The sequence below is a fragment of the Pinus tabuliformis genome, chromosome J, assembly GCF_031772625.1.
Source record: "Pinus tabuliformis cultivar Carrire ecotype Pingquan chromosome J, CPIR1, whole genome shotgun sequence".
Classification (NCBI taxonomy): Eukaryota; Viridiplantae; Streptophyta; class Pinopsida; order Pinales; family Pinaceae; genus Pinus; species Pinus tabuliformis.
In genome coordinates, this window is record NC_142295.1 from 1,512,336,345 (window position 1) to 1,512,408,433 (window position 72,089).

Here is a 72,089-nt window from a genome sequence, read left to right on the forward strand (position 1 = left end):
ACACTGCTTTTGGAGGGCAAGAAGTATTTTTCGTGAGCATGCAATCTAGCCTGGGGCCGCCACGTAGCAGAACAACACCCAGGAAAAACTGTGAATCTCACTTGCTCTAGGGCTACTATCGGTCGAACGGTGAACCTGGATGCACACCATTGAATCTGGAGGTAGGAGATCGGATGGCTATCACATGGTCAAGCTGCACGGAGGGAATCGGTGAAGGGATTTGCTGGGCCCGGGGTTTTAATTACAAATAATTGTAATTAACTAGTAAATAAAGTAGGGATTAAATATAAGCAGTGGGTTTAATGAAGTGGGACGAGGGGTTATGTGGCGGGGTTTTTTAACTTCACCGATGGTTGGTGGGTTAAAAGGGTTTGTCAAGAAATATGAAGCAAGGAGTTAATTAAATAATGCGGGTGGGGGGGGTGAAAACTTAGGATAAGGGGGTTTTATGGGTTTTTGAAGGGAAATACGGAAATTGATAAAGGGGTAAATTAATATTTTCAAATGGGGAATGATTTTCACACTAGGGAAAGGGGGTTGTGGGTAGGGAAATGATTTTTGAAGGGTAATTACTAGGGAAATGTGTGAGACCAAGGGGTAACGGTCAAAATGAGGGGAAATGGGGATTTATAAATGATAAAGAGATAATGGGGAAATTAGCAAATAAGCATGTGGGGGCATAGTGAAATGAGGGGAAATTAGTTAAACCAGCTTGTGAACATATTTTCTTTCTCATAAATGCTCCTACACATGAAACATAGGATTAAGCATGATAAATGTGCTTTTGACTCAACAATGTTGTACATTTGCAACCTTTCTTCTACCTACCCTTTATTTATCCTAACGTTTTTTCTTCACTTTATTGGTTGCATTTGAGCTTGCTGACCCTTTATCTCCTTTTATTTTGACAAACAAACTATCTAATTCTAACCTTATAATTTCCAATGGCTCAGATTAAGTTGATGAGCTCATTTTTATTCTCCACCTAACTACTGATCTACCATGGTCAAACAGTTTGGCTAGATCTTTATTCTCTATCTATCAACATGAAATTCAAAACATGAATGAGTAAAGATTAAGTTTTTTAACCATCATGGATTATGGCATTTGTGACAAGCTGCACACAACCTTATTTTGCATAAAAAATTAAAATGTAGCGGCATTTGAATTTGCACACTTTCATGATCTGTTTTATTTCTTTTTGGGGTTCATATTTTTCACCTTTTTTTATCTTTTTCTTTCTTTTTGTCCTTTGATTATTATTTTAGGACATATGCTCTTTACATTTTTTAAATTTTAATATGGAAAGCATTTTGCAAAAAGCAAAAGTATGTACAATATTAAAATACTAACCATAGCCAATTCAAAATTATGAATCCTATTATTATAGGACTCTAACACAAACCAAAACGTAAACCAATATTTGACCTGACCTCTCCCAACCAAGACTGACATTTCGTCAAACACATGATGAACAGTAAGCCTACAGGTCATGAATGCATATCTGAACATAGGGATCTAAAAACATATCTAAGGTTTAAGAAGAAGGATTTATTCCTTGTCACAATAGATTTCATAACACTAATTAGGTCATGCTTTGATTAACTAGACATTCATTGAATGAAATGTCATAAGAGCCATACGTAGATATGTCATATAACCATGCTTATAACCAGCATATGACTAGATAGATAACAATGATAGAGCAATCATTAAATCCACATAATAACAAGTACAATTAATTATCAAAGGAAAAATAAACTTAGCTCTAATTAACCATATGCAAAATCCAACCAAGTTAGGGACTTCAACGTACCACCCGACCATAGATTAGGCTAAACCAAATCTTTCTTTCAACCAATCACCCCTATGCCATATTCCAAGCATGAATGTGAGATCTCATGAGATAAACCAATCCATAAAAAACAAAGGGAATCGAGAGGTTAAACCACCTCCAACCTCACCATACTGTGATCTCACCTAAACAGGCTCCGAGATCACGAAACCAAACCAAGCTTGGATTCCTCAAAATTCCTTCACCATCCCTTTAGGAATTTTCTTGTTTCCATGATCTAGGTGGATGTTGGTGGCCACCCACCTATCCCATTTGGACCCCCACGATTGTCTCTTCAGTTTTGTTAGTTTCCTAAATTGTAGCACAATTTACTATTTTTAGCAGTTTTTCGGGTCCTAAACTTCCAGAGCCATTTTGAAGCCTTGAACGACATCTTTTGGAAAATATGGGGGCAACATGGGTCCATGGACTGATGTTTCCCTTCCCAAAGTTGTATTGCTCAGATAGATCTTTCTAACGAGCTATTGTACGCATCAAACATAGATCATATGCCAAAGTTACGACCCTGGGAAATTGATGTACCAATTTACCCAAAGGAGGCCCACAATTTGGCGTTTCATCTTCTAGGGTTAGGTTTTGGAATGTGAAGGGTTTTGTGTTTTCCATTGTTTCTCAACAATAAATAGGCCTTCGAGCCTCATTGTAACACAGTTCAGAGGCATGTAGCCGCCATATCTCTTCTTAGAGATAAGCTACCATCGCCCAAGCTGGTTTATTTCCATTACTTTTTGTAAACATATTTCAGTATTTTACATTAATGAAATGAAGTATTATTTCCGCTGCATATCTGTGTTTATGGTTATCTCTGTAATTTGTTGTGTTCCTATTTAAATCCGGATCAATGGTATCAGAGAGGTCTATTTTTTTCTCAGTTTTTCTTTGCATGTCCCCAACGAGGCCAGGGTATAAGGAGTTAGGGCTTGAACTGGTCGAACCTTTGCAAGACCATCCTCACAAATCCCAATGGCCTCCCATGGCAGATGAGAAGAAATACAAGGGGGTAGGAGATCCTATCAAAATCTTGCTCGAAGAAGCCCTCGAGCGGCAAAGGAATGTGATGATGGACAACTTTGCACAGATCCTTCAGCGGCTACCCAGAGTCGATGCATCGACTTCCAACAGCTACTCTGGAAATGCCACACCATTTAAGGTACAAGTTAATTTTGAAATCCCCATCTTCGAGGGCCAAATAGACGCAGCAGCAGCAACAGAGGGATACGATCATGAAAGAACACAGGAGCAACTTCTCCTCACCTACAGGGGTACAACACAAGCTTTAGGTGGGCAATAAAGTCAGGTTACATCTGTAGAAAGAACGCCTTACAAGAGCCCATCAGAAGCTCCGACCACACCGACATGGTCCTTACAACAGTACCAAGGTTGTGGGGAACAATGCTTGGGAGCACAACATTACTCCATTCCTTCACCTGCACCGAGTGTTCAATGTGGACCGTCATCGACCATGCTTCCCACCATTTCTAGACACATCAGAGATTGCATAACAGCTCACCAGAGACCCAGCTCAACAGAAGCTTCCTCATCTCAGGGAGGAACTGAACGCAATGGGGACCAATTTTTTCCTAAGGGGAGAGGAATGATCCAGGTGGATGTTGGTGGCCACCCACCTATCCCATTTGGAACCCCACAATTGCCTCTTCAGTTTTTTCAGTTTCCTAAGTTGTAGCACATTTTACTATTTATAGCAGTTTTTTGGGTTCTAAACTTCCGGAGCCATTTTGAAGCCTTAAACGACGTTTTTTGGGAAATCTGGGGGCAACATGGGTCCATTGACCAATTTTTCCCTCCCAAAGTTGTAGTGCTCAGATAGATCTTTCTAATGAGCTATTTTACGTGTCAAACAGAGATCGTATGCCAAAGTTATGACCCTGGGAAATCGATGTACCAATTTACCCAAACGGAGCCCACAATTTGGTGTTTCATCTTCTAGGGTTAGGTTTTGGGATGTGAAGGGCTTTCCACTATTTCTCAATAATAAATAGGCCTTTGAGCCTCATTATAACATAGTTCAGAGGCATGTAGCCACCACATCTCTTCTCAGAGATAAGCTACCATCGCCCAAGCTGGTTTATTTCCATTACTGTTTGTAAACATATTTCAGTATTTTACATTAATGAAATGAAGTATTATTTCTGCTACATATCTGTGTTTATAGTTATCTCTCTAATTTGTTGTGTTCCTGTTTAAATCTGGATCACTCCACCCACATATTGAGGGCTTCCTAGAGAAAACCATCTCCACCAAAAACCCTTGGGATTTTCCTGAGACTGCTTGACCAGGATCCAAAATCTTCTAGCAATCCAAAGCTCAACTGAGAAAGAATCCCATCACACCATGACTATCATAAATGGCAAGGAAATACTAAAACCACTCTCAAAACCTAGCAAAATCCATGCCATCGATAGAAATGAAACCAAATACACACATTGACATACCATGCATGCCAAAACCAACTAGGAAATCATTCATGCAACTTTTTACCTACAAGTATTATTGTTGAATTTGCTTGATCCATTCTTTCCTTTACTTTCCTTGTCCTTCCTTTTCTTGATTTCTTTCCTTCTCCTCTTAGTGCTCTTCTCTTCTCTGAAACCAATTCTGAAAATGAACTGATAAAAGGCTGAAAGTTAATGCTTTGATATCTTTTTATTATTGATGCCTCTAATTTTTTCAGTTTTCCTTAATTTTCTTTCAATTTCCTCCTGACATGCAACAGGTGACCTTTCACCTCCCTTTTCTCCTATTTTCATTTATTTTCATAAATAAAATGCCAATAATATCTTTTTTTTCCTTTCAAAGCCTTTGCCAATTTCCCCTTAGCCATAATACACAACAAGTGATGCCCACTAGGATATTTTTCCCAACATTCAACTTGGAATAAGTGTCCCTTGACCTTGGTCATATTTTTCCTTTATTAACTTTTATTAGATGAAATTTTAAGCTTAGGTTGTTAAAGACCCCTCCCCCTTTGGGGAACACCATCCTAGGTGTTCTACAACATCTACAACCAGCAATACCGGTGAAAATGAAAACATACTACCAATGGAGCTTTCTAACACATCTCGTTGTAGTATTTACAATGGAAAACCTGCTCAAAAGAAAAAACACCATGACAAACATGACAACCTGACAACCATACCACTTATTGGAGCTTTATAACACAACTCATGGTGGTATTTACATCCATGTACATATATACATACACCAAAACTATTTTGCATCAACTAGCAAACAATGAAGGATAAATAACCCATATCTGATTAACCATCTCCCATGTAGCTTCATCAAGACGAAAGTGTTTCCACTACACTTTAAATTTCTCAATTTCTTTGTTCTAGAGAATGAGTTATTTCCTCTGAAATATGTACTGAGGTTCCAACTAGAATTCTCCTTCTACTTCCACCTACAATATAGACCAATAAATAACATGATCAACATCCTTTACATATCCCTTAAGCAATGAAACATGGAAAACATCATGAAATTTCACTATCGGAGGCAGTGCAAGTCTGTAGGCCACTGGTCCAATCCTCTCATGGATCTCAAAAGGCCGACAATACCATGGTACCAACTTGGCACATGATCCAATCTTAAAGGAACTCTTCTTGGGCTTGATGTGCAAATACACATACCCTCCAACTTGAAACTCCTTAAATGCCCTGTGCTAGTCTGCATAATGTTTCCTCCTTTCTTGTTCTTACTTTATATTCTTCTTTTATAACATGCATCTCTTGTTCCATTTATTCCAACATATCACGTCTAATAAGTACCCTATTCACTAGATAATTCCAGCTGAAGGAATTATTACAGCTCCACCAATATAGTGCCTCAAACTACCTCATCCTCGGAGACTCCGAAGAACCATTGTTGTAAGAAAATTCAACCAATGGAAGGTACTCCTCTCATCTCCTCTATTGGTGCATGGTATACATCCTTAGAATATCCTCTAGGATCCTGTTGACCATATTTGTCTTTCCATTTGTCTGTGGATGATAAGTTGTACTAATGGTCATTCTGTCCCAAAATTTGCAAACGTCTCCTTCCAAAACTTGGAAGTGAACTTAGCATCCATGTATGATCAAATTCAAGCTTCTGTGATCCATATTTTGATTTGAAAATAATTTAAGAAGAAATCACATTGGTAGATTTAGGTCGACGCGTTTCGAACTAGCTAGTGTGGTTCAACATGAGGACAAGATGAAAAATTAGATCATAGTAGAAAGTTAAATAGGGAGTCCAAACCTTCTAACAACTAAGGGAAAAAATGGCTAGGTAATGACTATTTTTGACCGGATGGGAAAAAGGGCCAAAATACTAATTTATTTAACATTATTTATATATTTATTTATTTTCATTTATTCTAAAGAAGAATCAATAATAAATACATTATATAATAATATTTAACTCACCTAACCCTTAAAGTAAAATAATTGTTATTTATTTACTCATAACTAAATAGATAATAATAATATCTAACTAACCTAACCCTAAAAATAAAATTACTTACTATTTATTTATTTATTATTATTAATTTATTATAATTTCTATCTAACTAACATGACTCTTATGAAAAACTAATAAATAAAGTAATTTTTTTAATAAAATTAAAATTAAAATGGTTATGTATTTAATTAAACTAATTTTTTTAATGAAATAAAAATTAAAATGGTAAATATTAAGCTTAACTGAAATGTGAAAGAAATAACTAGTTATAAAGGAAGAAAAATATTTTATTGTTATTTTTATTTTTATTTGGTTATAGTTACTATGAATAATCAAATTTAATTTTAATTAGGTTATTTGTTAGAAAAATAAAAAAATAAATAATAAAAAATAAAAAAAATTGGCTGAATATTAACCTTAAATGAAATGAGAAGGAAATATTTAGCTATAAAAAGGAATAAATAATAGAAATACTTTCATGTATTCATTTACTAGGAATAATCGAATTTAATTTTAATTAGGGTATTTTTTTAGTTTAAAAAAAAGGGAGGGATCAAGGAACCAACCTCAAGGGGGGGAAATAAAAAAACAAAAATTGAAGGGAGGAGAAGGAGAAACGAAAGGGAGGAAGCTAAGAGGAAAGGGCCGTAATCCACCAACTAATGATTTTCCACCCATCGTCCCTATTAAGATTATTAGGTCGCCTTTCAATCTCTATGACTTCCCTAAATTTACGATGATGAAAGTGAGAAATCTTCGCAATGACCTTTGCCTCCTCAATGCATATATGATGATTGGTCTTCCCAGCATGCTCTGCTAAGGCCGAAGAGCGGGTGCTTCCATGCTTGATATCGGCAGCGTGTTCGTTAATCCTTTGATTAACGGATCGGCCCATTTCACCAATGTACGTTGTTCCACAGGAGCATGGGATGAAATAAATGACTTTCAAATATTTATGGTCCACAAGATCTTTGGCTGATTTTAATGAACTTCGTAAGGTATTAAGGGGTCTAAAGCTTGAGGAAATGTTGTTCTTCCTGAGGATTCAAGCAATCCTATCAGTCATCCCCTAGATGAAGGGGAGGTGAACTCCAAAACTATGATGAAACGGGTATTTCTTAGCCTTATGACTTTTGTAAGCTTTGAGGAAGGCTTTAAGGCCTTGTCTCTTACTATAACCATTATTGACGAAAACCTCCAAGAGATGGGATTTCTCTTTAGAAAAATGGTCGTCATCAGAAACCCTCATAGCACAAGTAGCTAGAGTGCAAAGAACCCATAACTTTTGAGCAGGAAAATGATGGGACTTGGCACGAAGATACTGCTCAGTGTGGGTAATCTTCCAAAAACCCTGATGGTAAAATGAGTCATCCTCTTTTTTAGAAATGAGGACATATAGGAAAGGAAGGCAACCATTAACTTCTTTATCCATGGTAAACTTAATGGAGTTAGATTGATTAAAAGAAGAGATCTAACTCATCCAGACCGTGTTTCCAAATCAAGCAAGTATCGTCTACAAATATTTTCCAAAGCTTAGGTTTAAGAATCATTGAGGCTAAAGATTTGGATTCAAAATCTTCCATAAAAATATTAGCAACAATAGGGGACAGGGGTGAGCCCATAGCCACACCAGAATTTTGTTCATAAAACTCACCTTCGAAATAGAAGAAAGTGGAAGTAAGGCAGATCTCGACTAATCTAGTGGTGTCAGGATCAGTAAGGTGAAAGATGACATCCAAGGCTTCTTTGATGGGGATGTTAGTGTACAAGGAAACAACGTCGAAGCTTACCAGAATGTCTCTAGGATCAAAATTTACATCCCTTAACTCATTGACAAACGACGAGAATTCTTTAACAAATGACTCCATGAGGCCAACGAGGGGCTTAAGCTAACATCTTGATGAGAGCTTAGCCGCTTGAATGTAGAAAATCTATCACTTTACAAAGTTAGCAAGTGAACTTGTGGGTTATGGGCCCATGTATATATCAGAAGCCTTTACATTAGCGGAATCATAACATAACCTGACTAATCAACACCAGACCTTCTTTGACCTTTCCTTTTGTCAGGCTTCAATCCATGCCATCGATTCCACTCCATCAAATCAACGGATATTGCGCAATCTCCAACCTTAACCCATTTCCCACTGGAACTCAAAGAAGTTAAACTCCTTTGAACAATTCATCAGGTCCACCCGATGTGTTAACCCATGGGCATATTCGAGCGTGATTATCGTCTGATCGGTCAACCCACGAACAGTTATGATGATCGGAACTCAACGAGGTTTTAAGCCCATTGAATAAAACCTTATCGCGTCCATTTTTGGAATTAATGGTTGCGCTTGTTTGCACGCGTTATGCATCCGATCAACCATCTATCGGACGGTCCAATCACTCAGAACTGTAAATTCTTTTTAATGAGTTCATCGAGTCTGTTTTTAGGATTAAACCTTAGCTCTTGTTACCACGTGATGACCGTTAGATCTGTTGGTCTGTCGACTGGACAATCCAGATCCACTCCCAGGTTTCTTCATGAATTTGTCAGGTTTCTCACGTTCTGCCAATATTATACATCGATCTAGATGATCCGACGGTTTCTACTGTGCTAGTAAATTGAACCCAAACTTGATTGAAGCTCTCCTCTGTTCACTTATTGGTGGAATTTCTTTAAACACACAAATTAACTTTTCCATACTCTGCCTACATCACTCCATGCAACAGCTCACTCTGATATCGTATTATCATTGGATTGACATTGATCCTTATGGTGATTGATGGTCGATAAATAAACCTATAACACGTGATTTAGCTCTTCCATTTCATATATCCAAATATTAAGTAAAACAACACACAGGCACACGAAATCCACATAACACGTATATTTAAATTATATGAAGAATCGATTACAAGCTAAGGCATCTCAGCCTTAGTCACAAATTCCCCTGCGGCTACATTTTATCCTATCTCTCCCTCACAACATGCAGCTACACAATTTATAGAAATAACTACAGAATCATGGATCATTGTAGATCCATGATCTTCTCATAAGATCGCTCAAACCACCCCTAAATCTCTCTATATGCATACATGGCAGATGATTACATTTAATTAAGCCTTCTAGAGACTTATCATTTCCATCAATTTAACCCCGTTTTAAAAGAATTTGGTCTGGTTTACAATGGTTGTACACATTTTACTATTTCACAGCTTTGGATTCCAATTTTTATTAAGGGTGCTCGGATGCTCCTGCATCAAACTCCCGAGGTACAAAAAATTATGACCTCCTGGTCATATGCTTCTCCTTCATCCCTTAGCAATTCTACCCCCATACTCAGTGGAATTGCCTTTATGATCTTCCTGTGAGTTGCAACAAAACCTCTATAGTAACAAGTCCTCCATGCTACATGATACCTCACCAAGCTTCTCTCCTCTGAGCTTAGTCTTTCAACATCTCTCTAGTTCTCTCTTCTTTGGAACCATATGAGCACTCCATGCTCTAGGTTGCTGCAAGTTTTCTCACCTTCTTCTGCCATTACCTGCATGACAATATAAAGACCATAAACTCTCCAACATTCAATATAACTATACCTCCTCCTTTTGTTCACAAACTCCTCGTAGGAAATATTTTCCATGCTCTGATACCAAAAATTGATGACAACTAAGCTACTTTACGTAGTAGAGCTGCCTCTTTACAAAATTCATTTGTGGACCTGTGGGGTATGCGCCCACATATACATTGGAAGCCTTTAAACTAGTGGGCTTCACAAAAAAACCCATCCAATCATCGGTCGGTCAACAAACAACACAATACAAAAAAACCTGACCAAAAAACACAAAAGGAAATAAACTTGTGTTGATAACACATCGGGTCCGCTTGACGCATTAATCTCCTCACACATTCGAGTGCGATTACCATCCAATCAGTCAACCAACGAATGGTTCTGATGATCAGAACTCAACGAGGTTTTAAGCCTGTTGAATAAAACCTTATCGCATCCGTTTTTGGAATTAATGGCTGTGCTTGTTTGCATGTGATATGCATCCGATCAACTATCTAATGGATGATCCGATCACTTGGAACTGTAAACTCTTTTTAATGAGGTCATCCGGTCCATTTTTAGGATTAAACCTCATCACTTGTTACCACGTGATGACTGTTAGATCTGTTTGTCTGTCGATTAGACAATCCAGATCTACTCCCGAGTTTCTTCATGAATTTGTCAAGTTTCTCACATTCCACCAATATTTTCCGTCGATCTAGATGATCCGACGGTTTCCACTGTGCTAGTCAATCGACCCCAATCTCGATTGAAAATCTCCTCCATTCCCTTATTGGTGGAATTGCGTTAAACACACAAATTAACTTTGCCATACTCTATCTACATCACTCCATACAATGGATCACTATGATATTGTATTATCATTGGATCGCCATCTCTTCTTATGGTGATCCATGGTCGATCAATAAAACTATAACACATGATTTATCTCTTCCATTGGGAACACGAAATCCACATAACATGTATATTTAAATTATATATAGAATCAATTACAGGCAAAGGTATCTCAGCCTTAGTCACAAATTCCCCTGCGGCTACATTGTATTCTATATCTCCCTCACAACACGCAGTTAAACAATTTATAGAAATAACTACAGAATCATGGATCATTATAGATCCATGATCTTCTCCTAAGATCACTCAAATGAACCCTTAAATCTCTCTATACGCATACATGGAAAATAATTACATTTAATTAAGCCTTCTAGAGACTTATCAATTCCATCAATTTAGCCATGTTTTAATAGCATTCGCTCCAGTTTACAATGGTTGTCCACATTTTCCCCTTTCACACCTTTGGATTCCAATTTTGATTAATGGTGCTCGAATTCTCCTGCATCATATCTCCCTTCCAAAGCATTTTTCTCCCATGGTCAGGATGAGTTAGATCTCTTGTTTCAACATCTCAATAATCAATCTAACTCCATTAAGTTTACCATGGAGAAAGAATTTAATGGTTTCCTTCCTTTCCTAGATGTCCTCATTTCTAAAAAAGAGGATGACTCATTTTCCCATCAGGTTTTTCGAAAGAAAACCCACACTGAATAGTATCTTCGTGCCAGGTCACATCATTTCCCTGCTCAAAAGTTGTGGGTTCTTTGCACTCTAACTACTCATGCTATGATGGTTTCTGATGACGACCATTTTTCTAAAGGGAAATCCCATATCTTGGAGGTTTTTGTCAATAATGGTTACAGTAAGAGACAAGGAATTAAAGCCTTCCTCAAAGTTTACAAAATTCATAAGGCTAAGAAAGTCCTTTTGATCATAGTTCTAGAGTTCACCTCCCCTTCATCCAGGGGACGACTGATAAGATTGATACAATCCTTAGGAAGCACAACATTCCCTCCACCATTAGACCCCTTAATACCTTACGAAGTTCCTTAAAATCAGCCAAAGATCCTGTGGACCTGAAAGATTTCAAAGGAGTTTATGTTATCCCATGCTCCTGTGGAACATCGTACATTGGTGAAACAGGCTGATCCATTAATCAAAGGATTAAGGAACACGTTGCCAATATCAAGCATGGAAGCACCCGATCTTCGGCCTTAGCACAGCATGCTGGAAAGACCAATCATCATATATGCATTTGAGGAGGCAAAGGTCATTGCGAAGATTTCTCACTTTCATCACCGTAAATTTAGGAAGCCATAGAGATTGAAAGGAGACCTAATAATCTTAATAGGGACGGCGGGTGTAAAATCAGTAGTTGTTGGATTCCGGCCCTTTCCTCTTAGCTTCCTCGCTTTTGTTTCTCCTTCTCCTCCCTTTGAAATTTATTTTTTAATTTGCCCCCCTTGAGGTTGGTTCCTTGATCCCTCCCTTTTTCTTTTTCTTTTTTAACTAAAAAAAATACTTTAATTAAAATTAAATTTGATTATTCCTAGTAAATGAATACGTGAAAGAATTTCTATTATTTATTCCTTTTTATAACTAAATATTTCCTTGCCATTTCATTTAAGATTAATATTCAACCAAATCTTTTTTTCCTTTTTTCTTTCTAAAAAATAACCTAATTAAAATTAAATTTGATTATTCATAGTAACTATAACCAAATAAAAATAAAAATATAAAGTTTTTCTTCCTTTATAACTTGTTATTTCTTTCACATTTCAGTTAATTTACCATTTTAATTTTTATTTTATTAAAAAAATTTAGTTTAATTTTTCATTTTTTCTAAGGGTCATGTTAGCTAGATAGAAATTATAATAAATTAATAATAATACATAAATAGATAGTAAATAATTTTATTTTTAGGGTTAGGCTAGTTAGATATCATTATATCAAGTTAGTTAGATATTATTATTATCTATTTAGTTATGAGTAAATAAATAACAATATTTTTATTTCTAAGGGTTAAGTGAGTTAGATATTATTATATAATGTATTTATTATTGATTCATATTTAGAATAAATTTAAATAAATAAACAAATATTAATAAGCTTTTCAGATATAATAGTCCATTCTATGGTTATTGTTTCTCATGCAATGATTTTGGCCATAGGGCTATTGACTACAGAGAACATGCAAGGAATAAAAATTGGTTCATGCATTGGAAACAATTACCACTGACTGCAAGGCACGACAATGAGGGTCGGAAGCGGTCGATGGAATGGTCGGAGCTAAAGATTAGGGTTTGAAACACAGAGATTGCAGAAGCCGACGGAGCAGGAGATCGAGGCGACGACAAAGAGCAGGGAACCCCTGAGTATAGTGTGAACAATAAATCTTGCATCTCACGGCAAGGAACAAATAAAAGCAGGCAGAGCTGAAGGAAGCTATGGAAAGTAGGCAGGGGAGGGGAGAGATCCCCTCCTACAAAAATGTAACAGTCGGGGAAGCAAGCGGAAGCAGACCGCAGAGAAACCCAAGGGAGAGCAGCAGAGAGGCACCAGTAATGGGAAATCAATGGCAATCGAAGATAGGAGGCCGATGCTTACCAAGGGCACAGAAAAAACCAAGGTATGTAATACCCAACAACAAACTAGAGGAATACAACTGTTATATGAGAGACCATGCTTTGATATGCAAGTTTGTAGGGTTTTGGCCAACAGAAAAGGATTTATCTAAATGGATACAACAAAGGTGGAGGCCAAAAGGGCATATAGATCTAAAATTAGGAGCGAAAGGGTTTTTCACAGTCATATTTGCAAATCTGGAAGATAAGGAAAGAACATTTGAGGAAGGACCATACTTCATGAACAACGCAGGTTTGTTCATGAGACACTGGGAGGAAAGATATAACCCAGAAAACGAAAAAATGTTGGCAGCACCCATCTGGGTCAGATTATTCGGCCTGCCTGTAGAATTTTGGGATCCTGACATTCTCGAAGGGATTGGTAATACTATTGGGAACTTCGTCAAGGTAGCTGAATCAACGAAAAGAGGGAAATACACGTCCTATGCAAGGTTGTGTGTCTACATGAACATAGCTGAACCATTGCCCGAGTATATAGAGCTAGAGTATCATGATGAGATATGGCAACAACCAATAGACTATGAACACATACCTTTTAGGTGCAGAAGGTGTCATGAATATGGGCACCTTTACAAACAGTGCCCGGTAAATAAAGAGGAGGAAACTACCAGACAACAAGAAGAAGAGCAAAGGAGAGCAGAGAGAACAGAGGATGGAGAAGAGGGTTTCCAAGAGGTAACTAGGAGGAAGAAACCCGGAAAAGAAGGAACAAAGATACAAATACAAACAAAACCTGTTGTAATTGAGAGTCATAATAAATTCCAAGCCCTACAGAAGGACGAGGAAGAGAAGGAGGAAAAATCGATAGAAGAAGATGGGACAGAGAACGAGCCAATGGAAATCATCAAAGAGACAAAAGATAAAAACATAGCAACCATTAGAGAGACCGAAGAAGGGGTAGGGGAAAGTGTGGAAATAATAACAGAACAAACACAGATGGAGACAGAACAACAAAAGGAAAGTGGGATTGAGGAGGAAAGAATCATGAGAAAATTGTTACAAGAATGGAAAAATCTTGATGAAAGATTTATACCAGAATCCCAGAAACAATTATACAAGGAAGCATTCCAAAAGTACAAAGAAAAAAAGGCAGAATTCTGGAAGACCAAACAGGCCAAGCAGGGATACAAGAAAATGGCATTTTGGGAATGGACAGTACTGGCAAAGGAAGCAGAAAGAGAGGCAGAAGAACGTTGAATGAGACTATACAAGCTGTCGGAGAAATTTTGGTCAACTCAGGTAAAGTTATACCTCTGTCAGAGGTATTCCAACAACCCCCCAAGAAGTTATAAATGATAATTACAAGTTGGAATATTAGGGGACTCAACAGTAAGGGAAAGCAGAGATATTTAAAAGAGAGGCTGAAGAAAGACAAACCAGGGATCATAATCATCCAGGAGACGAAGATTAGTATGCAGCAAATGGAAGGAATAATTAAAAAATTCAAAATACAATATGAAGTAATGAGCCAAGATGCGAATGGCTCAGCAGGAGGCTTAGCAATCATGTGGAATCCCGAGGAGGTAATATTCGAAAATTGGATAAGTCTGCCTAGAGTTCTCACTGGTCTGTGTAGATTAACAGGGTCAGCAGAGAGAATTCTCATTTCAGGAGTCTATGGGCCACACATACCAGGAGAAAGAGAAAGGTTTCTTAAGAATTTGCAAGTCGCTAGAAGGATCTACCCCGAAACACCCTAGATAGTAGGAGGAGACTTTAATATGATTAGAACCATAGATGAGAAAAAAGGAGGAATAAGAAGACCAGATCAGAATATGGAAATATTTAATGAGATGATAACAGAACAGAGGCTGGTGGATATACCAACCATTAATGGCATTTATACATGGAATAATCGCAGAGGGGGGAAAAATCAGATAGCTTCCAGATTAGATAGATTCTTATTATCAGAATCAATCATGAACCGAGATGTCTTTGTAGAAGCAAAAATAATGCCAACTATAGGTTCAGATCATTGGCCAGTTAGGTTGGAAATAGATATCAAGAAAAATTCAGGCAAAAAACCATTCAGATTTGAGGCCTTTTGGCTAAGGAACCCACACTTTTTGCAAAAAGCAGAGGAATGGTGGAATCAAAGTACATTACAGGGGAAAGGGAAGATGCACACTTTCCAACTTAAACTCAAAGAACTGAAGGTGAAGATAAAGAAATGGAATAAAGAAGAATTTGGGAATATAATGGAGGAGAAACAGAAACTGGAAAAAGAAATGGAAGAAATACAACAACGAGTAATTACAGAAGGGAGAACGGAGGAAAGCTGCAAAAAAGAAGGGATTATAATAAGTAAACTGGAGGAGAGAAGGAAGCAGGAAGAGATCCTATGGAGACAAAAATCCAGGATCAACTAGCTAAGGGAAGGAGAAAGAAATACTAAGTTCTTTCACCAAGCTATGATACAACACAGACAGAGAAATAGGATTCTATCCATTAAAAATGAAGAAGGTGAAAGGATAGTAGAGCAAGAAGGAATTGAGAAAGAGCTGGTGGAATATCATAAAGAAATTCTGACAGAACCCCAAAAAGACCGGTCAACAGCAATAGAGAGTATATGCAAGGAGATCCCTAAACTAGTAACAGAGGAGCAAAATAAAGCACTGATGAGAGCAGCTACTATTGAGGAGGTCGAGGAAATTGTGATGAGTATGAAGAAAGGCACAGCACCAGGTCCTGATGGCTATACAGTGGAGTTCTATCAAGTAGGATGGCACTTTCTGGGTAAAGAGATCCTGGAGATTGTAGAAGAATCGCGCATGAAACAAAAGGTATGGCCCGCCATTAACTCGACCTTCTTTACTCTGATACCTAAAAATGCTAATTCAGAAAATGCTCAGGGTTTTCGACCCATAGCTTTGTGTAATGTCATATATAAAATAATAGCCACCTTGATAGCTAAAAGACTAAAACCCCTTCTTGCTAGCCTAATCTCCCCTGAGCAAACAGGGTTTGTAGAGGGTAGACAAATTCTTGACGGTTTAGTAGTGACCCAAGAAGTAATCCATTCCCTAAAAAAAAAGAAACAGAAAGGAATGTTGATAAAGCTTGACCTGTCAAAAGCCTATGATCGATTGAACTGGTATTATCTGAAAAGAGTCCTGGAGAGCTTCGGTTTCAACAACAGGTGGATAGAATGGGTGTACAACATGATATCAACGCCAAATTTCTCAATACTGATAAATGGAACACCTTCAACAACATTCAATGCTACTAGAGGTATAAGGCAAGGGGATCCCCTATCCCCCTTCCTCTTTATAATGGCAGCTGAGGGCCTGGGAAGATACTTTAAGAAGGAACTACAAGAAAGGAAAATCAAAGGTTTAAGGTTATGGGGAGACAATTTGCCCATAACCCATCAACAGTTTGTAGACGACATTATGCTATTCTGTGAGGCATCATTAAAAGAAGTAAGAAACATTAAAAGAATCCTGGACTTGTTTATGGAGGCATCAGGGATGGAGATCAACAAGGAGAAATCTTGCACCTTTGTCTTTAACACCATAGATTCAATCAAAACTCACCTAACCAGGACTTTAGGATTCAGGCAGGGAGAACTCCCAACAAAGTACTTGGGGAATCAGCTAGATACAAATCCTAAAAGAATGGTAAACTGGCAGAAGGTCATAGAAAAAATCAAGAATAAAATAGCAAGCTGGTCATTCAGATCTTTAAACATTGCAGGTAGGATAGTCCTCCTGAAATCTGTCCTCCAAGCAATACCTATTTATCCCTTATCAATCATGGCTGCTCCCCAAGGAGCATGTACGAAAATTAAAGAGATTTATGGAAAATTCATTTGGGGCGGTCCGAATCAACAGAGGAAATGGGCACTAGTCTCCTGGAAAAATCTAACGAAAAGAAAAGAGGAAGGAGGTCTAGGATTGAGAGATCCGGAGATGCTAAATAAGGTGCTTGGAGCAAAATTGTGGTGGCGGTGGATGCGGGGAGGAAACGACCTGTGGAAGAAAATATGGAACCATAAGTACAATATGCCAAAAACAACGGAGGAAATCCTAAGACTGGAAGAAATTCCGAAAGGTTCAACAATTTGGGAACTAGCAAGCCAAAACAGGGACTTAATCAATAGCCATGCATTCTGGGAAATAAGAGGAGGAAGAAACGCCAGATTTTGGGATGAGAAATGGCAGCAGAGAGACAAATTGATTAATATACAAACCCTCCAGAATATACAACAAAATGCGCTTAGGGAGGGCAGGACATACGTAAAGGATTACTGGATGGAAGGGGAGACAGATGGAATATGGAGAAAATGGAAAAAGCCAGAGGAATGGGACGAAAACATAAATCAAGAACAGCAAAGAACATACCTAAAAGAGCTTGAATCAAGGAAAATAAAGGTCAGAACCGGGGAGGATATCCTCCGATGGGGAAAATCAACGAGAGGAACCTTTACAGTTAAGGAGGCTTATTACCTGATGGGGCAACAGGAGAGAGCAGAGGAAGACACGGAGTGGAAAATCATTTGGGACAGTAAATGGTGGCCGAAGATAGCCTTATTTGCATGGCTTGTGGGAAAAGAAAGAATCTTAACTTGGGATAAAATACAAAAGAGAGGCATTCTCGGGCCATCGAGGTGTAGTCTGTGCAATATAGAAACCGAGACCCAGGAACACATTCTGAATAACTGTCTATTCGCTCAGCAATTATGGGAAGAGACGAAAAATCTATATGGTAAATCAAAAAGAAACCCCAGGGACATAAGACAAACCATTTTCCAATGGAATAAAGAAAATTTTCAATGTAAAGTGGTAAAGAGAGCCTGGTTATTGACAATGGGCTTTGTGATATGGCTGTTGTGGAAGGAAAGAAACCGAAGGATCTTCCTGGATAAAAATAAAAACCCTGAAGAAATATGGAAAAGAGTTCTAAGCTCTGTCAGAGAAACGATTCTAGCCGAAGACTGGGAGGAGGAAGAATGGAAAGCAAATCAAAACGAAGGACAAATCCTAACAAAATTAAAATTGAAATATGATATGATATATCCTAAGAAAGAAAAGCGGCAGAGCAAACAGGTTCATAGCCCAGAACAGTTTAGATACCCTAGAGAGAAATTCATCAAGTTGAATTTCGACGGGGCCTCCAAAGGGAACCCAGGAAACGCAGGCCTTGGGGGAATTTTTAGAGACAGCGAGGAAAACACCAGATGGGTATATGCAGAGTGGGGAGGAGAAATGACTAATAACGAAGCTGAATTGTGGGCGGTGCACCAAGGGTTAAGAATCGCGGTGAGGAACAGCTACAGGAACCTGGAGATAGAAGGGGATTCTCAGGTGGTAGTAGAAATGCTACGGAAACTCAATAATGGGAAGAATTGGGAACAAATAGTTGGAAGCTGGAGAACAGCTGGAATTGTTCAGGATCTGGCAGAATTGTTAAGGAGAATAGATTATAAAATTATAAACCACGTCAGAAGGAAAGGAAATAAGGCGGCGGACTTTCTTGCCAACTGGGGGAGTAATGATCAGGAAAGAAAGATTGACAACAAATGGCCATTATTAATGCATAACTCGAGATGGGAGGAACTGACATCCATAATCAATCAAGATCATGCGGAATCCAAACAGCAATAAAGATAAATTCAGGAGAACCCCGATCGGGGTGATCAAGGAGATATACAAAGCAATAAATGTTGGTCAGGAGCGGCAAAAGTACAGCACTGCGGGGGGTCAGATAATAATAAACAATGCAAGTATGTGCAGGAGGAACGATCACACCTTAAGGCGGATCAAAAGCAGAATGATGACGGAGGGAGGTGGAGAAGACAGATTGTCAGAAAACAAATGCAAACATGATGGTATGAAGGAGGTGGGAGAGGACGAAGACGGCAAACAAACCAACAGATGGCACGGTAAGCAGATAAAGACAGACAGGAGAAATTGTAAGAGGAGGAATAATAAGGAGAGGAAGCGATGCGAAGGAAGACAAGGACGAAGGGAAACGGGTGAGAATTGGAGAAAAGAAAGGGTGGCGAGGAAGCAAGCAAGAGACAAAGGTAAACTGCGAGTCCAGAGAGGCAGGATATCCGGTACAGAGGTTAGGGGAGGTATGGCGACCAGGAGGAGAGCGAGAATTGAGGAGGATGAATCCACCAGGGGTCGCAGCACTCGGGAGAAAAAAGGTAAAGGGGTGGCGAAAGAAGAGACAGCTGAGGAAATTTTTCTGATTCAGGAAGACTCTGAGGATGATATAGAAATGTATGATGCGGATAGGGAAGAAGGAGAACAGATGAGTGAGAAAATAGGAAAGATAGCAAAGCACGGGACAGGGGAAAATCAGGAAAGGCAGGGAGATGAGAAGAGGCAAGGACGAGAACGAATGGGAGATGGTGACACTGGCAGCGTCTCGGGTTTGAAAAATCAAGGAGGGAGCGGGAACTACAGGAATAGAGGAGGCAGGGGAGGTAGACGGGGACAGCGTGGAAGGGGCAGGGGAAGATCAGGAAATTACAGAAAGGAACATATAACAACATCTGAAAGAAAAACAAGAAGGTCCTTTGGGAAGAAGGTTCAGTATGCAGAAAGAGCATACTATGAAAACACAAACAAGGACATTAGAAGGATGATACAACAAATGGAAGAGGAGGCAATTCAGGGACAATCTGAATCTGAAATGGAGGACTGGGAATACCTTCTCCCAGACCCAGGAAATACGAGGGGCGCATGTCTCTGTACAAACAGTCGCTGCATGTCTACTGGGTAATGAAGCGACTGCTAGCGAAGGCAATGGAGCAAGTAGCCAAGGAAATGGCTGAGCTGTCTCAAGGAATACCAAACTTAAAGAAAGAACTGAGGAATATCCAGATAACTCTGTTAATGCAGGATAAAAAGATGGATGAAATTCAGCAGCAGATAAAGGCCTGTCACCCAGACATCAAAGGAGAAATGGAGCAGCAAGCAGCCAATGTAGCTCAGTAATGGAAGATATGTATTAAATTTTGTTGTTTTTCATGAGTTCAGTAGATTTTAAACCAGCATCTTTAGTAGTTATGGAAAATCTTAGTATGCAGATACGAAATTATAAAAACCTTTATGACTGTTTAGTTCACTTAGCATGGACAAGAAGAATGTGGATATTTTATTTTTGGATGGCTGTAAGGAACTTAAGGTGGCCAATAAACCCGGTTTCCCCACGGGGCGGGTTGAGGCCACCATGAATATGTTATGGTTTTGACCTGCAGTAATAGAAAAAAAAAAGGGTCCCTCCTCAGTTTACAAAAAAAATAAAATAATAAATAAATAAATAATATTAGACAAATTAGTATTTCGGCCCTTTTTCCTATCCAGCCAAAAATAGCCGTTATCTAGCCATTTTTTCCCTTAGCTATTAGAAGGTCTGGACTCCCTATTTAACTTTCTGCTATTATCTGATTTTTCATCTGGTCCTGATGATGAACCACATTGGCTGGTCCAAAACGCGTCGACCTAAATCTACCAATGTGATTTCTTCCAAAATTATTTTCAAATCCGTGTATGACACAATCATCCTCAAAACACCATGCAATCTCACGATATCCCTAATGAAGACTTGTGTTGCCTCACTTGCTAAATAAGTAGTCTTCACTGGAATGAAGTGAGCTAACTTTCTCAACCTATCGACCACAACCATGATAGAATCATGCTTCCTCTATGTTCTCGGAAGACCTATAATGAAATCCATGGAAATGACCTCCCATTTCCATTTTGAAACTAAAATAGGTTGTAGTAGACCACCTGGATGATTACACTATACTTTCACCTACTGACAGTCCAAACATCTAACCACAAACTCTACCACTTCCTTCTTCAGACTTGACCAATAGTAGAACTTCTTCATTGTTGTCAACGTCTTCTGATATCCTAAGTGCCCTGAATATGGCTTGACATGAAACTCCCTCAAGATAAAATTCTTGAGCCCACTGACATATGACACATAGATCATGTCCCTAAATCTCACCAAACCATTTGACGTGAGGTGATAGTCTACATCCTGATTACTTGTAGCCTGTTGTAACATGTGCCTAAGCTCCTTGTACCTATCATCCTGTTGGACTTCTTGTAAGATATGATCCTATCAATGTATCCCATAAGAGCTCACTACTACAATATGGTTCATCTGCACTCTCCTACTAAGAGCATATACAACCCTATCCTCCTTACACTTAATGTATCTCATCTCAAAGTTGAACTCAATGATTGTGTCCAACCACCAAGCTTACCTGGAATTCAGGTTTGGTTGGTTGAAAAATTATCTCAACCCACCATGATTTCTCATCAATACAAACCTACTTCTAAGAAGATAATTCTTCCACATCTTCAAAGCATGAATAATAGTTTCCAACTCAACAACATGAGGCACATAGTTATGCTTGTGCTCATTTAACTTCCTGGAATCATAACACACCACCTGTCCCTCCTTCATCAAGACCTCACCAAGTCCTCTCTTCCAGGAATTGGTACACACCACGAACTCTTTGTCTGGATATGCAATCCTAAGAACTGGAGCATTGGTCAACAACTTCTTGAACTGCTCAAAATAGGCCGCACACTCCTTTGTCCATTCAAATTTATTACCTTTTCTTTGCAATGATGTAATAAGATATGCTATGCATGAGAAGTTATTATTGAACCTCCTATAGTAACATGGTATCCCCATGAATGATATGACTTCATCAACATTCTTAGGAGCTTCCCACTTCATGATAGCCCTTATTTTTTCTCGATCCACTGTCATGCCTTCCTTGGAGACAACATGTTCTAAGTATTTACCTCTATCTGAAAGAATATGCACTTGATAAGCTTAGCATACAACTGATGCTCTCTTATCAATCTCAACATTGCTTCTAAATGTTCGACATGCTCTTACTCATTCTTGGAATATATCAATATATCATCAATGAATACATCTCAAACTTTTCCAGATAAGGACACAATACACTCTTCATCAAGCACATAAAAATAGTTGGGGCATTATTTAAACTAAAAGGAACCACAACGAAATCATAGTGCCCATACCTGGTCCTAAGAGTAGCATTGTAGATGTCCTCTTCTTTGATGTGTACCTGATGATATCCTGATCTCAAATAAATCTTCAAGAACATTGTTGCTCCCTTCAACTGATCAAATAAGTCATCAATCGTTAGAAATTTGTACCTGTTCTTTATCATCATCTTGTTCAATTTACTATAATAAATGAAAAACTTGAGATTATCATCCTTCTTCTTCATGAACAATATTGGTGCTTCCCCTAGTAGAAACCCAATAGAAAATTCTACTTCTATGTTGGGAGGAAACTCTGATATCTCTACTATAAACACATCCTGAAACTATTGTAATAGAGGGTATCTCCTGAGGATTTCTGCACCCTCAACATCCTTATCGTTGTCACTAGAAATATGAACCAAAAACATTACACACCCTTCCCTACAACAACACTTAGCCTAAATAGTAGTGATCATCCTCACTGATGTAGACTTCTTCTTTCCTTACAAAATTATATTTTCCCCATTATCATCCATGCACTCAATAGCCTTTCCATAACAATCTACTTTGGTCTTGTGAAGATTCAACCAATCCATACCAAAAACAATATTATATGATCCTAGTGGAAATACATTTAGATGTGCTACTATAGGCATACCATTCAACTCAAATACACAAGCTCTTACCCAATGATGATCTCTCTTCTTAGTACCTATAGCCAACTACACCAACCAAGACTTTGCATGCACTTCTTTTCTCAAACCACACTTATCCAGCAGGTCAGGATTAACATAAATATAATTAGATCCAAGGTCAATGAAAATAGATACAGCTTTACCACAAAGCTTATCTTCCATCTCCATAATGGATGCTTGATGAAATGATTGCTTGTTGTCTATAGTTGCATAAATTTGAGGAATGTTATGACCAACATCCCCAACTGTTTGCACCTCCTCAACATTGTAAATCTGAGGCCTACCACCCTGGTATAATGGATAATCATTCTTGTGATGATATTTACCACATATCCAACACTGCAATGATCCCCTACCATCACCTCTAGTTTTCTTCTCTCCATGTTGTCACCCATGTCCCTTCTTAATTGCATTGAACTTCTTGTAAGGAGCAACATTTTATTTCTCACATGGATCCTGAGGTCTTCCGCACTTTGGTGGTCACTTCCTTTTAATTTTCTCATTTCCTTTAAAATCGCACTTACACTCAAATTTTCTCTTTGACTGCTCATAGTAATGCTTCAACTTTCGAATTGCCTCTTCTAATGATCTAGGTTCATCAAACTCAATATGGTCTCTATGTGCCACTGGAAACCCACTGAAGAATCTATGAAGCTTAGCCTTCTCATCCTTGAGGTAAGGCACATACCTTGACAACTCCAAGAACCTGCTAGTGTACTCATCATCTGTCAGAGAACCCATATGAAGCTTATAGAATTCCTTAGCTCTACCATCATAATACATCTTTAATAGGTACTTCTTAAAGTGTCTCTCGAAATCATCCCAAATCAACTCTTCTTCCCAACTTCCCTTAATGTTCTTCACATATTCCCACCAAATATCTTTTTCCCTTTGAAACTAAAAGTGGTTATCTTGTCTTTCATGTTCTGTGAATAGTTATTCAATATGAATAATTTCTTCATCCCAAGCAACCATGCCTCTACATCTTTTGACTTATTCATCCCTAAATTGAATGTAGGAGGCTTCACATTCCTGAATGCCTTTGGAAAGTACTCAATTCTCCTATAAGGATGATGACGGTGATGATGATGATAATGTCTACTAGATGAGGAACTTGAATGATGTCCATACATACCAATAGTCCTCTCATGCGTATCAAGTGATCTACCTCCTTTGATTGTATCCCCTTTATCCAACTTGTATTTGGACTCAGACCTGCTATGATAGGCTCCATTAGTTTTCTCTTCCTTCTCCTGAATGATCCTCAACTATCCCTGTTTTTGTAATTCTGACAAGCTCTGAAGAATTGATGCATTGAATTCTACCTATTTTTCCCGGGCCCTTGAAAGTATATCCCGAGCCTCAACAAACCTATCATTGTCTACTTTGCAACTTTTTATTTCTACCCTCAAACTCCTCAATGTATACGTTATACCAGGAGAATACTCATCTCATTTTTTCCCAAATTTTTTGTTGGGAGAGTCACAAGAACTGTAGTCTACCCTTTTTTTCTTTATCTATAATTTCTCTTCTTCCTACAAGTAGGCCATGTCAGATAAACAAAATAGATACCAAAATCAAAACCATACCTCATGAAGTTCAGGGGAGGCTTATCCCATCTAGAAATTAGCCCACATTAACATGATACATGTATAATAATAACCATATCAATATAACAAAATCATTCATGAACATCCCAACTATATACCATGACCCTATGCATGACAACCATAACCTTGACAACATCATATTTTACCCCAAGAGAGTGCAACCCACTCTGATACCACCCTATAACTGCCTCCTCCCACGTTTACCCACTTTCATTGCTTTGCCCAGGGCAAACACGAAATGAGGGTCACTGTGATAACACTCAACCTCCTATATTACCTTAAGGAAATGGAGTCAACAACTTGAGACTTTCTGACCTCCCTTAGGCGTTGCAAGACCTCTAGGAGAAACTGAACCCCTTAAAGTGTCCAACCCCTGAGTTAAATCTCTACTTCACTAACCTACAGCCTCAATCAATCGCTTTCCAATACCTCCAAGCAACTGTAACCCTCTATTTACTCCCATAGGATTTCTTCCCAATGACTATAGAATTTTTTAGTCAGTTCTATGCTGACGACCCCGAATTCTGAGCCACCTTTTCAGGGCCAAGACTCGGGTTCCTACCCAGAACTCACTGAAACTTCCACAAATGATGAAGCACATAGAAATAAGGCTTTCAAACCAAAACTTAAGCTAGGAATTGACCTAACCTATCCTAACTAGGACTAACATTCCGTCAAACACATGATGAACATGCAACCTATAGGTCATGAATGCATATCTGAACATAAGGATCTGAAAACTTATCTGAGGTTTAGCAAGAATTCTTTATTGCTTGTCACAATAGTTCTCATAACACCAATTAGGTCATGCATTCATTAACTAGACATCTATTCAATGAAATGTTATAAGATTCATACTTAGATATGTCATATAACTATGCTTATAACCAACATATAACCAAAGAGATAACAATGATATAACATCCATTAAATCCACATAATACCAAGTACATTTACTTATCAAAGACAAAATAAAATTAGCTCCTATTAACCATATGCAAAATCGAACCAAGTCAGGGACTTCCATGTACCACCCGCCCATAGATTGGGCTTAACCAAATCTTTTTTCAGCCAATCACCCCCATGCCATATTCCAAGCATGAATGTGGAATCTCATAGGATAAACCAATCCCTAAACAACCAATGGAATCCAAAGGTTAAACCACCTCCACCCTCACCATATCGTGATCGTGCCATGATCTCACGCAGACCAGCTCTGATATCACAAAACCAAATCGAGCTTGGATGCCTCATAATTCCTTCACCATCCCTTAAGGAATTTTCTTGTCTCTACTCACCTACTGAGGGCTTCCCAAATAAAACCATCTCCACCCCAAACCCTTGGGATTTTCCTGAGACGACATCACTTGGATCCAAAACCTTCCAAAAATCAAAATCTCAACCGAGAAAAAATCCCATCATACCAGGCCTATCTGAAGACTACAAGGCAAGGATAAAACCATTGTTAAAACTTGGAAAAATCCATGCCACCAACAAAAATGAAACAAAATACACACATGCACATACCAGGCATGCCAAAACCATCTAGGAAATCATACATGCAACCTGTTATGTGCAAGTATTCCTGTTGAAGCTGCTTCATCCAACCTTTCCTTGCTTGATCCTTGCTTTCATTTTCTTTCATTATCCTTCCTTGTCCTTCCTTTGCTTGCTTTCTTTCCTTCTCTTGGTGCTCTTCTCTTCTCTAAAACCAATTCTAAAAATGAACCAAAAAAATTCTACAAATTGATGCTCTAATGTCTTTTTATTATTGTTGTCTCTAATTTCTTATTTTTTCCTTCAATTTTCTCGTCACATGCAACCTATGACTATTCACCTCCCTTTTCCCATATTTCCCTTTATTTTCATAAACAAAATTACAATAATACCTTTTTTCCTTTCAAATCCTTTGTCATTACCTTTTCCAATTCCCCATTAGCCACAATACACAACAAGTCATGCCCACTTGGATATTTTTCCCAACATTCAACTTTGGATAAGTGTCCCTTTACCTTGGTCTTATTTTTCCTTTATTAACTTTTATTACATGAACTTTTAACCCATGGATGATACAATTAATTAGCATATTTATGCAACTTAAAAAAAGAAAATGTTTTAACATATAAGGTGGAGGTTGAGGTGGAGGAGAATCCATGGAAATGTGCTATGGCCGAGGATGCCCTGGTTGATCAACTTCCCCCTCAGATGACCTCGTAAGCTCATTCATGTAGTTGGGACATGTCTACATGTTATCATGAACTTATTAATATAAATTATAAAATCTAATATGACTATTTTAATGTAAATAATTATGCATAATTTTACATAAGAGTCAAATATTTCATATATAGATATACCTAGTCTGTGTCATTGATCCGAGTTGACTAGAATCTCGGATTTAACCTAGATTTTTTACTTTCATGATGTTGTTAGAATTCCATTTAAAATAGCATAAAGGAACATATATGCATGTTGTAAAGAAGAAGGAGCATGACAATCATCAACAACATAAAATTCAAGACGTTGGTAATGGAGTTCGTCCAGGAGGGACTACGTCTCTGGGCCCAGTGTCAAGATGGTATAGGCTGCTGCATTAAGCGTTGGAAAGAGTGATGATTACATGCATGTGTTTTCTCTATCATACAAGTAATATGCCCTCACGGAGGAGTGGCTCCAAGAGATGTTTCACTACAGGAACTCTCATTCAAAAAAGGACTCCTATCAGTATGACATAATTTGACATATGAAAATAATGAGCATCCCGCCAATCATGGGATCAAAGGGATGTCAATTTAGACATACATGACTAAAACATGAGTATCTCGTCAACATGATGAAAAAGGGATCTCAATAACAACATGACAAGAAGTACACCTCACAAATGATTCGGCATCACATCAAGAAGGAATCATGAAACAAGAAAACAAGATCCCACATCAAACATCAAACATGGATCTATGCAGCACAATGCAACTCATAGCAAAAGAAGTACATGAACACACTGCATATACCTCACATCATGGGGCCATCTGAAGAAAAGGATGTCAAATTGCTGAAGCTGGTCATACCATCAATCTTGCGGCGTCGAATCTCATGGAAATGGTTGTTCACACATGAATGCTAACACCTACACTCCACTTTGAAAAGTGGCTGAAAAATGAAATGATGAATGAAAAATATGAATGCACCATCGGATTTTTGGCATCGAATAGGGTAAAATCGACTGTCAAATTTTTGAATTCTATGAAAATGGAAATCTGGGGCTACATGAATATTATAGATTCCCCCTAGATTCCTCAAAGATTCCCTCCTTCGGGTCATATGAAGATCTTCTACTCATATCAAAATTACGACTGTGCCATCAGGTTCGTGTCGCTGAGAGGTGTAAGATCGACATAAAATTTGTCCAATTTGGACACTAGAAAAATTTCGCCCTCCTGAAAATTTGGCTCAGTCATGGTTCCACCTACAAATTATTAAAAAATATGTCTCGATTTCCGTGTTCCGCCTTGGCCTCTGCGCACTGTGCAAATGAGGGTTTATATAATGTTTTGTGGGAAGATATTACAATGAAGTTGTTTGGCGCATAGGTGAAATATGGAAATTGGTTAAGGGGAGGTCGGGGGATTGAATCCCGCCTCCCCACAGAATCCACGTACATTTATTTATTTTGGCACATTGTTATTATCCATGCGGTTTGTAACAGTTAGATGGTGATATTTTGGGCCTGTTTGTTAATACGAAACCGTTGACATCAACGCATAACCCATAGCACAACGAAATTTTTGGTTAGTTTATATAAAATGGGCGGAGTTTTGTTTGGTGTGACACATGGGGTCGCCCGGTGGGGTCTGGCCCATGTGGGACAGGTGGATTCAATCATTGTTGGCTCCACATTATATGTCATTATGTTTTTATATAACCCATATATATTTAATATATGGTGAAGTGGGGTGGCGGGGGTGGTGGCCCGCCACCTTTTTTTAGTTTTTATTTTTTTTTTATTTTAAAAATAAATGAACATTTTAAATTTGCTGGAAAATAAGGGTTATTGAGCAAACTAAGTAGGCCAAAATTTTTCTTGCCTGGTGGCCGAATTCTGATGACCACTACTGGTGCAATTTTTAGGTTCATGAACCCTGCCACTTAGCAAAGTCAACCCTGAAATTTGACTGCCTCTAACTTTTGCATACGAGCTCAGTTTGATGAACCGTTCACACTGTTGTGATCATGATGACGAGATCTATGCTCTGGTCTTGGTTTGAAAACATTATGATCACTTTGATTTTTGACCCTTTCTAAGTCCTCTGGGATTTCTGCCGGTGTCTACAACCACCTGGATCAATCCTCCCCACTGAGGAGCTTTTGGTCCTCCAAAACCAAGAAAAAAGTTCCACAACTTCTCTATACCCTGTCTGCATCACAAGTGTCCTGAAGAATTCTTGCTTCCATCTCCTTCACCTTTGTTCTTTAGAGCCTTAAGCAATGAGACGACACCTGCAACCTGTAGTACATTTTTTTGCAAATTACATGCTTGAATTTCATGACCAACTAATGACCCCAACATCCCATACTTTCCATGAGTTTATAACACATACTCGGTGGTCAAGTTTACATCGAAATGGAAACAATACCCCAGCTACAAAAACAAGGCCAACATATCATTGTTGCTTGAACAAGTGATGGAAAACACATCATCACTGCAACACATGGTTTACAAAAATAATGCCAAACCCTATTGTTTCTTTAACAAGTGATGGAAACACAACATCACTTTCACAATTTATCATGCAGCTCAAAATAAGACCAGACATCATTGTTGCTTAACAAGTGATGGAAAACATATCATCACTTTTACATTTTAAAATGCAAAAAATGATTTACAAAAGCACAACCATGATAAGCTAACATATCTAGAAACCGTTTTTCACTTATTGATGTGAATGGGTCATCCCCCTATGGTGGTTTTTCTTTTCGAATAACCGTTTCATCTGGTTCATGCACCGACACTTTGTCTTTAAGGCACTTCTCTGGATGGAGCCTCCAACATGTGGCTCTTTGATGACTACCTCTGTCGCAATGACTACAATAGGTCTTCTTCTACCAGATCTGCTTTACCTTCTTCTTTGCCTGCTGTTGGTAGTGTCTTTCATGCCTCATCCTTTTGTGTGCTGCTATTTTTTTCCAACACTTAGAAAATGTATGGTTATGTAATCCACAAAACGTACATGTTTTTTGATACCATGATTTACGTTCATCTTTAACAACATGATTATAATCGAAATGATCATTCGAATATCGAGACTGGTTAAACCTCTCCTTTCCATCTCTGGTGTAAGTATGGCGATGAGAGCTTGCCTCAGCTCTTTCCCTACAATGGGCACTGCCATGGGATGATGGGGATGTGTTCCCATCATTCTCTTTCCTTGACAATTTCAATCATATCTCAGAATCATATGACACCTTCGAGCATTCTCCTTCTATGTATCCCAAGCCTGCAAATTGAGGTTTATGCATGACCTCCAATGGCTGAGTTATGCCTTGGTTATTAACACCAAGCTATTTTTCCTCCTTGTACCCTATCCTGGTAAGGAGCCTAATGTTTGTCCCTGTAATTGGTATCTCCACATCTCCAACAAAAATCATACTATGTGAAGAAGAAACTGAAAGGAAACCAACCTCTTTTACCTTCCCTGTCGAGTTGGAAATAACTAATGAGGATTGCTCATCATCTATTGTTGGTGGTTCATTGTCTGTCTTGGCGCATTCCCCAACTTCCTTTCCGACATACCCACATCCACCTGGACAAGGTAATTCATCTACTTTGATGGGGTTCACAATAACTTTCCCATTAATGCTCAAGAATTTTCCTTCATACCCTATTTTCTTCAACAGTTTGGAGCCAATTCCTGTGGTATGATTTTCAAAAATAGCGAAATCATCATCCAGAAACATACATGAATTCAGGGAACTATTTTTTACCTCACATGGGTCACACTGCAGCTTTTCCAAGGCCTCGTCCTTGGCTTGCAGCTGTTGTAGCAAACTCTCCTTTTCCTCTTTCTCTTCATGTAGGAGCATCTTTCATTCAGTATTATTTGTTTGAAGATTCTGGTTGTTGTGCTTCAGTTCTTCCAGGGCCTCTTCCGTGGCTCACAATTGTAGCTGCAATTGGTCTTTTTCCTATGTCTCTTTTTGTAGAGCTTCATACATTATTTCCACTGTTTGGGAAATTTTTACCATGGTCTCGTACATTTCTTTTTCATCCTCTGTCACTGCACGTTCCATTGTTCATGCTTGCAATTCACATTCACGCAAAGACTGCTCTGATACCAAACTTGATCTGAGTTGACTCAACTCTTAGATTTAACCAAGATCTTTTACTTTCGTGATGTTGTTAGAATTGCATTTAAAATATCATAAAGGAACAAATATGCATGTTGTAAAGAAGAAGGAACATGACAATCATCAACAACGTAAAACTCAAGACGTTGGTAACAGAGTTCATCGAGGAGGGACTACGTCTCCGGACTCGGTGTCAAGATGGTGTAGGCCGTTGCATTAAGTGTTGGAAAGAGTGATGATGTACATGCATGTGTTTTTTCTATCGTACAACGAATATGCCCTCACACAGGAGTGGCTCGAAGAGATGTTCCACTGTATGAACTCTCATTCAAAAGAGGACTCCTATCAGTATGACATAATTTCCCATATGACAATAATGAGCATCCCACCAATCATGGCATCAAAGGGACCTCAATTCAAACATACATGAGTACAACATGAGTATCTCATCAACATGATGACAAAGGGATCTCAATAACAACATGAAAAGGAGTACATCTCACAGATGATTTTGTGTCACATCAAGTAGGAATCATCAAGCAAGTAAGAAAACAAGATCCCACATCAAACATTAAATAGTGATCTATGAAGTACAATGCAACTCATAGCAAAAGAAGTACATGAACACACTTTATATACATCACATCCTAGGGCCATCTGAAGAAAAGGATGTAAAGTTGCTGAAGTTGGTTGTACCATCAATATCGTGGCGTCGAATCTCATGGAAATGGTTGTTCACACATGAATGCTGACACCTGCACTCCACTTTGAAAAGTGGTTGAAGATAAAATGATCAAATGGAAAATTTGGATGCACCATCATATTTGTGGCATCAAATAGGGTAAAATCAACTGTCAAATTTCTGAATTCTGTGAAAATGGAAATCTGGGGCTACAGGAATCTTTTAGATTCCCCCTAGATTCCCTCCTTTGGGTCATCTGAAGATATGCTACTAAGGTCAAAATTCTAACTGCGCCATTAGGTTCATGTCGCTAAGAGGTGTAATATCGACATAAAAATTGTCCAATTTGGACATTGGAAAAATTTCGCCCTCTTGAAAATTTGGCTCAGTCATGGTTCTGCCTACCTCTTCTCTGGGGTCATGGTTCCACGTGCAAATTAATAAAAAATAAGTCTCGATTTCTGTGCTCCGCCTTTGCCTTTGTGCACTGAGAAAATGAGGGTTTATATAATGTTTTGTGGGTAGATATTACAATGCAGTTGTTTGGCGCATTAGTGAAATATGGAAATTGGTTAAGGGGAGGTTGGGGGATCGAATCCTGCCTCCCCACAAAATCCATGTACATTTATTTATTTTGGTGCATTGTTTTTAATTGTGTGGTTTGTAATGGTTACATGGTGACATTTTGGGCCCGTTTGTTAATACAGAACCATTGACATTAATGCATAACCCATAGCGCAATGGAATTTTGGGTTAGTTTATATAAAATGGGTGGAGTTTTGTTTGTTGTGACACATGGGGCTGCTCAGTGGGGGTCAGCCCACGTCAGCCAGGTGGGTTCAATCTCCACCAACTCCACATTATACATCGTTATGTTTTTATATAACCCATATATATTTAATATATGGTGAAGTGGGATGGCGGAGGTGGTGGCCGCCACCTTTTTTTTTAAGTTTTATTTTTTTTGTCATTTTAAAAAAAATGAACATTTTAAATTTGCTGGAAAATAAGGGTTATTGGGAAAACTAAGTATGCCACAATTTTTCCGACCTAGTGGCCGGATTCCGGTGACCACTGTTGGTGCAATCTTTAGGTCCATTAACCCTGCCACTTGGCAAAGTCAACCTTGAAATTTCACTGCCTCTAACTTTCACATACGAGCTCTGTTTGACAAACCGTTCACACTGTTGTGATCAGGACGATGAGATCTACGCTCTAGTATTTTTTCGATAGCATTATGATCACTTTGACTTTTGACCTTTTCTGAGTCCTCTGGGACTTCTTCCTGTGTTTGGAGCCACTTGGATTAGTCATGCGGGCCATGCACTCCAATTCTCACGAATGGCATCATGATACATATGTGTATATGTCAAAAGTTGATTAAAGGGTAAATTCGTGAGAAATGCATCATGATATAAGGGCACTGGTGGGTCATGAGGAAGTGGTGGTGGTCTCGTAATATCTCCATGTAATGCAACATGCACACTAGCCAATGACACCCACATGTTTTCAGCAATAGTCTCCTGCACCTCACCACCCACCTGTGACAATTCCTCTAGCTCTCAAGGTAATACCAAGCATTGAGAAGGTAGTCACAAGAATCTCACGGGTGGTGGTACATGCCCAGGGTTCCTATGAGCCTGATCATGCTCATAGATATGTCTCGTACTAGTACCATAAAAATGAGATTTTGTATCAGTGTAATCTGGCCTCATATGTAACAAAAAATATGGATACAAATGTTTAACAAAATAAATGGTGGCCTGGTCATGGTTAGGGAACTTTCCCCAAGCTCTAATGAATCTATCATACATGAAAGGGGTTGCATGAACATTACTAAAATATTTCAATGGGATCAGACCTTTATGTCTATCAGGGAGATTTGGAGGGATGTCGAACAACTCCCCCTGAACATCAATGTCCTTAGTGTCCTCTTTCACCACCTACCAGGAATTTGGGCCTCTAACATCATTCCTCGTGACCCTATGTATGAGCTGTAATATGTGGCTATGTGGGCCCAAGCTCCGTATGTATCGATCAACCTAGTCATTCTATCTAGAATCAAAGACAATGCAAGATGATTCGGTGAATTGGTAGGGATATTCTTTATCTCTATTTTGATCCGTGTATAATGGGTTGTAACATCGTCTAATGTGATCTAAGTTGTGGCGTCATCCCACAGAGGGATTGATATTGCACTTTGATCCTCAGCTTTGGCCTACTAAGGACCTATAAATCATAAACATAATTCAACATATATAATTAATAAACTAAAAGCATAATAACATATGCATTAAATTCAAACACATCAGTTGAAAAAAATTTAAAAATTAAAGACAATTTCAAGGCATAAACACATAAAGTTTAAAGAGGATTTAAAAATGAAGGAGGTTTACCTAAAATGGGTGAAGAAGGTCCACTAGATGTAGCATGGTCATAAATAGAGACAAAAACATTGCCTTTGACACTCCGACTGGTGTAAAAGGAAGGCTCTACAATGGGAACATGAACTCTCAGTGGGCTACATGATCTATCACGAGCCCAACCATGTATAATGAAACATTTCACACTATGATGGCCTACAGTTGGGGCGCATATATGGGATGCATCCACATATTACATATAATACATATAAAATAATCCGAGAAGTTTTTTTTTACAAAAAACCATTTCTAAAATCACGCAGAATAATCGAGCCTGAATTCCTGAACTTTAGAGTCCATTTTTTGATAACTTATCAACTAAAGTACATTCAGTTGCATGTAAACACAATCGAAATAAGTGATAAAATCTACCCTTGCACTTTTTCTTGTTTCTAAATAATCAATTTATTCATAGTGCATAAATATGTAAATATATATGTAAAAATTGAAATAAACCTATTTACAAAACTAATAAAATTTCATGCCAAACAAATACTACAATACACTTTACATTCTTAATGTTTGACTTTGACACATGACATGTACTAGGTGCAAACACACGAAGACAATATTTCTTGTACAACACACTGCATAATGAAATAATATGGTACAAATTAGAAACGTGAGTCTAAACGCTTTTATTTACTAAACAAAATGCACTTTTCGTAATAGATTTATCGTATATATAAATGATGCATTGTTAAAACATGAACTTATATATATTATGTTTTAAATAATTATGTTATGTAATACCCCTTTGTTCTTATGTTATTGTCTTGTTATATTTAGAATGAACTATTTTTAGAGTTGATGGTTGAAAATCCATGTTGGCTTGAAATGAATGTGAATAGTAAAGTCACTATGATATAATAAATAAAATTTTATTAATAATTGAAAAATTGGAAACTACTTAGAAAAGAAACGCTAGAGTATAGAGATTCTTGCCAAAATTTGGAAACCATAAATGATGGTTGAGATCAAAATAAATCTTCCATAAAATGACTCTTAAAAATCCTTAGGAGACAATAGATAATATTAATGAGATGGTAGAGAAAGATTTATTAAATCGATTTGCTTGAGAAAGACACTAAGTATGAGTGGAATAAATCACCGCAGAAGAGAATGGAGGGCTTTAAAGAAAAAGTAAAAACACATTTTTCGAAAAAGAAATGAAAGAAATACTAGGAAAGTGGGTTGGCAGACCCAACAAAGAGGGACACTGCTAAGGAAAAATATACTAGGGAAGAAAATGTATAAAATGCATGATCTCGGAATCAGTGAGGTTGTTGACTTTGAGAGCAAGCATATCTCAGCTCAGGGGGGAACCGATGGATTCAGTTTATGGTTAGGAGGAAAGGTTTTTCCCAAGTGTGATTCTAGTAGCAAACATGGTTAGGAATTTGTTTACATTCATTTTCTGAATTGGATTCTATTTAGTTTCATTGGTTAATGAAATTATATGTATCCAATTGTTAGAATGAATTCATGCAAATAGTTTACGAGTATCGTTTAATATTTTTTTTTGTTTAAAATCTTAGTCATATTATATGATAATAACATGTCGAGTCAAGTCTATATTGTTTTGCTCATAGGGGTTGATAACCTAATTTGTTATAAATTCCTATATTTACGCCGTAAGGCGTTTCCCTCTGAAATCAATTCTCCCAACTGCCTTTCTGTCATAATCCTGATCGTCAGATAGATTGTTAGACGATTAAATGTTTTTTGACCATCAGATGTTACTGGGTGCCTCGATCGGTTTTGTGGCTCCGCTGGATGCAACGAATCAGTTCGGTGGCTCCGCTGGGTGCATACAAAGTGGTGGCCGTGGGCCGACCGCGTGATCAGATCGGCGATACAGTGGAAATATATGTGTCCACTTACAGGTCATGGCGTAAGTGAGAGTCATGGCATTTGGCCCTAGGCCTGACATGAAGGTCGGGTGAAGCATCTTATGCATCTCTGTTTATCTCTATGTTCTCTTTTTCTTTGATTCTGGTTATCTGTAAGATTTCTCTTGTAAACTGTTGAATAGATGCAGCAGGTATTTTTCTTTGGTTTTGGTTATTTGTGAGATTGCTATTGTAGCAACAGATCTTGTAACCTGTGGGTATGGATTTTCAGACATATTTAAATGTTTAAGAAATGAATTTTACGTTTGACCATTCTTAGTAATCCAGTGATACGGTGTTGCTAGAATCTGGAAAATGGTTAAGGGGAAGCCGTGATAGAATCTTGAAAGTGGTTAAGACTCTGGCATAATTCTTTCGGGAACTTAAATTATTTCTCATTCCCAAATTCATGATAATATCTTTACTATTATCGTGTCGTTGAGACTTATCGTATCTTTAGAGACTTATTTTGTATGTAAATGTGTTTGTCAGGACGGTTCCGAACCCTGTCGTGTTCGAGGCATTCGAATCCCTAAAGGTCAGGATCCGCCTGAATTCAGTAAGAGTGTGATCATTAATGGGTTGCGTCTTCTAGTAGTAGAACATCCCGTAGATTTGTCGAAAATCTTTTGTTCGGCTATGAGTTGGTATGGCTTCGCCTGCACAATTGTCGCTTCATCTCCATCCCTCGTACCATTTCTTTGCGAAAGTTAAGGGTTTTGGAACTTAAAGGTCCTCCGGGTAATATGGAACGGTTTTTCAATGAAATTGATGAGGTAAGTGATTGTTTTTGATTTGGGTGTATTTTGGGGATTTTTCTGTATTTAAAATATATTTATATTAAAAAAACATTAGCTACAGTCAAATTCCAACAAAAGCTTCACATACTGAGACAACACCATTTTCGATTAACCATAACCATAATTTTTTTCACTGTTCATATTTTCACATCTATCTGTTTTCACATATATCATGTTGATTGCAGATTCCTTGGGAATTGGCTGAATTGAGTATTGATAGCGCGTTCATCACATCTACAAGTGCTTCGAGCAGCAGCATCCAGCCGGTTGATTTTCATCATTCAGAGAGGTTTTCTCATAGAAAGATTTCTAAGTCATCTGAGAAAAACATCTCCAGAGCTCAACAAGAAAATATCTCTAGAACCCAGCAACGCGTCATGCCAGTTTTCATCTCAGGCGCCCAGGAAGGGGTCATGCCATCTGTTACCTCCAGCAGCAATCAGCAGGGCAACATGCCATCTATTTTCCGTTTTCTCGGGTGGATAGGATCCTTCCTCACAAACGTGACAAAGATACAGCTGACAAATCTCAGTTTTCTACGAACACTCCCAATTGACTTTTCGGAACTTAAAATCTTAAGGCATTTAGATCTGTCAGGCTGCATTCATCTCGCTAGACTACCCAATTCCTTTCCTCAGTTACTGCAACTTCAATATCTGGCACTGCGAAACTGCAAGAATCTTTCTATACCAGAGGATATTATGGGAGAAATATCCACGCTTGAATATGTTGACTTCCAGGGCTGTGCTCATTTGGTGCAATTGCCCCTCGGAATGGCCCATCAAACGTCCTTAAGATACCTCAACTTAGTCGATACTCCTCTACTCCAATTGCCCGAGAACTTAGAACTACTGGACAAGTTAGAACAACTAAGCATAGGAAGTACAAATTTGACAGAGTTACCACGTTCTGTGGGCTCTTTGGTGCACTTAAAAGAGTTGATTCTCATGGAATGTCTCAATTTAATGTGCATCAGCGCACCTATTGAAAACCTGACTTATTTGGAAAGGTTAGAATTGTATCAGTCGAAAGTGCCCATCTTACCAGCACGAATTGCATCGTTGAAACATCTCAAAGTTTTGACTATATACAGTTGTCCAATAGCCAAGTTTGACTTTACTGCTAATAACAGTTCCATGGATACCTTGAGAGATTTCACTTTGAATGACACATCCCTATCCAAGATTGACATTCCTAATAGTGCTTGCCAAATTCCTGACTGTAAATGGGTGTATTGAACTGGCAACCCTGAATGTTGAAGGTTTGAGGTCATTGGAAGAGCTTAGAGCAGAGGAGTGTTGGAAGCTGCAGAACATAAAGGCATTGAGTCAACTGAAAAGGGTCAATTGTCTCCAAATTTCAACTCAGATTGGAACTATTTCCCATTCTTCGGTGAGCGTCTAAAGGATCTCTAACATCGAACAATTATTCATTAAAAAGCATAGCTGTGTATGCCTAGGGAATAATGGATAATAAGCTATGCCTATCATAGTTTCAATTTGAAAACAATACGTTTTATTTGTGCTGTGGATTGTTGAAGTTGAATTGGGGTTATTTGTGCAGACGTCCAAACATCAACTACCATATATAGTGAAAAATATGATATTAGATTTGAAGAAATAATTCCTTTCAACTTAAATCAATTCATTGTGATTTTCTTTCAGATCTTTGAGAAGGCATTGCGTTCTGAGGAGACTGCGCGGACTGTTGGAGAGCTGGATGCTACAAACACAATTACATCTCCTTTTGTGTTTCAAGAGGTCCATAGACATTTACCAGTGTTGATGTGCTTTATCACCACGAACATGGGGAGGAGTGATAGCTTTAGTGTAAGTTTTAGACAGAACACACGTCGTGGCCAACCTGAGGTGTATGAAACCGTCCGTGGGAACGGATCAGGTGGGAGAATGTTACATATATATATGTGGAAAGAAGACTCAAAGTTATTTAAAGATGAAAATTGCTACGACGAGGTCGTTATTTATCACAATAACCATGGCTACGATGGCAGTTGGAATGGGAAAAAATTGGATGCAGGGGAAGTTGATAAGGGATGGGTAATGGCATATTCAAGTGAAACCCAGGTTTCACAAGTTTGCAACCAAATCATGAGAGTCTGTTTGGGATGAGATCACTGTAAATATATTTTCAATTGTATAATGATACAATTACTGAATAAATTTTAATTTTAAAGATTTTATTATTTGGTTGTGTAATCATATTTTATGGTTTAAAATTAACCATAATAAAGATTTTATTATTTGGTTGTGTAATCATATTTTATAGTTTAAAATTAACCATAATAATTCACATGTTAAAATTTTTACGCCGTAAGGCGTTTCCCTCTGAAATCAATTCTCCCAACTGCCTTTCTGTCATAATCCTGATCGTCAGATAGATTGTTAGAAGATTAAATGTTTTTTGACCATCAGATGTTACTGGGTGCATCGACCGGTTCTGTGGCTCTGCTGGATGCAACGAATCGGTTCGGTGGCTCCGCTGGGTGCATACAAAGTGGTGGCCGTGGGCCTACCGCATGATCAGATCGGCGATATAGTGGAAATATATGTGTCCACTTACAGGTCATGGCGTAAGTGAGAGTCATGGCATTTGGCCCTAGGCCTGACATGAAGGTCGGGTGAAGCATCTTATGCATCTCTGTTTATCTCTATGTTCTCTTTTTCTTTGATTCTGGTTATCTGTAAGATTTCTCTTGTAAACTGTTGAATAGATGCAGCAGGTATTTTTCTTTGGTTTTGGTTATTTGTGAGATTGCTCTTGTACATGGTTGAATAGATGTAGCAACAGATCTTGTAACCTCTGGGTATGGATTTTCAGAAATATTTAAATGTTTAAGAAATGAATTTTACATTTGACCATTCCTAGTAATCCATAGTGATACGGTGTTGCTAGAATCTGGAAAATGGTTAAGGGGAAGCCGTGATAGAATCTTGAAAGTGGTTAAGACTCTGGCATAATTCTTTCGGGAACTTAAATTATTTCTCATTCCCAAATTCATGATAATATCTTTACTATTATCGTATCGTTGAAATATTAATACCTGTGCTGGAACTTCCTCCCCTTCTTTTGGGCTCATTTTTATTAAAATAACAATATCTACCTCTATATAATCTGGTTCAAGAAACAATTACAATCCATTGAGCTTCATCTTCTTCTTTTCTCTTAGTGTTAATTATAATTATAATGGGCGAGCACGAGGAGGTCCCTGAATTGACCGAGTTGCCTGACGATTTAAACTACAAAATACTGCTGTGGCTTCCAGTGGAATATATTTGTAGATTTCATAGCGTATGCAAGGAGTGGAATGCTCTCCTTTCATCAACCAAATTCATAAGTAAATGGGGAGAAGCGGCCCCCAACAGTATGCCATGGCTAGTTCTGCAAAATGCCCAATCCAAAATGCCTAATTGTTTGCTTTTCTGTGGAGGTCCCTGAATTGACCAAGTTGCCTGACGATTTAACCTACAAAATACTGGTGTGGCTTCCAGTGGAATGTGTTTGTAGAATTTGCAGTGTATGCAAAGAGTGGAATGCTCTCCTTTCGTCAACCAAATCTGCTTATCTCTGTGCTCTCTTTTTCTTTGTTTCTAGTTATCTGTAAGATTGCTCCTGTACACGGTTGAATAGATGCAGCAGCATGTATTTTTCTTTGTTTTTGGTTATTTGTGAGATTTCTCATGTATTTTTCTTTGTTTTTGGTTATTTGTGAGATTCCTCTTGTACATCGTTGAATAGATGTAGCAACAAATCTTGTAACCTGTGGGTATGGATTTTCAGAGAATTTAAATGTTTAAGAAATGAATTTAACGTTTGACCATTCTTAGTAATCCAGTGATAAGGTGTTGATAGAATTTGGAAAATGGTTAAGTGGAAGCCATGATAGAATCCTGAAAGTGGTTAAGGCTAAGGCATAATTCTTTCGGGAACTTAAATTATTTCCCATTCCCAAATTATAATGGTTATATATATATATATTGTTCTATGCCAGAGGAATCTAATAGTTCACCTCACAGGTAGCTATTAGTGAACTTCTAGGTTTACCTAGTCAAGAAGAATTTGGATTTCTCTGTTTTCTCAAAACTCACAGTAACTCCGAGTGAGAAGCTCTGCGTGGTGGATGCGATCTAGGGTTAGGCGAAGAAACCCTAACGGAGCCGTCGGCTCTGCACAACAGACACATCAAGCCGGCAAGAATAGCGCTGCAGCGTGACAGAGCTACAGAATCCTAGCAGAGGCAATGGATCAGCCTCAGGGGGGGGGCGTCAGAGCCCTCCCCCACACAACGCCCACCTGAATCTACAGTCATCTTTGGTTCAGTAAGTCAGGAAATACTGGACAAAGGGAAACAACAGTACAAGGAGGACAGTGAGAAGAATCACCAGACAAACAAGGACGGTCACGAGCCAGCAGGAAATGAAAGTCCAGATCAAAGGCAAAAAGTTTTCTCTTCTACGTGCCGACCTGTCGCCAAGGAAAGGCCGAGAATCGAGTTGCCTGGAGACATAATAGATGAAAGAATAGAGTACATGACCAAACACGCCCTCATTGGGAAGTTCATAGGCTTCTGGCCGATTGAACGAGCTTTATACGGTTGAATAGCGGCGAAATGGAGACCCAAAGGGGATGTTACCCTTCAGCTGGGGCCAAAGGGTTTCTTCACCGCAATCTTTGTCTGTCTAGAGGACAAATACAGAGTCCTGGAAGGAGGGCCTTACTTTTTCAATGCAGCAGGACTCTATCTTAGGGAATGGATTCCCAGATTCAACCCAGACAAAGAAGATCTTACTCGGGCCCCTGTCTGGATCAGACTCTATTCCCTTCCAGATGAATACTGGGACGAAAGAATACTTAAGGGCATTGGAGATAGAGTGGGAGAATACATCAGAACAGCCGAAGAAACTAAAACGCGTAAGTATATATCCTACGCACGAATCTGTGTTTTTATCCGCCTTAATGAAGCTCTGCTAGAGTCAATCACTCTTTCCCACAGAGATGAAGAATGGACCCAGCCGCTGGATTATGAGCACGTTCCCTTTAGATGCAGAAGATGCCATGCTCTAGGACATCTCTTCAGGGACTGCCCTCTCAATGTCAAAGACAACACCCCTGCACCCTCTGAGAATCAAAACCAGGATGGTTTCACCAAAGTTACTCATAGGAAATGCTCGCATAAGAAGCCTCAGAGTGGACCTAAACCCCAGCCCAACAAGCCATCCAATGTCGCATCCAAGAATAGCTTTGATATACTTGCCCAAACCTCTGAAGACCAGCCCCTCACCTCTGATCCCATCCCCTCGCGCCCATCTTCCTCAACCCACCCGTCCCCCATCGATCCATCCTCCAAATCCTCTGCTCCTGCCGCTCCCTCTTCCATCCTCAGCAAAGATCCCGAGCAGTCTAACAAGAACATGGAAGTTGATGGAAAGGAGGACGTTCACCAAGACTCAGAAATCTACAAGGAAGAAAGCGAACAAGTGCAGCAAATGGACGAAGAACCGGAGAGCGTAGATCTCAACGGTCTAGACATTCTGGAGCTAGAAACAGCATGCAGAAAAAGGGCATATGAATCCATCTCAGAGCTTCAATTCGATAAGCTCGAAATGGTTATCTCCAGGGCCTATCATCAACACCAACTTGGGATACAACCAGGCAGTCACCTGCGGCCAAAAGACTCCAAGAAGAGAGGACGGAAGACAGATCTTCAGCGAACTATCGAAGTAGGAAAAATCCTGGTTGACTCAGGTAGATATGCAAAGTTAACGAAGTACTACAGGCCCTCCACCAGTAGTTGATCAATGAAGCTCGTATCCTGGAATCTAAGAGGGCTTAACAGCCCCGGAAAACTACGAATGTTGAAGAACATGATAAAAATGGAAAAGCCTCAGATGTGCTTTCTCCAGGAAACAAAATGTAACAGTTCTACCCTAGAAGAGATACTTTCCAAGGCTTGGCCAGGTTGTCGATCTGTAGCTGTAGACGCCATGGGAGCTTCAGGGGGGCTAGCTATAGTATGGAACTCCCAAGCGGTAACTCTCAAGGATTTTCATGCCTCTCACCACTTCATTCAAGCAGTCTTCCACATCCTGGGAACCAACATTCATGGCAACCTAACCAACGTCTACTTTCCGCAAGACACAGGCAGCAAAATCAGGCTCCTTGATACTATTGAAGTCCTTAGCAACAACAGAAGTCACCCACTATGGATAATGGCAGGGGATTTCAATATGATTACCAATAGCGAGGAAAAGATTGGCGGAAGATATAGATTGGAGCCGGACGCTGCACGCTTCAAAGACTTCATCCAAGCAACTTCCCTCATCGACATGCCATTCTGCAATGGAACCTTCACTTGGAGCAATCGCAGAGCTGGTAACTCCCGTATTGCCTCCAAATTGGACCGATTTCTAATTTCTGACAACTCAGTGCACCTTGGCAGAGACCTCTCAGCGAAAATTCTCGCTCATTCGGGGTCGGATCACTGGCGCATAGCTCTGCAATGGAGAAGAATCGGAGATCAGATAAAAAGACCCTTCCGATTCGAAAGTTTCTGGCTATCTCACCCTGCATTCAAGGATTTCGTCAAAACGACCTGGGCCTCTTTCCTCCCTCCGGAAGGCGCGCGGATGTATCAATTTCAACAGAAGTTGAGGTACCTAAAAAATCAACTAAAAAAATGGAACAGGGAGACTTTTGGAAACATATTCAAGGCGCAACAAGATCTGCAACAAGAACTGGTGAATCTCCAACAAAAAGTAATTACAGAGGGACACTTGGAGACCACCCTGAACCAAGAACGACTCATTAACAGTCAGATTGAAGCCAGAAGGAAACAGGAGGAAATCTACTGGAGACAAAAATCAAGGGTCAGGTGGCTGAAGGAAGGGGAGCGCAATACAAAATTTTTCCACAGAACTACGGTGCAGAGAAGGATGCACAACTCCATCCCCTTCATCCAAAAACAGACAGGGGAAAGAGTCGAATCGCATGCAGAAATTGAAGAAGCACTCCTGGACCATTTCCAACTTGTCCATCAGGAACCAGCAAATGATAGGCAACCGGCAATTGAAAAAATAATCAGCAATGTGCCAAAAATCATATCAGAGGACCACAATAAGCTTCTAATGAGTCCCATTCTTCCTCAGGAGGTAGATGAAGCAATGGCCCAACTCAAAGAAGGTAAGGCCCCAGACCCGGACGGATTCACTACCACATTCTTCCATGCTTTCTGGGATTTGATAAAATTGGAGGTGTGGCAAATTGTTGAGGAATCCAGAACCACACGCTGGCTCCTCCCCTCCCTCAACTCCACTTTTATCACTCTCATCCCCAAAGAGGAGAACTCCATCACGCCTGACAAGTTCAGGCCCATTGCCCTCTGCAATGTCATCTACAAAGTCATAACCAAAGTCATTGCCAACAGATTGAAGCCCCTCTTACCTATGCTTATATCACCGGAACAGTCAGGGTACGTGGAAGGACGACAAATAATGGATGGCATCCTCCTCACGCATGAGATTATCCATTCTCTCAAGCATTCTAAGCAGGCAGGTATGATTCTCAAACTGGATCTCTCTAAAGCCTTTGATAAGCTCAGTTGGTCTTACATTCAGCAGATGTTAAAAGCTTTTGGATTTGATTCCATGTGGATCCGCTGGATCATGAACCTAATCACCTCCTCTCACTTTTCCATCCTGATAAATGGCATCCCCTCCCGCCCTTTCAAGCCCTCGCGTGGTATAAGGCAAGGTGATCCCTTATCCCCCTTCCTCTTTGTTCTGATGGCGGAGGGTCTTGGTAGACACATAAAACATGCCCTCCACTCTCGTCAGCTTAAGGGCATCTCGGTTCACCACACCCCTGCCACCTCTCATCAACAATTTGTTGATGATACTATGCTTTATGGTTATCCCTCTGCCCAGGAAGCAGCTCAATTCAAATCCCTCCTCAACGACTTCGCTGAGGCCTCTGGAACCCAGGTCAATACCTCCAAGTCGCAGATTTTTTTCTTTCATACCCCACCTCAGGTCAAATCTGCTATTACTCGCATTCTGGGCATCCCTGCAGCGACGCTGCCCTCCAAATATCTAGGCGCTCCCCTCACTGCCTCTGCCTTAAAACAGCCAGCTTGGAGCACCCTTCTCGAAAAGCTTGAGTCCCGCCTCAACCTCTGGACCTACAGATCTCTTAACCTTGCCAGCCGGGTAGTGCTTATTAAATCCGTCCTTCAATCCATGCCACTCTATCTTTTTTCAGTTCTTGCAGCACCTAAGTGGGTCATAAAGAGAATCAGAAACCTACAGCGCGATTTTCTCTGGGGTAGCTCAGCCACAAATCGCAAATGGGCTCTGGTTAAGTGGTCCACTGTATGCATGCCAAAAGGCAGTGGCGGCATTGGCCTTCGGGATCCAGAGCACAGTAACGCTATCATGAATGCCAAGATCTGGTGGCAATGGATCACAAACCCGGAAAAGCCTTGGGTCAAAATCTGGAAAGCCAAGTATGCCAACCACAGACCTCCAGAAGAACTCATTAGGTTCACGCCCACTGAGAAAGGGTCTTTAATCTGGAACGCTGCCAAGCAGCACTATCACTTAATCCAACAGCATAGCTTTTGGGAGATTAGGAATGGAAAACTAGCAAGATTTTGGTCTGACGCCTGGAATCAACTGCCCAGGCTAACCAGCGCCCTTCCTCCAACTCTAATACCAAACAGACAGGAGCAGCTGCGGGATAAGGTCCATCTTTTTTGGACACAGGAAGGGGAGCAAGGATACAGGAAATGGATACACAGTAATCAAATTCTCACCAATGCCAACAGCAAGGAAGCGGAAGACCTTGGGGAAGAATTAAGAAAGCGAAGAATTCGGTATCATGAAGGCCATGACATTCTCAGATGGGGGTATCTACCCAAGGGAACCTACACCACAGCCGAAGCCTACAAGCTGGTTAGTAATCTTCCTCCTTCGACCGATTCATTATGGAGTAATCTATGGGATCTAGGAGCTTGGCCCAAAATTTCCCACTTCCTCTGGCTAGTAGGGCACAAAAAAATCCTCACTTGGGATAGACTCAGAAGAAGAGGCTTTCAAGGCCCTTCCATATGCCATAACTGCTTTCAACACGAAGAAACCCTCCAGCACCTTCTAGCTTCCTGTCCACTAGCCAACCAGATCTGGGAAAAAGTAAGCTTCAGATGCCAAAAAAGATGCAGAGCAGATGACGACATCATCAGCAATCTTAGGCAATGGCCAAAAAGCCCCTACAACTGTGAACTCCTCAACCACTTATGGAGAATCATCCCGGGCATAACCTTATGGAACATCTGGAAGGAGAGGAATAAGCGCATCTTCAAAAACACAAGCTCCCGCATTGAGGAAATTTGGCACAGACTTCAGGGAAATCTTCATGAAACCATGATGCTCAGAACCTGGTCGAAGGAAGATCACCCCTCAACTGACAATGAGAGAAACATCCTCGACAATTGGCAGATACAACTGCCACAAGAAGACTACAAGCAGCGATCTTCCAACAGCACCAGCACAAAAGATACCTACTGGAAACCTCCTCCCATCAATTCTTTCAAACTCAACTTTGATGGGGCGTCCAAGGGCAATCTTGGAGCTGCTGGATTCGGAGGAATTTTGAGGAACTAGGCTGGCACTCCCTTGCAAATCTACTTTGGAAATTTGGGGTGGGACACTAACAATTCTGCCGAGCTAGAAGGCCTATGGCAAGGTCTCCTACAAGCAGAACAGCTCAATCTCCAACCCCTGATTGTGGAAGGGGGCTCCCAGCTGCTCATCAACATCGCCATACACTTACAGAATGGATTCCAAGCCAGGAAAATTGCCCCAAGTTGGAGACTAGAAGCCAGGCTAAATATCATGGAGCAATATCTCAGAAGTAACAGAGCCATTTCTTTCACTCACATAAGAAGAGAAGGCAACAAGATTGCGGACCTATTGGCCAATGTGGGGGTTGATAATGAACAGGTAATCCGCTCAGGATCCATGGATATCATTCAAAACAACCAACAAGCACAGGAACTCAATTGCCTCATCCAAAAAGATGCAAGCCACCCGGATGCGGGTGTTTGTACAAGCGTTATTGCAAGGCCACATGGCCAGCAGGTGCTGCCACGAGCCAGCCCGTTGAGGAACGTAAGGCATGACGCCGCAGAAATAAATGAAGGGGCTCCTACTCCATACCTTAATGGCATTAATGGAGGTAGGTTGGGAAAGCAGAGCGCATTCATGGCGCTCAAGTTTCAAGGGCACGCTATGGGAATTAAGATGGAGGAAAGAATGGAGCTATGCCATTCTCAGCAAGACAAGCTCGCTGTGCAGACGTGCTGGAACATTCTCTGCCTTCTGGCAGACGCTGGGGACTCTGAACCACCCGCATCGCAAGGGAGAGATAGCAAAGCACCACCTGCAGGTGCTGGGAATTGGAACCGTGCATTGGAAGCTCTGTTTCGAGCAGCCAGTTCCATCATCAATATGGCTAGAACAAGAGAACGACAACCGTGTAGAAGAGGATCTGGTCGTGGGAGCTCCTCTCGCCCTCCAACAGCGGATGCCCACCACCATTGTTGTTGCTGCTACTGTTATCGCCGAGCTGGAACTCCCCACCTGCAAGCATCTCAGTTCTTGGACACGAGCAATCCGAGTGAGGGACCGCCAGGACCGCCAGCGCTTCCAGCGTTTGGCACCGCAGTATTCAATTAGGGAAGTCTTAATGCCCACATTTCAGTCCTCTTTGTCAGGGACGCAGAGGAGGACCATGCCGGGTCAAGTAGCAGAGAATTGCCCTCTTAGAACCAGGTGGAAAAGGCTGAGGGATAAGCGACAGCTGCAAAAGGAAAGGCACCCGTCCAAACTCAGACGCAGGAGGCGTCAACGTCCAGAGCGGGAGAAGTTCAGGCAGACCCCCAGGATGGCTATGGATGGGTCCCGATCGTTGAGGTGGCACCAGAGGAGATGGAACCAAAGGAGTAGCTCAACCATCCATGTTCTGTCCGGGTCCTGTTTTGAGGTCTTCTGTCTCGGTCGCTTACTATGCTTGGGATAAAATGTATGCTTTTGAATGGGTCTGGTAATTTGTCTGCAGGTCTTTCTCTGTTTTTGATTCAGTTATTAACTATTTTCTGGGAGTTTGCAAATGTCCATGGTCGCCCCTGCGAGGGTAATATTTTCAGTCACAGCCCCTGCGAGGGCATTGTCAAAGTTAAATGGTGAATTTTGATGAGTTTTTGAGGCAGCTTGAACACATATGTAAGCTAAAGCCAGCTGCAAACCCACAGTGCCATAGCTGGCCATGGGAAACTAGTTTCACTGCATGTAATGTTATTTTGTACATAATATAATCACTTAGCATAGTCTTACTGAGAAAAAAAAAACTCACAGTAACTCCATCACCAATTATCATGATAATATCTTTATTATTATCATATCTTTGAAATATTAAGACCTGTGTTGGAACTTTTTCCCTTGGCTCGTTGGGCTTGATTTGATCGAGTAATAAAAATACACAAAACTTGTTGGCATTTTCCATTTTGGCCACTTGAACTAAGTGGCTGAGAATATTTTTGTCTTTCTAAGTTTTCACACAGGGATTTTTTTGATAGAAACAATGGAAACATCTAACATGTATCTTAAATTGCGAGATGTGTAATTCATTAGTTTGTGGCTTATTGGACTCGCCCACATAGATCCTAATTTTAATCGTGCAACTATTTGTAATGGCTTATTCAAAACATAAAACTCAATGCAAGAAATCCACTAACAAACACAAGGTAGAAATAAAGATTTATTTTAGAATGCTATATGGAACTAATGTTAATTGAATTCTATATGGAACTAATATGGAACTAGTGCTAATGATCGTTGGAAATCATTGGAAGTAGAAAAATTTAATGTACCCTAGAAAATCAACATGGTTTCAGGGCAGAGTTGAAGATCTAATAACAATGAACATGGTTCAGAGCAGGGTTGAAGATCTATCTGTAAGATTGCTCTTATACACGGTTGAATAGATGCAACAGCATGTATTTTTCTTTGTTTTTTTGGTTATTTGTGAGATTGCTCTTGTACATCGTTGAATAGATGCAGTAACAGATCTTGTAACCTGTGGGTATGGATTTTAAGAAATATTTAAATGTTTAAGAAATGAATTTAACGTTTGACCATTCTTAGTAATCCGGTGATATGGTGTTGATAGAATCTCGAAAATGGTTAAGGGGAAGCCATGATAGAATCTTGGAAGTGGTTAAGACTAAGGCATAATTCTTTTGGGAACTTAAATTATTTCCCATTCCCAAATTGTAATGATTATATATATATATATATATATATATATATTTATATTTATATTTATATTTATATTTTGTTGTATGCCAGAGGAATCTGATAGTTCACCTCATAGGTAGCTATTAGTGAACTTCTAAGTTTACCCAGTCACAACAAGAAGGATTTGGATTTCTCTGTTTTCTCAAAACTCACATTAACTCCATCACCAATTATCATGATAATACCTTTATTATTATCATGTCTTGGAAATATTAAGACCTGTGTTGGAACTTCCTCCCTTGGCTCGTTGGGCTTGATTTGATCGAGTAATAAAAATACACAAAACTTGTTGACATTTGCTATTTTGGCCACTTGAACTAAGTGGCTGAGAATATTGTTGTCTTTCTAAGTTTTCACACAGGGATTTTTCGATAGAAACAATGGAAACATCTAACATGTATCGTAAATTGCGAGATGTGTAATTCATTAGTTTATGGCTTATTGGACTCACCCACATAGATCTTGATTGTAATAGTGCAACTACTTGTAATTGCTTATTCCAAACATAAAACTCAATGTAAGAAATCCACTAACATACACAATGTAGAAAATTTAATGTACCCTAGAAAATCAACATGGTTTCAGAGCAGAGTTGAAGATCTAAGAACAGTGAACATGGTTCAGAGCAGGGTTGAAGATCTATCTATAAGATTGCTCTTATACACGGTTGAATAGATGCAACAACATGTATTTTTGTTTGTTTTTGGTTATTTGTGAGATTGCCCTTATACATCGTTGAATAGATGTAGTAACAGATCTTGTAACCTGTGGGTATGGATTTTAAGAAATATTTAAATGTTTAAGAAATGAATTTAACGTTTGACCATTCTTAGTAATCCGGCTATATGGTGTTGATAGAATCTTGAAAATGGTTAAGGGGAAGCCATGATAGAATCTTGGAAGTGGTTAAGACTAAGGCATAATTCTTTTGGGAACTTGAATTATTTCCCATTCCCAACTTATAATGATTATATATATATATATATATATATATATATATATATATATATATATATATATATATATTGTATGCCAGAGGAATCTGATAGTTCACCTCACAGGTAGCTATTAGTGAAATTCTAAGTTTATCCAGTCACAACAAGAAGGATTTGGATTTCTCTGTTTTCTCAAAACTCACATTAACTCCATCACCAATTATCATGATAATACCTTTATTATTATCATATCTTTGAAATATTAAGACCTGTGTTGGAACTTCCTCCCTTGTCTCGTTGGGCTTGATTTGATCGAGTAATAAAAATACACAAAACTTGTTGACCTTTGCCATGTTGGCCACTTGAACTAAGTGGCTGAGAATATTGTTGTCTTTCTAACTTTTCACACAGGGATTTTTCGATAGAAACAATGGAAACATCTAACATGTATCTTAAATTGCGAGATGTGTAATTCATTAGTTTATGGCTTATTGGACTCACCCACATAGATCTTAATTTTAATCATGCAACTACTTGTAATTACTTATTCAAAACATAAAACTCAATGCAAGAAATCCACTAACATACACAATATAGAAATAAAGATTTATTTCAGAATGCTATATGGAACTAATGTTAACTGAATTCTATATGGAACTAATATGGAATTAGTGCTAATGATCGTTGGAAGCAATGCTAACTGATCATTGGAAGTAGAAAAAATTAATGTACCCTGGAGATCAACATGGTTTCAGAGCAGGATTGAAGATCTAAAAACAGTGAACATGGTTTAGAGCAGGGTTGAAGATCTAAGAACAATTTGAAGTTAACGAAAGATAAGGGTGGTTTGGGACTTAAGTGAATTGTCTCTGATTCCGTAAAGGCACTTGAATCTGTGACCTATTAGGTGGCCTATCTAGCTCTAAGATATGCGACGTTCTGAGAATTGTTGTCTCTACGGAGCTCTCTCTATAGTCTGCATTGAATCCAAAGCTATATTACAAATGTTAATACCCTGTATCGATGATCCAATATGGATCCAGACTCTATGATCCATCTTGACAAAGTGTGCGAGCAAGTTCTGTGACTCTTTTATATAAGATCTGTGCGAACTCAGTGTCTCCTTTACTGCAAGCCTTCTATAGCATCTAATTTATGGGATTCCTGAGGCACACAACTCCTGTAGATTGGTGCAAAATTCTAAGGATCATATTCCTGAGTTGCAAGGTATCAAAATTCTATGTGTGCGTTGTGGAATAACACGAAGGTTAAGGCCATAATCTATAAGGAATGATGCGATGATGAGGATCTATGTAAATAAAGAAGTTGTGAAAGAAGGACCATGATCCTAGTTCTATGATCTAAATTTCTCTGTGGTAAGGTCCTAGCTCCATGTGGCATTATATCTTTTTATCTTAAGTCGAGTCCGATAGCGATTCATGCATTATATCTCTTTAATACTCACTCGAACATTCTAAGGAGTAATAACTCTAGATGAAAGCCGAAGCTATCATGAAATGTGAATCTCTATGGAAATATCCATGATCGAAATCGAAGAAGGAAGGCCTCTGTTATCCTTTTGTGACTTGACTAAACTCCTTTGAAAGGTTTAATTCGATTTCTTTCTAAGTCTCTATGGCAATACAAGCATCTATTGCAATGTGAATTATATCTAGGTATGAGATTATCAATGGCCAGGAACAAACTGTGGCTTCGTCAGAATTGAGTGCTTCTAGTCAACTAGAGCCTCCTAAATCCATTGATGTTGCTCTTGAAAAGGCACCTTCTGTTACAGCTCAATCTGCACTGCCAACTTCAATGACAACAACCACACATGAAAGACAACTCACAGAATCCTCGTCTTTCACCAAGTCCTCCCAACATGTATCTACTTCAAATGCTACAACACAAAAAATAGGTAATCCAAATATTTCTGAAGATAAAAGGCCTCCAACTCAATCGTCATTGCCCAAAATGTCGTGTGTTTCAACTACTTGACTAGGCCCAAATGGGAAAACAATCAGTGGATTCTTGTACAATTATAGCAGAGATGAGGTTAGTATAGTTTGTGTGTGCCATGGCACATTCTTGTCACCTGCAAAGTTTGTGCAGCATTCAGGTCGTACATACCTTTCACATCCTGAAAGGCACATTGTTGTCAATCCATCCCCATCTTCAAATAAAGATGCATCAACCCTGCAATGAAAAGTTATCCAAATAAAATCTTGGATGTATACCTAAAAAAAACGTTTCCCTTAAGGATTATCTCTATGCCACTTGCCCCAAAAAAGGTTTTTGAAATTGAGTGACTAGACATCCAATTTGAAAGCACTCCTCTTCTGCTCACAGAGCAGAATTTTGCTTCTAGACCTGGCAATCCCAAGATTAGGATTCACATGGCGCTATTTACATGTTGTATTCTCCATTGCTCCTAGGAAAGGAGTTGATTCTAAAGTGTACAGGGCAATTGTAACAAAATGACATGAAATTCTGCTTGTAAATTTTGTTGAATGCAACGAATTTTGTTGGATTCAAAGTTCTCAAACTACTATTCGCTACATATCAACTTAAACATTTTTAGCCATCACAACTTAGATCTTAAAAGTAACCTAGTACAAATTGGATTGTAATGCTAAGACATATATATCTTTCACATACTAACAAATAATATATACACCAACTATGTATTGGATTGATAGGTTGATTTTAAAGTGTACAGCGCAATTGTAACAAAATGACATGAGAGTCTTTCAAAAAACTGCATAGTAAATAAATATACATAATAACGACATAGTAAATAAATATACATAATAGATGAATATATCTTTTAATTTAATGATTATATTTTCCAACAACGGCACTCAAAACCACATAGTAAATAAATATACATAATAGAGGAATATATGTTTTTCTTATGACTATTATTTATTTTGAGTATTGATTGGTCTATATTAGTCAACTTTAATGGACTACCCTTCCTAGAAGTCACCATATACAGAAGTGTATAAAGACTTCTTAAGAAAAGGAACACATCATTATTGCTCCAAATTTCTCCATAGAGCCAACTTTTCATTTCCGTCATCAATTGAGAGTACCTATTTCTTGAGTCTCTGGTGTCTTCTATAGACATAGTCTCCACCTCTACCATTTTATTGGATTCCCTAAGTTCTCTTAAATCTTCCATTACCAGGGAACTGCAACCATAGATTTTTATTATTTGAAGTGTTTCCAAATTGAAATAACTCTTTGGAAATACCTTCAATGTTGAGCATTCTACTATGATGAATGTTTCAAGTACTGGCATTGCTCCTTCCTTTACGATTGGCAACTCTTCTAATTCATGTAACCCAACAATTGAAAATATCTTCAATAAAGAAAATGCCTTCTTTTCACCGAATTCCTGAGGAAACCTCTTTAATCTAGAGCATTCAATTATTTCCAATTGTTGTAGATTGTTGAGCTTATGCAGATGTGAAAGTTCTTCCAACATATTACACTTGTATAATATAAGACTAGTCATATTCTGAAAAGCACAAAAACTATTTTCCATTCTAACCAAGTCAGGACACTCCATGTACAATTTTCTCATATACAATTTTCTTAGCTTTGACATATTATTCATGTCACTCGGCAGAGATCTCACCTTTGTGAGCTCTAACACGAGGGTGTTCATTTCAATCATATTCCCTAATGTGCCTTCCCTAACAATGCCCCCATTGTTTGTTAAATGGAGCTTGGTGAGTTGCTTTAAGTTGGCCAGAGGCTAATGCTGGCCACTTTTTTCCATTTCTTGGGCTCACCTTTTTCCCATAGATTGGTGCATCCATATATTGTCAAACCCTGTAAAGAGGTGAGCCTTGAGATGCTGCAAGGTAGATACTGCAAATGGCCACATTTATCCATGGCTATATGCCTTAAATATTTCAAATTATGAAGGCCAGACGGTAATTCCGTGATTCTAGAGGGGCTTAGATCAAGGATCTCCAGGTTTCCAAGATTTGTAAGAGATGCAGGTAGAAAGTTGATGGGCATACTTGATAAAAAGAGGCATCTTAGCTATTTCAAACAACCCACACTCTCTGGTAATGACTGCACTAACGTCCCACTCAAATCCAGAACCTTAAGAGAGACCATTCTCCCAATAACTCTTTTTGGAATTTTTGTTAAACATTTGTTACCATCTATTAACAATGAACATAGTTTCGGAACTTTCGTTGACTCAAGGACTCAACACAGTTCGTTATTACTGAACAAAATCTGACTGCATCCAGAACATTCATTTTCATTCAACGTGCTCAAATCCTGACCCACATGGCAAAAGAAATTTTCTTTGGCCTCGACAACACGGATTCCCAAATCGTGTAGGAATTTGTGTATCTTGAAGAAGACTGCACCCGTTAATGCGTCTCACAACGGGTTCAATCAAAAAATGATCTGCAAAAAGGTTGAGATAAACCCCTCCCACTGTGAATGGGTTGTAGCTAAGTTAATGGCAATCTTTTCGTGCCAGCAACCCTTCTCCCACCCACAATGGAATCACATGGTTGGCATGAATAATTTGGTCTTCTGCGAATGTTGCAGCCATGTATAGAAAGCATAATTGCAAATGAATATCACATTTAACTCATGGAATATAGATGCAAGTGTCCAATCTATGCTTTATCGTCCACTTTTGCATGCAATTTTCTTTATTGATTCTTATTTTCAATGACCATGCAATTTTCTTTATTGATTCTTATTTTCAATGACCATTTACATTTATGCCTTACGGCGTTTCTTTTGCAACATGTGGTGCAAATGCTAGTTTATGTTGTGGGGAAGAAGGCAGATATGTTGGGAGATGAATGTATTTCTATACTTACTTATACACTCTCAACTGAGATTTTCCCCTTAAGGGAAGGAAGCTTACATAAATGTTAAGTTAAAATGAATATAATATTTCAAAGATTAGGGTAACAGAAGTTGAACTGTTTCCCTCAAAATTTGAGAGTGATAGAAAAAATAGGAAACAACACAGGGTTGAATTTCTCACGTACAAACTATTAATATGTGCTATATATGGGCAATTATTCACATAAGAATTGTTCCAATTAAAAAAAAGGAAGATATGTGCACCATAAGGGTGTGTCACCATAATGCCTTCGTGAACATCTAGGAAATGGTTACCAGGGAGGGGAACTAATTATAGAAATATAAACTTAGAAACATTTTATGATTCTCTATTGCTGGAAGTTAAATCTATTCGAGAGTAAGGATGTTCAATTATCCTTAATTAATTGTTATGCGATTTTGAATTCAATATATTTATCATGTAAATTCTTAAAGAAAAATATAAATCAGAAAAATAAATACAATTCCCTCTTGGTATATATCTATATACCTTCACCAACAATAGTAGATTCAGGTCTGGACTGGTACAAAGATAGAAATTCAGCAAGGAGGAAAGAATTATATAAGAAATGGTGTTACAATCAAACCATAATGTAGAAATATTAAAATGTAAACATTATTCTACAATACACTGGTTAACATTGCAGTGATCATAGAGTAGTTGTAATATTCCAAGCCAAAAGCTACTTAGGTAATACCTATCCAACCTTCCTGAATCTATAGAGGCCTGTTACGAAGCAAACACGTTAAGCGCCATTCAGGTTTCTAGAACAACCTTACTAGACGGGGTGGGTTGGGTAATAGTACTACTATCAATTATCACTCGACTACCTATCCTAATTGGAAGGAAGGTAAGGCATAGAATAACAAAATAGCATGTTGCCTTGAAACCTATTTATCTGAGATTTTATATCATGATTAGGTCCAGTGAAATTACAGATACCAATACACGCCCTAATGTACCTTATATAGGTTGATAAAAGATATAAATGCTAAATAACTAACCATCATAGATGTATTTCTGGAATCGATAATCCAACAAATAACATGAGTATAACAGTGATGAAGGAAAGGAAGAAACATAGTATATATAGGAACTATATGGACCACAAAGATAAAACTTCTAATAAAGGTGTATGTAACGCTTCAAGAAATAAATACACATTTTATCCTTATAATAAAAAAATATACTAGAGAAAGATTCATTATGTTACAATCAAAATGATGGATGACTAATTCTGTACATTAAACAGAACACACCATAACAACGAATAAATTACATTTTAGTGCGACCATAGTGTTATATTATGACCTATATATATATATATATATATATATATATATATATATATATATATATGGAGAAAGGACTTTACAAGCAAAACATCACGGAATGAGGAGTATTTTGCCGACATTAAATATTGTTCAACAGTTCTATGATGTAGCAACAATCGTTGACACAATTATAACCAGACACCACCCGTTACAAAGATGATAATAGTAGGTCTATGAGTGACTTAATGGATACTTACCTGGCAAAGATAGAGAGTGGAATTAGAAATAGGAGATGCCTCTGCTAGATATAACACTAGAAAGTGGATTATGCACAACACTCTTACCTGTACCCATGAAAGTGAAATAGGTGAGACAGAGCGTGCAATAATTCCTAATATGGAGATAAGTCATAACACCATAATGAAAATACTTATGCAAACCGGTGAATGCTCATATGTAGCCATGAGCGGACCCACATTTATCTTCCTGCAAAATAAATTATGGCTTCATTAGAGTCTAGGATGGTCACAAAGTTATACACCCAACACAACATTTCAAAACCAAGAAAGTGGAACAAAGAAAAACCCTTAATATGGATACCTGTGGTTCCTTGCAAGAAGGAACACTATTTCAACAAGATCTGAAAAAATTACACATATACGAATAAGGGCTCCATGGGTTCTAAATATATAGAAACAATTGAATGAAAAAGGGTGGACTAACACCCTAATAACCAACTTAATACAAAGTATAGGAGGAAAGAAGAGTACACTCCTATTCGTTGAAGAAGAGAAAAAAAACCAAACCAAAATAAGTTCTTACCTGAGAAAATATGATTGTGTAGTACTGCTAGGAGTCTGTTCCTACTCTACGAAGGCACCAAATTTTGGCTAAATTTAGGATGTTGGAGCATGTCTGGAAACTGAAAATCAAGAAGTAAAGATTCAATACTAGTAATTTAGATATTTGGGGCTAACACCTAAAGAAAACAATGTGAAAGGATGCCTAATCTTACCAAAAGAAGGATGAGTTGCTGAGAAAGGAGCAGTATTTTGGAAGAAATGTCTATAGATCACATATCCTTACCTTAAACCTTGATGGTGAAACAATTTACCGCGAAACATAGATGTCAGTATAACCAGAAAACCTCACAGTGATGGCTAGTAAAATTGACACCATTGCAAAAATCACCAAAGAGAAAATGAGAAAGGAGACAACACAAAGTGGTAAAGTTAGGGTTGGGAGAAGATTTTTCCACCCTTGAATTAGCTAAGTCAATACCCAACATTCACACAAATTCATGTGCTAACAATCACGTGATCACCATGTGAACATGAAGTCATGGCATCCATTGAGTCGAATATGAAGGCTAGAACTCCCAGGCCACCAAAATTCACCATAAATTTTGTACAAATTCCCTATCAAAGGACCTTTATAGTGTGGACACCTCCCAAGTAATAAAATATCATTATATTCCTTTGTTATCAGGTAGAGAACTTAGGAAAATCGAATAACAAATTTTACAAATAGTTTTGTTATGAGTTGACCCTGATGATAAAATTTTGAAGGCCATAAGTAATCCTGTATAGTTTAAAATTGGGAATCATCAAAGCTTTGAGTGTGTGAAGAGCTAGCTCATGAGGCAAGAGAATAAACACCTAACATATTAAACATAACAAAAATAAAATAAAATTATGGTATAAATGAGGAACATGACATATGGTATTAGAGCCCAAGTTCAAAATGGGGCTTTAAGGAACCACCACAATAATACTTAGAAATGTACAAAATTGAAAAATAAATTAGGTGATGCAGTACTAATACTTGGTTGTGTTTGAATCAAAGGTATGCAAGTGAAGCAAGCTATTACAAAATGGAAAAATATTTCACTCCATCTATAACATTGGGAGAAGAATTATATGTTGAGTTGGGAAATGGAAGTACCACACCAACATCTCAGTTGGATATTATTAGAAATTTGCAACAAGGGTTGATTCACCTCCAGAGCAACAAGGAACACTTATTAAAGGCTAGTAAGCAGTAGGAAAGGATGATAAGAGAGTTAATACAAGAATATAGCCATAGAACCATCGACGTTGAAGCATCGAAAAGGAAAAATGTGGATAAAGAATCAGAGAATTTTGATAGTGGAGGTGATTCACAGATAACTCATCCGGAAACACATAAGATAAAGAAGAAAGTGGAGCTAAAATGGGAATTTAGAAAAACAAAGCCCCCTACTTTTGATGGTGAGAAGGAGGAGGATGTAGAAGAGTGGCTTCTCAACATAAAAAAATATTTTCAGTTTTATGAGTATAAAAGTAACTTAAAGGCCATATTTGCCATTTATCAGCTATAAGGCTTAGCTGCTTTTTGGTTGGAAGAGGCCAAAAGTGTGCATACATTGGAGGAAAATACCATTTCCCGGGAGGAATTCCAGAAACAATTTAAATCCCGCTATCTGAATGAATGATATTATGTTAATCATGCGAAGGAGCTTCATGAGTTAAGGCTAGGACAATTAACTATGGATGATTCTGTGTCTAAATTCACCAATTTGTTGTGATATGTTCCCTATATCGAAGAAGAGAAAGCCAAGGTACAACGATTTGTGAACTGCTTACCAGCCCCTTATAGAGAAAGGATAGAGTGCGATAATCCCGAGAAATGGATGAGGCAATAAGGAAAGCATGATTGTGTTATCAATAGTTTAAGAATAGGGGAGAAGGTTCAAAACATTGGAAAAGTAAGGACAAAAATAAATCTGAAATGGGGTCTAAGCGGTCGAAACCTGCTTACCTTAAAAACTTTGGAAGGGACCACCAATGGAAGAAATTTGGCAAGGGAAATTCAAACCAACCAGTACAATCTCAAACTGGGTCCAAAACCATAGAGTTTAACAATAAAAATACTAGTGGGGTCAAGGAGATAGAACTGTTGAAGTGTTGGGGGTGTGGTGAACCTCATTTGTTAAGGGATTGTCTGCATAACCCCATATTTATTCAAAACATTCAAGTTTTTCATGAAGAAAATACAGTGAACGATATTGCCATAAATATTCCAAGAATAAATGCAGCACTAGAAGATCGACAAGTGGAGCACCAATCCACTATGATCGAAATTGAAGGTACAATTTCAAACCAATCTATTTCTGTTTTAATTGATCCAGGGGCTAGTTTAAGCTACATTTGTCCTCAAAATGTGCAGAAATGTAATCTAAAAGTTGAAAAATTTCAGATTGCATGGTTAATACAATTAGCAACCGGCACCAAAAGGAGGGTAACTATCCAAGTAAGACACTGTCATATTAACTTAAATGGGTGTTCCACAAAAGAAAATTTTAATATCCTCCCTTTAGGGTCCTACGATGTGTTGATAGGCATGGAATGGTTGGAGAAACAAAGATCTATTATAAACTGTCTAGATAAAATAGTAATTTGTGTGAATCAAGATGGACAAACCTAGTTACTTAAAGGCATACAAAAATCAATAATAGTTAGAGAAATTTCAGCTTTACAACTAAAAAGGAGTGCAAGAAAAGGGTGTCAGTTATATGTGGTGTATGTGGAAAAAAATGAACAACAACTAGAAAACCAAGAGTTGGAGACATTTCCCATCATTAAGGAGTTTCAGAATGTGTTTCTAGAGGAAATTTTGTGCTTACCTCCCCGTAGAGATATAGATTTCTCTATTGATTTGGTACCAGGTGCAACCTGGGTGTCTAGAGCTTCTTATATAATGAGTGCACCTGAGTTTTTAGAATTGAAGATGCAATTACAGTAGCTACTAGATAAAGGTTATATTAGACCCAATGTCTCACTGTGGGGAGCTCCTGTGTTATTTGTCAAGAAAAAATATGACACATTTAGAATGTGTATCATTTATAAGTAATTAAACAAGTTAACCATCAAAAATAAATACTTTTGGCCTCATACTAATGATTTTTTCGATCAAGTGAGGGGGGAAACCATATTTTCAAAAATTGATTTAAGGACTGGGTATCACTAGCTGAGAATCAAAGATGAAGATATTCATAAGATAATGTTTCAGACCAGATATGGTCACTACGAATTTGTAGTGTTACCATTTGGTCTTCTTAATGCACCAACAACCTTTATGTTCTTAATGAAAAGTGCACTAATTAAGTACCTCAATAAATTTGTGCTGGTATTTACAGATGACATTCTATTTTATTCCAAAAATGAAGAATAACACAAGGAACATCTAAAATTAGTGTTGCAAACTTTAAGAGAACATCAGATGTATGCTAAATTTAGCAAATGTGAGTTTTATAAGGACAAAATACAATATTTGGGCCACGTTATTTCAAACGAGGGACTGTCTGTTGATCTTGAGAAGATCAGGGCTATCTTAAATTGGACCATACCTAAGGATGTGTCAGTTTTCTGCTCATTTATGGGAATCACGGGATATTACTGAAGATTTATAGAAGGATTCTCTAAATTGGCCTACCCTATTACATCCTTACAAAATAAAGGAACAAGGTTTGAGTAGACAACCAAATTTCAAGGAAGTTTTGACAAATTGGAACACTTACTTACAGTGGCCCCTATTCTAAAAATTACAGACCCAAACAAAAAAATTATTGTTTGCACGGAAGCTTGTTTGGAAAGGTTAGGGAGAGTTTTTGATGTAGGAAAATTCAATGGCGGCTTATGAGTCTAGAAAGCTTAAACACATGAAAAGAATTATGTAGTGTATGATTTAGAGTTGATTGTTGTAATACATGCTCTAAAGGTGCTGAGACACTACCTATTTGGAAAAAAAATACTTTGGTAGCCAATCATATCACCTTGAAATACCTTTTCAGCTAACCATATCTTAATGCTAGATAGGCAAGGTGGTTGGTTTTCCTTAGTGAGTTCAAGTTTGATATTAAACACATAAAATGAAAATTAAATAAAATAGCAGATGCCTTCAGAAGACATTCAAATTCTCTAATGGGGGTGTCCATTAACAATATTATCACTGATTTTGGGGAGAAGATTAAAAAATTGAATACCAAAAGATCACAAATACCTAGAAATTCAACAGAAATTGCAGCAAACAAAAATTCTAGGATATGCTGAAAACTTTGAAAATTTTCTAATCCACATAAATAGATTGTATGTTCCCAATGTGAGTGCTATAAGACAAATGATACTAAACAAATATCATAAGAAACCATACGCAGGCCATCTCGGATATCAAAACATGATAACAACATTAAGAAAAGAATTGTTTTGGTCGGGCATGAAAAAAGAGGTGGCAAAATACTTATCAAAATGTCTAGAATGCCAATAAGTAAAGGTGGAACATCAACACCCTACTAGATTGTTGAACCCACTGTCCATTCCTAAATGGAAATGGGAAGTTATTTCATTAGATTTTATTATAGGATTTCCAAAGAAAAACGACAACATGATTCAATTATGGTGGTGGTGGGCACCTTAAGTAAAGCAACACATTTTATACCTATTCAATCTACTTATGGAACAACACAGATTTCCAAAATTTTCATGAAGGAGATTTTTTGGCTACATGGAGTACCAAAGATGATAGTGTCAGATAGAGATGCTAAATTCACTTCTAAATTTTGGAAAGCCTTATTTGGAGGCATGGGGACACAACTAAATTTTAGCACTACATATCATCCCCAAATTGATGGGCAGATAGAGAGAACTAATCAAATTTTAGAAGACATGCTAAGGATGTATGTCATAGACAGACCTACCAAATGGGAAAACTTTATGCACTTAGCAGAATTTGCTTACAACAATAGCTACCAAACTTCAATAAAAATGAGTCCTTTCGAAGCTTTGTATGATATAAAATGCCATACACCTCTCAGATGGAGTTAACCCAAGGATACACTAATATTGGGACCAAATGCATTGCAAGGAATGGAACAGGTGATGCAGAAAATTAGACAAAAATAAAATTTGCATAAGACAGGCAGAAAACTTATGTTGATAAGAAGCAGACTCTGAGGGAATTTAAGATTGGAGACCATGCCTATTTAAGAGTGAAACTGAGGAAAATTACCTTAAGAATCAGAACATATAGAAAACTGGGACCACGATTCTGTGGGCCTTTTGAGATCTTGGATACAATTGGGCTAGTAGCATATCAAATGACATTTCCCAGCTATATTAAAGTTCACAATGTTCTTCATGTATCTTTACTAAAAAAATCTATTCATGAGAATTCTCATATAATTGATTGGAATTTGATATAGGTGGAGCCAGAATGAGATTTCCTCGCATAACCACTTCACATACTAAAGTGAAAAAATATATTTCTCCAAAATCGATTTGTCGTTCAGTTTAAAGTGTAGTGGAAGCACTTTCCACCTGATCAGGATACCTGGGAGCCAGAGGAAAAAACACAAGAGGTCTATCCAACGTTGTTTTAGAAGTGAAGTGCTTGGACAATGAACACTGAGGACAATGTTGAATAAAAAGGAGGGTAATATGTAATACCCTGTTCTCTTATGTTATTGTCTTGTTATATTTAGATTGAACTATTTTTAGAGTTGATGGTTGAAAATCCATGTTGGGTTGAAATGAATGTGAACAGTAAAGTTACTATGATGTAATAAATAAAATTTTATTAATAAATGAAAAATTGGAAACTACTTGGGAAAGAAACACTAGAGTAAAGAGATTCTTGCCAAAATTTGGAAACCATCATTGATGGTTGAGATCAAAATAAATATTTCATAAACATGAGCCCTAAAAATCCTTAGGAGACAATATATCAGATTTAATGAGATGTGAGAGAAAGATCTATTATATCTCTTAGCTGGAGAAAGACACAAAGTATGAGTGGAATAAAGTGTTGCAGGGGGGAAAGGAAGGTTTTAAAGAAAAAAGAAAAACAACTTTTTCAAAAAAGAAAGGAAAGAAAGCCTAGGCAAGTGGGTTGACAAAACCAACAAAGTGGGAGGTTGCGAAGGAATTTTTTTCTAGAGAAGAAAATGTATAAAATACATGATCTCATAATCAATGAGGTTGTTGATGCCAGGAGAAACTAGATATTAGCTCGGGGGGGGAGTGGTAGATTAAATTCATGGTTGGGAGGAAAGGAGTTGTCCAAGTGTGATTCCAATAGCAGACACTGTTAGTAATTTGTTTACATTGTTTTTCTGATTCTGGTTCTATTCAGTTTCATTGGTTAATGAAATTGTATGTATCCAATTGTTAGAATGAATGCATGCAAATAATTTATAGCAGTCTTTTAATATTTGTATGGTTCGAAATCCTAGTCATATAATATGATAAGAACATGTCAAGATAAGTCTATACTATTTTTCTCCTAAGAATTGATAGCCTAATATGTTATAAATTCCTATATTGTATCTTAGCCTAATATGTTATAAATTCCTATATTGTATGTGGTGGGGAAGAAGGTAGATATGTTGGGAGGTGAATTGATTTCTATACTTATCGATACACTCCCAATTGAGACTTTCCTCTTAAGGGAAGAAAGATTTCGGAAACGTTAAGTTAAAATAAATAAACTCTTGCAACAATTAAGGTAATAGAGAGTTGAAATGTTTCCCTCGAAATTTGGGAGTAACGAAAACAACCGGAAAAAAACACAAAGTTGAATTTCACAGATAAAAACTATTAATTTGTGCCATATATGGGTCGTTATTCAAAGAAGAAGCATTCTAATAAAAAAAAAAAATATGTGCACCATAAGTTTGTGCCTTCATAACGCCTTTGTCAACATCTAGGCAGTGGGTACGAGGAATGGGAACTAATTACAAGGTATAAACTTAGAAACATTTTCCAATTCTCTTTTGTTGGAAGTTAAATCTATTCCGTAGTAAGGGTGTTCGATTATCCTTAATTAATTGTTATGCAATTTTGAATTCAATAGATTTGTCATGTAAATTATTTTAAAAAAATATAAATAAAAAAAAAGAGATGTGACTCCCTCTTGCCATATATATATACCTTCACCAACAATAGTAGATTCGGATCTTGAGTGGTACAAAGATAGAAATTCAATGAGTAGGGAAGAGCTACATAAAAAATTGTGTTACGGTCAAACCATAATGTAGAAATATTAAAATGTGAACATTAGTCTACGATACATTGGTTAACATTGCAGTGATCATAGAGTAGTTGTAATATTCCAAGCCAAAACCTACTTAGGTAATACCTATCCAACCTTCCTGAATCTATAGAGGCCTGATAGAAAGCAAACACGTTAAGTGCCATTCACGTTTCTAGAACAACCTTACTAGACAGGGTGGGTCGGGTAACAATACCGGTATAAACTATCACTTGACTACCTATAGTAATTGGAAGGAAGGTAAGGCATAGAATAACAACAAAGCATGTCGCCTCGAAACCCATTTATCTGATAGTTTATATCATGATCAGGTTTAGAGAAATTACCGATACCAATACACGGCCTGATGTACATTTATATGGGTTGATAAAAGATATAAATACTAAATAACCAACTATCACAAATATATTTCTAGAAACGATAATCCAACAAATAGCATGAGCGTAACATGGATGAAGGACAGGTAGAAACATGGCATATAGAGGAACTGTATGGATCACAAAGATCAAACTTCTAATAAAGGCGGATGTAACGCTTCAAGAAATAAATAAACCTTTTATTCTTATAATTAAAAAAATATACCACAGAAAGATTCATTATGTTACAATGAAAATGATAGAAGGCTAGTTGTGTACATTAAATAGAACACACCATAACACAATATAAATTACGTTTCAGTGTGGCCATAGGATTATATTATGACCCATAGATCTAAAATAAAAGGATGTATGCATTTGTTCACTTCAAGCGAGAGGCCTTTACAAAGAAAAGCATCGCGGAATGAGGGGTATTTTCTCGACATTAAAGATTGTTCAACACTACTAACCATTGACACAATTACAACCAGACACTTCCCGTTACAGAGATGATAACAGTAGGTCCATGAGTGACTTAACGGAGACTGACTTAGAAAACATAGAGAGTGGAATTAGCGATAGGATATGCCTCGGTCAAGTATAACACCAGAAATAAGTCTTCTCCCAGGACTATTACCTGTAACCATGAAAATGAAATAGGCAATAAGTCCCAATCTAGAGATAATTCATAACATCATAATGAAAATACTTAAGCAAATCGGGGAATGCTCACCAAGGTCCATGAGTCAACCTGCATTTATCTTCTTGAACAATAAACCATGGCTTCATTAGAGTCTAGGATGGTCGTGAAGTTAGATACACCCAACAAAAACTTTAAGAACCAAGAAAGTGAAATAGAGAATAACCCTTAAGATGGATACCTGTGGTTCCTTGCAGGAAGGAACATTGTTTCAGCAGCAGCCGAATCAATAACGCAGATATGAATAAGGGCTCAATTGGTTCTAAACAAATAGAAACAATTGAATGAGAACGAGTGGACTAGAACCCTAATAACCAAATTAATACAAAGTATAGAAGGAGAGAAGAGTACACTCCTATTCACTCGGGAAGAGAAAAAAAAAAAAACCAAACCAAAAGAAGTGCTTAGCTAAGAAAACGTGATTGAGTAGAACCGCTAGGAGTCTATTCCTGCTCTATGAAGGCCTCAAATTTAGGCTAAATTCAAGACGCTAGAGCACATATGGAAACCACAAATAAAGAAGTAAAGTTTCAATACTAGTAATTCAAAGATTTGGGGCTAACACCTAAAGAAAAAAATGTGAAAGGATGGCTAATCCTTCCAAACGAATGATGATTTGCTGACAAAGGAGCAGTGTTGTGGAAGAAATGTCTCTACACGGAGTCTTTCCTTAAACCTTGATGGTGATACAATTTACCACCAAAAACAGAAGTCAGTATAGGTAGAAAACTTCACGACGATGGCCAGTAAACTTGACACCATTCCAAAAATTAACAAAGAGAAAATTAACAAGGAGACAACACGGAGTGTTAAGGTTAGGTTTGGAGAAGGTTTTTCCACCCTTGTATTAGAAAAATCAATCTCCACTATTCACACAAATCCATGCGGTGGCAATCATGTGATCACCCTGTGAACGTGACGTCGTGGCCTCCATTGAGTCAAATATGGAGGCTAGAATTTCTAGGCCATAATAAAATTACCATAAATTTTATATAGATGCCCTATCGAAGGACCTTTATAGTGTGGATGCCGCCGAAGTAATAAAATAACATGATATTCCTATGCTATCGAGTAGAGAACTTAGGAAAATCGAATAACAAATTTACAATCTATTTTGTTACGAGTTGACCTGATGATATGACTTTGAAAGCTAGAAGTCACCCTTTAGAATTTAAAACTTGAAATCATCAAAGTTTTGAGTGTGAAAAGAGTTAGCTCAAGAGATAAGAGAATAGACACATCACCTATTAAACTAGCATTTGCACCACATGTTGCAAAAGAAACGCCGTAAGGCATAAATGTAAATGGCCATTGAAAATAAGAATCAATAAAGAAAATTGCATGGTCATTGAAAATAAGAATCAATAAAGAAAATTGCATGCAAAAGTGGATGATAAAGCATAGATTGGACACTTGCATCTATATTCCATGAGTTAAATGTGATATTCATTTGCAATTATGCTTTCTATACATGGCTGCAACATTCGCAGAAGACCAAATTATTCATGCCAACCATGTGATTCCATTGTGGGTGGGAGAAGGGCTGCTGGCACGAAAAGATTGCCATTAACTTAGCTACAACCCATTCACAGTGGGAGGGGTTTATCTCAACCTTTTGGCAGATCATTGTTTGATTGAACCCGTTGTGAGACGCATTAACGGGTGCAGTCTTCTTCAAGATACACAAATTCCTACACGATTTGGGAATCCGTGTTGCCGAGGCCAAAGAAACTTTCTTTTGCCATGTGGGTCAGGATTTGAGCACGTTGAATGAAAATGAATGTTCTGGATGCAGTCAGATTTTGTTCAGTAATAACGAACTGTGTTCAGTCCCTGAGTCAACGAAAGTTCCGAAACTATGTTCATTGTTAATAGATGGTAACAAATGTTTAACAAAAATTCCAAAAAGAGTTATTGGGAGAATGGTCTCTCTTAAGGTTCTGGATTTGAGTGGGACGTTAGTGCAGTCATTACCGGAGAGTGTGGGGTGTTTGAAATAGCTAAGATGCCTCTTTTTATCAAGTATGCCCATCAACTTTCTACCTGCATCTCTTACAAATCTTGGAAACCTGGAGATCCTTGATCTAAGCCCCTCTAGAATCACGGAATTACCGTCTGGCCTTCATAATTTGAAATATTTAAGGCATATAGCCATGGATAAATGTGGCCATTTGCAGTATCTACCTTGCAGCATCTCAAGGCTCACCTCTTTACAGGGTTTGACAATATATGGATGCACCAATCTATGGGAAAAAGGTGAGCCCAAGAAATGGAAAAAAGTGGCCAGCATTAGCCTCTGGCCAACTTAAAGCAACTCACCAAGCTCCATTTAACAAACAATGGGGGCATTGTTAGGGAAGGCACATTAGGGAATATGATTGAAATGAACACCCTCGTGTTAGAGCTCACAAAGGTGAGATCTCTGCCGAGTGACATGAATAATATGTCAAAGCTAAGAAAATTGTATATGAGAAAATTGTACATGGAGTGTCCTGACTTGGTTAGAATGGAAAATAGTTTTTGTGCTTTTCAGAATATGACTAGTCTTATATTATACAAGTGTAATATGTTGGAAGAACTTTCACATCTGCATAAGCTCAACAATCTACAACAATTGGAAATAATTGAATGCTCTAGATTAAAGAGGTTTCCTCAGGAATTCGGTGAAAAGAAGGCATTTTCTTTATTGAAGATATTTTCAATTGTTGGGTTACATGAATTAGAAGAGTTGCCAATCGTAAAGGAAGGAGCAATGCCAGTACTTGAAACATTCATCATAGTAGAATGCTCAACATTGAAGGTATTTCCAAAGAGTTATTTCAATTTGGAAACACTTCAAATAATAAAAATCTATGGTTGCAGTTCCCTAGTAATGGAAGATTTAAGAGAACTTAGGGAATCCAATAAAATGGTAGAGGTGGAGACTATGTCTATAGAAGACACCAGAGACTCAAGAAATAGGTACTCTCAATTGATGACGGAAATGAAAAGTTGGCTCTATGGAGAAATTTGGAGCAATAATGATGTGTTTTTTTTCTTAAGAAGTCTTTATACACTTCTGTATATGGTGACTTCTAGGAAGGGTAGTCCATTAAAGTTGACTAATATAGACCAATCAATACTCAAAATAAATAATAGTCATAAGAAAAACATATATTCCTCTATTATGTATATTTATTTACTATGTGGTTTTGAGTGCCGTTGTTGGAAAATATAATCATTAAATTAAAAGATATATTCATCTATTATGTATATTTATTTACTATGTCGTTATTATGTATATTTATTTACTATGCGGTTTTTTGAAAGACTCTCATGTCATTTTGTTACAATTGCGCTGTACACTTTAAAATCAACCTATCAATCCAATACATAGTTGGTGTATATATTATTTGTTAGTATGTGAAAGATATATATGTCTTAGCATTACAATCCAATTTGTACTAGGTTACTTTTAAGATCTAAGTTGTGATGGCTAAAAATGTTTAAGTTGATATGTAGCGAATAGTAGTTTGAGAACTTTGAATCCAACAAAATTCGTTGCATTCAACAAAATTTACAAGCAGAATTTCATGTCATTTTGTTACAATTGCCCTGTACACTTTAGAATCAACTCCTTTGCTAGGAGCAATGGAGAATACAACACGTAAATAGCGCCATGTGAATCCTAATCTTGGGATTGCCAGGTCTAGAAGCAAAATTCTGCTCTGTGAGCAGAAGAGGAGTGCTTTCAAATTGGATGTCTAGTCACTCAATTTCAAAAACCTTTTTTGGGGCAAGTGGCATAGAGATAATCCTTAAGGGAAACGTTTTTTTTAGGTATACATCCAAGATTTTATTTGGATAACTTTTCATTGCAGGGTTGATGCATCTTTATTTGAAGATGGGGATGGATTGACAACAATGTGCCTTTCAGGATGTGAAAGGTATGTACGACCTGAATGCTGCACAAACTTTGCAGGTGACAAGAATGTGCCATGGCACACACAAACTATACTAACCTCATCTCTGCTATAATTGTACAAGAATCCACTGATTGTTTTCCCATTTGGGCCTAGTCAAGTAGTTGAAACACACGACATTTTGGGCAATGACGATTGAGTTGGAGGCCTTTTATCTTCAGAAATATTTGGATTACCTATTTTTTGTGTTGTAGCATTTGAAGTAGATACATGTTGGGAGGACTTGGTGAAAGACGAGGATTCTGTGAGTTGTCTTTCATGTGTGGTTGTTGTCATTGAAGTTGGCAGTGCAGATTGAGCTGTAACAGAAGGTGCCTTTTCAAGAGCAACATCAATGGATTTAGGAGGCTCTAGTTGACTAGAAGCACTCAATTCTGACGAAGCCACAGTTTGTTCCTGGCCATTGATAATCTCATACCTAGATATAATTCACATTGCAATAGATGCTTGTATTGCCATAGAGACTTAGAAAGAAATCGAATTAAACCTTTCAAAGGAGTTTAGTCAAGTCACAAAAGGAGAACAGAGGCCTTCCTTCTTCGATTTCGATCATGGATATTTCCATAGAGATTCACATTTCATGATAGCTTCGGCTTTCATCTAGAGTTATTACTCCTTAGAATGTTCGAGTGAGTATTAAAGAGATATAATGCATGAATCACTATCGGACTCGACTTAAGATAAAAAGATATAATGCCACATGGAGCTAGGACCTTACCACAGAGAAATTTAGATCATAGAACTAGGATCATGGTCCTTCTTTCACAACTTCTTTATTTACATAGATCCTCATCATCGCATCATTCCTTATAGATTATGGCCTTAACCTTCGTGTTATTCCACAACGCACACATAGAATTTTGATACCTTGCAACTCAGGAATATGATCCTTAGAATTTTGCACCAATCTACAGGAGTTGTGTGCCTCAGGAATCCCATAAATTAGATGCTATAGAAGGCTTGCAGTAAAGGAGACACTGAGTTCGCACAGATCTTATATAAAAGAGTCACAGAACTTGCTCGCACACTTTGTCAAGATGGATCACAGAGTCTGGATCCATATTGGATCATCGATACAGGGTATTAACATTTGTAATATAGCCTTGGATTCAATGCAGACTATAGAGAGAGCTCCGTAGAGACAACAATTCTCAGAACGTCGCATATCTTAGAGCTAGATAGGCCACCTAATAGGTCACAGATTCAAGTGCCTTTACGGAATCAGAGACAATTCACTTAAGTCCCAAACCACCCTTATCTTTCGTTAACTTCAAATTGTTCTTAGATCTTCAACCCTGCTCTAAACCATGTTCACTGTTTTTAGATCTTCAATCCTGCTCTGAAACCATGTTGATCTCCAGGGTACATTAATTTTTTCTACTTCCAATGATCAGTTAGCATTGCTTCCAACGATCATTAGCACTAATTCCATATTAGTTCCATATAGAATTCAGTTAACATTAGTTCCATATAGCATTCTGAAATAAATCTTTATTTCTATATTGTGTATGTTAGTGGATTTCTTGCATTGAGTTTTATGTTTTGAATAAGTAATTACAAGTAGTTGCATGATTAAAATTAAGATCTATGTGGGTGAGTCCAATAAGCCATAAACTAATGAATTACACATCTCGCAATTTAAGATACATGTTAGATGTTTCCATTGTTTCTATCAAAAAATCCCTGTGTGAAAAGTTAGAAAGACAACAATATTCTCAGCCACTTAGTTCAAGTGGCCAACATGGCAAAGGTCAACAAGTTTTGTGTATTTTTATTACTCGATCAAATCAAGCCCAACGAGACAAGGGAGGAAGTTCCAACACAGGTCTTAATATTTCAAAGATATGATAATAATAAAGGTATTATCATGATAATTGGTGATGGAGTTAATGTGAGTTTTGAGAAAACAGAGAAATCCAAATCCTTCTTGTTGTGACTGGGTAAACTTAGAATTTCACTAATAGCTACCTGTGAGGTGAACTATCAGATTCCTCTGGCATACAACAAAATATATATATATATAATCATTATAAGTTGGGAATGGGAAATAATTCAAGTTCCCAAAAGAATTATGCCTTAGTCTTAACCACTTCCAAGATTCTATCATGGCTTCCCCTTAACCATTTTCAAGATTCTATCAACACCATATAGCCGGATTACTAAGAATGGTCAAACGTTAAATTCATTTCTTAAACATTTAAATATTTCTTAAAATCCATACCCACAGGTTACAAGATCTGTTACTACATCTATTCAACGATGTATAATGGCAATCTCACAAATAACCAAAAACAAACAAAAATACATGTTGTTGCATCTATTCAACCGTGTATAAGAGCAATCTTACAGATAGATCTTCAACCCTGCTCTGAACCATGTTCACTGTTCTTAGATCTTCAACTCTGCTCTGAAACCATGTTGATTTTCTAGGTTACATTAAATTTTCTACATTGTGTATGTTAGTGGATTTCTTACCTTGAGTTTTATGTTTGGAATAAGCAATTACAAGTAGTTGCACTATTACAATCAAGATCTATGTGGGTGAGTCCAATAAGCCATAAACTAATGAATTACACATCTCGCAATTTACGATACATGTTAGATGTTTCCATTGTTTCTATCGAAAAATCCCTGTGTGAAAACTTAGAAAGACAACAATATTCTCAGCCACTTAGTTCAAGTGGCCAAAATAGCAAATGTCAACAAGTTTTGTGTATTTTTATTAC

General features: G+C 38.0%; 2 protein-coding genes across 2 annotated transcripts; both read left to right on the plus strand.

Annotated features, from left to right (window-relative positions):
* Positions 1 to 20,086: 20,086 nt before the first annotated feature.
* On the plus strand, positions 20,087 to 38,030 carry LOC149233210 (uncharacterized). Its single transcript, XM_089382123.1, has 6 exons — positions 20,087 to 20,298; positions 35,837 to 35,998; positions 36,136 to 36,144; positions 36,485 to 36,551; positions 36,637 to 36,768; positions 36,978 to 38,030. The coding sequence occupies exons 1-6, from the start codon at positions 20,087 to 20,089 to the stop codon at positions 38,028 to 38,030; spliced, it is 1,635 nt and encodes a 544-aa protein (XP_089238249.1).
* Positions 38,031 to 38,044: 14 nt separating this feature from the next.
* LOC149233211 (uncharacterized) lies at positions 38,045 to 38,992 on the plus strand. The gene is made up of 2 exons (XM_089376680.1): positions 38,045 to 38,184; positions 38,457 to 38,992. The coding sequence occupies exon 2, from the start codon at positions 38,577 to 38,579 to the stop codon at positions 38,919 to 38,921; it is 345 nt and encodes a 114-aa protein (XP_089232806.1). The 5' UTR covers positions 38,045 to 38,184; positions 38,457 to 38,576; the 3' UTR covers positions 38,922 to 38,992.
* The last annotated feature ends 33,097 nt before the right edge of the window (positions 38,993 to 72,089 follow it).

Bases quoted from the DNA above. Each gene is read 5' to 3' on its own strand.
- LOC149233210 (XM_089382123.1), top strand. From the start codon at position 20,087: ATGAAGCGACTGCTAGCGAAGGCAATGGAGCAAGTAGCCAAGGAAATG. The intron at 20,299-35,836 runs GTAATGGAAGAT...TTTGACCATCAG, and splicing joins CAAGCAGCCAATGTAGCTCA to ATGTTACTGGGTGCCTCGAT. The intron at 36,769-36,977 runs GTAAGTGATTGT...TGTTGATTGCAG, and splicing joins TTTTCAATGAAATTGATGAG to ATTCCTTGGGAATTGGCTGA.
- LOC149233211 (XM_089376680.1), top strand. From the start codon at position 38,577: ATGTGCTTTATCACCACGAACATGGGGAGGAGTGATAGCTTTAGTGTA.